The following is a 72,089-nucleotide window of genomic DNA, read 5'->3' as shown; positions in this document are numbered from 1 at the left end:
TATATTCTACCACTAATCCAAGCAGGTAGAGGAGGAGCTATTACAATAAACAACGTACCAAGATTTCTGTTTTATTTTCATTACTTTTCTCCCAACAAGCTTCTTGCTAGCTCTGGACACATCCGTTTTCAGGTTCATTTTGGGACAGAAAGAGAGCAGAATCGTCATCCAAGCTTCTTCAGGAGTGCAAAGAAACCAGTGGATTTTTTCTCCCAAACTTCACCAATTATTATCAGGCAGCCCATGTAAAATACCTAAGAGACAGGCTATCAGATACTTTGTATGGGGTTATAAAAGTATTGCAGTATTGGCTCAGTTTGTCTCCCTTGTGTAGACTGACAGTTGGATCAGAGCAGGTGGCAGAGGCATAATGCTTTTGTGGAACTTTCAAAATCTGTGTGGGGGGAAGTAAAGAGTCATAGGAAGAGAAACAGCAGCTTTATTGTTTTCTAGATTTGTACAAGAACTATATGGAGAAATAAGATTATTTGAAGCTGCGTGCTCTGGTGAAAGGTTCCAGAGTTACCCCCTTAAAAAACTCAACCCTTCTGGAGACTGAGGGAAATGAATGTGCAATGTAGTTCATTGATGGGGGAGATGAGAATATAGACTTAGTTATGGCTTAGGTCTTTTGTATGTAATCAGAAATATGACGGAGATGGGAGAAGGGATGTGAGGACTCTTTAAGAAGCTGGTGCATGGACAAACATTTTATGCAAAATGTATGCAGATTTCTTGAGGTCCTATTCATTTCTATGTAAATGATGACTAAATAGGCTTCTTTATTAATAGTTCCATAAGTTTATGGGAAATCAAGTGAGCATCTGGCAGAGCGAGAGATATGCAGAATATTTGTCTAAGTAGTATGTGGAATAAGGCCCTTCACACAGAGCAATTTTGATGTTAATATTTGTTCTACTTTTATCTAGTTATTTAAGCAAGATGTTTTTCTGCAGCTCCTTACACACCACTGATGTGAAGAGTCTTAAAAAAAAAGCCAAAGCTTTCTAATGAGAAATGAATATCCGTACCTTGGGTTTGTGTCTCCAGTATAATTAATTTGAATTTGTGCCTTTTCACATGCAAATAAAGTTATTGAGAACACTGCCAGCTGTAATCCTTCGACTCTTTGGGGCTTTGCAAGTTTTCAGGCTACATTTTCAGTTGAAGACACTTAAAACTGAACCTTTTCTTGTGGTTTGTGCTGTGTTGGGGTGTCACTCTTGTCACATTATGTTATACGATATACACAGCAGCGTGGTCAATTTAATTTGATGCTAACTAATATGCCTTTTTAAACTGTTCCACGAAGCGCAATTAACAGAAGGACATTTAGAAGAATCATCTGGTTTTAGAATTACTTGCCTGTAAAAGGATTGATTAGCCATAGCTGCCCTGTTTCAGTTGCTATAAATATCTTTTATTTATTTGCTATTGAAAAGTTTCAGCCATATCTGCGAGAGCAGAGAACTGGTAGTTCACAAAATTTAAAGACTCAGTTAAAGACATTGAAACATGGCACCTGTTTAATGCTACGGCAGAACATTCTGCAACATTGTAGTTCAAAATGTTGTGGGCCAGTTTTTCAGCTGTGGCCTCTACACATCTGCATGCAAATTGGTCGAATTAGGTACTCAAGCATAAATGGATTTGTTAGTGTAGATGTTTGGTTTATATTTGCAAACTTGGAAGCTGGGTTGTGGTGAGCTGAAAATTTGTCCTTCCATATGTAACTCCCTGGACAGCATGAGGGAATGATACTCTTTCCATTTATCCCATTAATTGCTGTGTAGATAGGATCCCAGAAGGTCACTAAACTAACAATGAAATCCTGTGGCTAAAAGATGTGGTTGTGAAGTAGAGTCATCCATGTATCTGGCCAGTGTAAAACAGGAGGCTTAGGAAGTGCTACGTGGAGGAATGTTAACATATTGCTTGACACATGTGGTTCTGGATATCACATGTTGCCAGCTGGCCCTATAAATGGACCAACTCATATGCCTGACAGATGTGCCCCGTTTGGACTCTGGTGTGCCAAAACTGTGGCCTGTCTACCTGGAAAAGTTGTACCACTTAGACCAGTGGCTCTCAACCTTTCCAGACTACTGTATCCCTTTCAGGAGTCTGATTTGTCTTTTGTAATCCCAATTCTACCTCGCTTTAAAACTATTTGCTTACAAAATCAGACATAAAAATACAAAACTGTCACAGCCACTGTTACTGAAAAATTGCTTACTTTTGCCTTTTTACCATATAATTCTAAAATAAAACTATTGGAATATAAAAGTTGTGTTTACATTTCAATGTATAGGAGATAGAGCAGTATAAATAAGTCGTATGAAATTTTATTTTGTATTGACTTTGCTAGTGCTTTTTATGTAGCCTGTTGTAAAACTAGGCAAATATCTAGATGAGTTGATGTACCCCTGGAAAGACCTCTGTGTACCACCAGGGGTACATGTACCCTGGTTGAGAATCACTGACTTAGACTATATTGGTATAGTTAAAGCAGTACAACCCTTTTGAGTAGATGCGTTTGTATCCGTTCAAAGATGCTTTATACAAGTATTTCTGTCCCTGGGGGAAGGAGAATAAGCTATAGTGGAAAAGGCACCTATACACCAGGGCCGGCTTTAGGAAGTGTGGGGCCCAATCTGAATAGTTTAGACGGGGTCCCAGCAGAGATGACTCACCCGGCAGCGCTCCGGGTCTTTGGCGGCACTTTGGCGGTGGGTCCTTCACTCGCTCTGGGTCTTCAGCGGCACTGAAGGACCTGCTGCCAAAATGCCACCAAAGACCCTGACGATCAGTGCATGTGTCTGGACCTGGTAACCCTTAGCTCTCAAGGTTTTGGCCAGAGGGACATATTTCTCTACCCTCTACTTCATGGGCATTGTGGAAGGCTGGGGTCCTGTTCTCGAATGGCACTGTGACATCCACCATGATCTTCTTCCAGTCCTTGTTGGTGATGATGATGTCTGATTGCAGTTGGCTGTGGGTTCTGGGGATGGCAGAGTTTATGGCAACCTTCCTCACGGGTGGCAAAATGGCTCAGGCCAGGCGATTTTGGATGGCATTGTGTCACAGTTGCCAAGCTCTCGAATGGGGCTTGCAGCTACACAGGACATAGGGTAGCATCTCATTGGCGTAGCCACACTTCCTGCATCGCTTGTCCCGATTCCTATAGCAGACAGCTCCACTAAGTGGGATGCAGTTGAGCCAGACCCTGTGGATGAACCTCCAGTTGGCCAATTGTGTGAAGCTGCCCCCGGTGAGGAAGTGATTGCTGGCACCCCACTTGCACATCACCTCGAAGGCCTTGCCCTGGTCCAGGTTTCAGGTTTTCCATGTTTTGGCAGCAGATGGCATCCTTCAGGGTCCTCTCCTGCATGGTTCTAGCTTTCGGATTGATGATAGTGTGATCTGTATTCTTCACCTGTGGCACCAGGACTCCCAGCTCCTGGCGTTTCTCGCACCACGTCCAGTGGCAGCCGATACGCTTCTCCAGTCATCGCGTAGCATTGCGGGCACAAGTCCAGAGCTAAACGGTGATGCAGGTAGCAACATCCCTGTCCATCTGCTGGAACTCCCATCTTTAGGGAAATATGAAACAAATGTACCCAGAGAGAACTATGACATGCCTATGTGTGGCACAAAGCCATCTTAGAACTGACAAGGGTTTGGGGTTTGCTACACACTTGCTCCAGGCCTCGGTATGGATTGGATCTGACCCCACAATACTGTGGAGTGCTGTTGCGAGTATTACTAGCCTCCTCACCAGCAGCCAGACACCAGGGTTAGAGGACTGACAGTTTTTTTAAATTGTCTCTAACTGAGATGTTTTAGTCTAAAACCCTAAAGAGTGAAAATTACTTAGTCTTCAGACTTTGCAGGGCCCTCTTAAGATGCACATTTTACTGTAATCATCTGAAGAATGGCACAGTGTATAAGAAAAAAATTGCCAGTTCGATAAACTGAGAATGTGACATTGCTAGCACTATATATATTAAACTGCCGGGGGGATTTTTCTTTAGTTCTGAGAACCCAATAGAAGTATTAAGAACAAGTCAAAAGCTATTTCTTTTTCAGCTTGTCAAATCTGCCAGGTTTAGACACATCCCTTGTTTGCTTTGTGCCTATTTGAAACTACTTTGTTCTACATCTGTACGGTCATCTCCATTAAATTTTAAAGTGAAAGCCTGCTGCACACGGCCTGGTGAACGACATTCAGGGATAAGGTCACCATCTGCTCAGATACTCAAAGCTTTGTGCTGAAAATTGTATTTTGCTTTGACAATGACAGGCCTTGGATGGTTCACATGAAGGGTCAAGTGAAAACAGGAAAGCCAACAGACGGCAACTTTCATTTACTAGAAAACCTATGACACAACTCCTTAGCTTTCAGTTTAGGAAACCCAATTTTCCTTCTAATATATTTGTGTTGCGGCCTTTGCAACCATCTGTACACAATGACTGAGTGCCAAATTCATCCCTGGTGTCACTCCATTAATGTGCAGTGAATGTCACAGGGGTGGATTTGGCATTTCCTTTTCTCAAGTATGCTATCAGCCCACTCACTCACATCTCACTGATCTTCTTTGGTGTTCTTTTCTTCAGCAGTATGCTTTCAGCCAGCACAGAAGAAGATGGCGGGAACTGACTTTTGTGGTACTTGGATATTGCGTGATATGTGATCTGGCCCCGTGCAGTGTTAGAGGTTCTGCATATGAATTTGTTACTTGTTGTCTCTTCAGTGAAACTTAGAACTGGTCCCAGATTTCTCATTTTGGTTTGTTATTGTTTTGTTTCATGAAATAAGAATTATTTAGACTACTAAAATAAGGGCCCAAACCTACAAGAGCTCTATGTGCAGAATACCGACTTTTGGTGTATCAGAAAGTAAAATAATAATATAATTTGGGTCAAATTAAATATTTGGCTTGACCCCCTAAATTAAATTAAAGTTTTCTTTCAGTTTCAAGCATTTTTAATCTTTCACACACATATATATATATATATATTTTGAGGGACACTTTTAAATGAAGTTATTTCAAACTGAAAACTGGAAATATTATGTTTTGAAAACACTGAAACAAAATGTTGAGCCTTTCTTGGATTTTTTTTTTACATAAACAATTTGGCAAAACCAACGTGAATTCATTAAACATTTTGATGGTTCTAAATCGACATCCTCCCTGCCCTCCCCCCCCGAAAAAAGGTTCAGCTGAAAAATGTCATACAGCTCTACTTAGTAGTTTTACACCCGTGTAACTTCAATAATCTATTGAGTTAATTCTGGTTCATATCAGTATAAGTAACAGCAGAATCAGGCCCTGTGTACATATATACACACACTGAAAATCTACTCCTTTGTCTGTTATGAAAAAGACTCTGTGTTGCAAAATTGTCAGTCCAGGACTTGGAGCTTTAAATCTCTTTTCTGTGGATCTCATATTCTCTGTTGCTTTGACAGATGACATAAGTATTGACCTGGAAGCTATTTTTCTAACTGAGGCTTTACATTTCTCATTCTTCAGCATTTCATTTTGGGATCCCTTTTATTTTACAGAGCTCATTGTATAGGAAGCTGCACAGCTGTGCAAATGATTTGAAACCAGCAAAAACATCTGCAGGGAAATGTCACTGACAAGTTTTGCATAGGGTAATCTTAAAAGTATCTACTAGATTCATATGCAGTAGAAAGCAATGGAATGTTAATTAAGAAGCCCTAGCAACCCAGCACATATTGATTAAAATGTAATAGAAACTAAATGGAAAATTTCATGGTTGGCAGCTGTCCAACCTTTTCATTTCTTTTCATTTTCAAAATAAGTCTGGAAATGTGGTGTTCACAATTAGAAAGTAATTTAATTAGTCACCAAAACTTTGATTTGCAAATTAATATTTAAATGTATTCCACCTATTGGCTTCTGGTTTCTTCTCATTCTAATTTTTTCTGAAAGGGTGTCAGTTACAGTCTGATGTAATTACTAGACCAAATATCAGACTTCAAAGGATCAGGGGAGTGACTGCATAACAGGTTTCCTGCAGGATCTAGGAAACAAGAAAAGGAAAAAAATAAATAAATCTCATATCAGAATAAATGTAGGCAGGTCAAGGAAAATAGTGGAGATAATGGCAAAATTCAGGTTCTGCTCGTGCAAATGCCATTGCCGTGAAGGAAGAAACTCACAGGAGGAAACTTAATTACTTTGTGAAACTTGTAATGCCATTTTCTCTCTTCAGGTTGCCATTGCTGTGTACAGCAAATTGTTCCCTTCTTTTTCTGTAATTAGGGGTGATAAAATATATTTTTATGAATAGAATTATTACCAGAAGCACAACCATCCACACACTGTACAAGTTCCCCTTACTGTACACTGAAGACAATTTAGTCCATCATAGCTGTTTTTGAAACATGACTTTTCTAATTGTGTTAACCCCTCTTGAGCTGGATGAGATTAACATTATTGGACAGAGTCTAGCAATTGTTAGGAGTAAAACTAATTGTGGGATTACATGCACATGTATGATCCTGTCTCCATTTGATTGGGTTTGTGGATGCATTTTTCACATGTACTGCAGAGAAAAATCTCTCTTACTGACATCCTGAAAATGGAAGACCAGATTCTGTGCTGGTGTGTATCAGCATAGCTCAGTCAAAGCAAACTGAATTCTGCTGATTTACACCAGCTGATAATATGGCCCTTTAAATGTCCTTGGACTATAGCTCTCCCCATTGAAGTGCTCCTTCACTTAGGAACTTCTGTTTCCTGAGCCTTTCAGTCTTGCTGATGAACTGCATTTGAATGGCCTAATGTATTTGCTTTAGGAAATAATACACAAACACACACTCCTCTTTCCCAGAAGGATGTGTTTGGGGCTTTTTTAAGATGGATTTGTGGCTATTTCAGTCACTAAAGTTGAAGCTGAGCAGATGGATAGTGCTGTAAAGACAAAAACAAAAAAAATCAACTCTGACAAATAAAACCTGCAATAAAGATGCTGAAAAGGAAAGAAAGTTAGAAAGAGCAGTGGAAATGAACAAAAGGTAGAGCACATTCAATGAGCACAGAGCACAGAGCAAAGATGGACTGTGAATCTGCAGGCTCAGTTTTGGGAAGTGCTGAGTACCCTTGATTCCCACAGACCTACAGTACAGACCTACATGACAATGCTCACTGAACGTTAAGGACTCTCAGGACTTCCGGCACCTTGCAGGTTTCTGTTGCATTCCCTCTTTTTCTTTTCCTTCCTAAGAGAAATAGTCCCAATCTTTTAAATTTCACCTCATACATTAATCTCTCCAGGCTTCTAAACCAGGTGGGAAAACTTTTTGGCCTGAGGGTCACATCTGGGTATGCAAATTGTATGGCCGGCCATGAATGCTCACGTAATTGGGGGTTGGAGGGTGGGTGGGCTCCGTCTGGGTGTGCAGGCTCTGGAGTGGGGCTGGGATGAGGGGTTGAGGGTGCTCTGGACTGGGACCAAGGGTTTCGGAGGGTGGGAGGGGGATCAGGGCTGGGGCAGGGGTTGGGGCACAGGAGGAGTTCAGGGAGGCAGGCTTCAGGTGGCGCTTACCTCAAGCAGCTCCCAGAAACAGTGCCATGTCCTCCTTCTGGCTCCTATGCAGAGGTGCAGCCAGGTAGCTATGCGCGCTGCCCTGTCTGCAGGCGCCACCCCTGCAGCTCTCATTGGCTGTAGTTTCTGGCCAATGGGAGCTGCAGGGGCAGCGCTTGGGGCGGGGGCAGTGTGTGGAAGCCTTCTGGCTGCCCTTCCGCATAGCAGTGGGAGCAGGGACATGCCCCTGCTTCCGGGAGCTGTGCAGTGTGGGGCAAGATCCCAATCCTGCTCCCTGTCTGGAGCACCAGAGCGGGGCAAGCCCTGGACCCTGCTTCCCAGTCGGAGCTCAAGGGCTGGATTAAAATGTCTGGAGGGCCAGATGTGGCCCCTGGGCCATAGTTTGCCTACCACTGTTCTAAACACTGTCATTCCCCCATCTCTGAACATTTCTTTTCTCCTGTATCTTTTTTAGAGTGCAACTAGATCTGAACACAGTATTTCAGACGAGAGTTACCTCTAATACAATGGTTTTATAATATTTTCAAGAATATTGTTTAGCCTATTCCTAATGCGAAACGCTCAGAATTTTTGTTTGTTTGTTTTATTTTTACTATGAACGCATGTTGAACAGAAGTTTTCACAGAGCTGTCCACAGTGACACGCAGGTCCTTTTTCCTCAGTGGTTACAGTTAATTTAGTACTCTGCAGAGTGAATGAATGGTTTTTAAATTAAATCACTTGGGTTGGGGGAGGAGGCAAATGGTTTTGAATTGCAGGCTTGTGAATTCTACCTACTTGTGTGAGCCTCCCCTTAAGAAGCCTTTTGAGAGATGAGATTCTATCATTGCTATAGATGACCAACCCATAAATGTACAGGAGACCTTTCCAGTGATTTTGCAAGACAAAAGATCAGCAGTAAAGCCCTCCATAGCCGAGTACCCCAGCCAGTACACCAATTTCAACAAGAACTTTGCAAAGGGAGATTTTATGTTCCATGTTCTTGTGATAGTCTCCTAGGCCTGGAAGGAAAGGGAAATCATGTCTGAGATATGTTTTCTCTGCCTGTAATTTTATGTAAAAGAGGAGACTAAGCTAAAGCAGAAGTCCTAATTACTGCAGCATAGACTTATGTGTGAGAGAGCTGGCCAGCGAGCTCCACAGCAGCAGTCACTCACAGATCTACCAGTGAGAAAATGTCACATCAGATAACATATCGTTAGCAGAGCTATCTACATTACCTCTCTGGCCATCTTCCACTCTCCCTTGCATTGCAATTTTTAAAATACATCCCTTTTTACTCTTGTTTTTCATTGAATATATTTTCTGCCTTTCAGCTTCAGGTCTCGGAGACAAAAATGATGCTTCAATCCTTGCTTCAGTGGCTACCAGGTGTAACTAGTGGCCAAATACTCAAGTGCACTTGTCCCATCACATAGCTTAATTCGCTGTGTGTCTGTGTATGCCCGACGCATTTTTGCAGTTGATATAAACATCAAGGTTCTTGTGGTCCATAGGCACCGATGGTCAAACTCTCTTCTGTTAGATGAGTGAGCTAGAAAACCCTGAGATGCTAGGAGGGTAGCTGAGATTGTCTAGGCTGGGAAGCAGCTCTCTAATGACATTTTTTAATTAATGCAAGGAGTATGTTTGTGTCCCATGGTATCAATCCTAGTTAAAAACTTTCCTGTCAAAATGTATCAGCAGTGACTGACAGGTTGAGATTTCCCCCCTCTGAGAACTGTTAGTGCCATTGCAATAAGACATCTTAGTCTCTGCAGCACTTGTTTCATCTTCTCTCACATTACCTTTTAAATAAATGAGAGCTCAAAAATAATGAGATAGAGTGGAAAAACCAAATTCCTTTTCTTTAATTAAAAACACTTCCAAATGAGAGAAGCTCTCAAATTCCTTCTGGATAATTCAAAGACATATGTACTGCAAGAGAGTGAATACTGCAAAACATTCGACCTCAGTGCAAATAACATCTTTGTTAGTCATACTATCCCACCACAACTCTCCACCTTTACCCAAGGTGAAGATCAATGTGGTTACCTAACAAAGCAAACCAGATCAAAGGCAGCAGTATTTTAAAAAAAGGAAAAAATTCCACCCTCTGCCTACAGACACTGAACCTCTCTGAAAAAGTATCAGCCAAGATAATTACTTATCAGCATATTGTCTCAGGGAGGATGGAACTTCAAATGCCCAGCACAAAAAAATCCCCAGAAGCAATAATAATGCTACTGCTATGGATATTTAGTAGCGCTACCTGTGTACAGGAGCAACAACAGATAAAAAAGGAGATTTAATAAGCACTTGGCAATTACTTAAACACCACGTGGGGTTAGCCCTTAATATTCTGGCATGTTGCAAACTGCTAGCTTTCTGAGGATGTGTATATACTTATATTCGCAGCTTCCAAATAGTTAATGGTTTTCTACAGCTATAAAGACAGACTACACGGTTCAGAAAAATGGACCCCAGGCATAGCATGCATAATGCAGCTTTCATCCTGGAATTTTCATGCTGGAGTTGAGCTGTATTTGTATCTGATTCTCTTACAGATACAGCATGAAACTCAGCTGAGTAGTTGCACATGTGTGCCGAAAGAGCTGTAGGCCTTAGGACACGCTCATTTTACCCAAACACTGTACTAAGTAATCACACAGTGGCCACTAGAATCTCTTCTAATAGCTTAGTGCTCCAGTAAAGTACATTTGGCTGATGATAAAATGGTATAAAGGCAGAATCAGAAGCCGTCTGTGTTCCTTTTACAGCTGATTATATTGACTTTACCTGCATTGGAACTTGGATACTTAGTGGGTACCTATCTCCTTCACAAAGTATCATCCCAAGGTGCCCCAGCATTGGTTCAGTAGGCATTTCACTGTACAGTCCCAAATACTTGAGTAGGCAGGTGCCCAAAGCTTTTCAGAACTGTTTAGACTCTTCTCTGATGGTCCTGTATGCCTTAAGGTGCAGAGTCTTTCATGCTGTTTTCATATGAGAATAGCACTCATATCTGATTGGGACTCAGTTACATAAAGGAAAATGTAGGTTTATTAAGTTACATCTCCTAACTGTGCTCATCTCATCCCTTCCAGATCGAATAAGGGAGAAAAGAAAATGTTTCTGCTTAGCAGAGGAGGTCTGGAACTGAGTGTGTGTGGGGGAGTGGGGGTAAGGATAGAGATAGTTAGTGCAGCTCAGCAGTCAGGTACAATGGCCTCACCTGTCACGTGGGCCAGATTTCAGGCATGGGGTCACTGTGATTTGTGTATAGAATTGTAATTATGTATGCAAATTAGACACATTTGCATGCATGGACCTTATGAAAATTGGTTAACATAGGCCTGGTGCATAGCCTGGCATAGCTAATACCATTAATCCTTCATTTTCCTAATCTTCGAGTTCACCAAATTATATACCAGTGTTATCTGGCCTTGAGTCCTGATTAATTTTGTTTTGGTGATTCTTTAATACAGCATTACAGGAAGACAATAGACAAGGCATTCAACATGAGTTTATGGAAAATAGATCTTGTCAAATTAACACATCTTTTCTTTTATTATTACAAGTTTGATTGATAAGTGTAATATAATGATGTCATACACTTAGACTTCTATAAGGTGGTTTTCACTGTGCACTGCGCAACATTTTGATTAAGAAACTAGAACAACACAAAATCAACATGGCATACATTAAATGGATTAAAACCTGGCTATATGATAGGTCTCAAAATGTAATTGTAAATGGGTATCATAATTGAGCGGGTGTGTCTCTAGTGGAGTTCTACAGGATCTTGTGCGGCCATTTAACATTTTTATCAGTGACCCATAAAAACATTACTGGTAAAATTTGTATGTGACATAAAGATTGGGGATATTGTCAAAATAGCGATAAGTAGAGGTACTGATACAGAACAATCTGAGTCGCCTGGTAACCTGGGCACAAACGAACAATATGCATTTTAATATAGTCAAGTGTATGTTCTTCATGTAAGAACAAAGAATGTAGGTCATACTTACAGGATGAGGGAGTCTATGCTGAGAAGTAGTGACTCTGAAAGGACTTAAGTATCAGAGGGGTAGCCGTGTTAGTCTGGATCTGTAAAAAGCGACAAAGAGCCCTGTGGCACCTTATAGACTAACAGAAGTATTGGGCAATAAGCTTTCGTGCATGCATCTGAGGAAGTGGGTATTCACCCACAAAAGCTTATGCTCCAGTACTTCTGTTAGTCTATAAGGTGCCACAGGACTCTTTGTTGCTTTTGAAAAGGACTTGTGATTCATGGGACAGCTAATGTAATTCTTGTGTGTATAATTAGGGAAGTATCAAGTAGGAGTAGAGAGTTATATTACCTCTGTATTTGGCACCAACGTGACCACTGCTGGACTACTGTGTCCCGTTCTGGGATCCAAAATTTAGAAGGATGTTGATACATTGGAGAGGGTTCAGAGAAGAACCATAAGAATAATTAAAGGATTGGAAAACATGTCTTATATCGAAAGAATCAAGGAGCTCAATCTGTTTAATGTAACAAAGAGAAGATTAAGGGGTGACTTGATTACAGTCTATATGTATCTACTTAGAGAACAAAATTTTGATAATAGAGAGCTAGCTCTTCATCTAGCAAACAAACATCTAACAAGATCCAGTGGCTTGAAGTAGAAGCTAAATAATTTATACAAGAAATAAGGTGGAATTTTTCAACAGTGAAAGTTTTTACCCATTGGAACAACTTATGGTGGATTCCGAATCACTGAAAATTTTAAAATCAAGATAGAATGTTCTTCTAACAGAAAAAGATAAATTAATTCAGGGAAGGCTGTGGCTTGTGTTATACAAACTAGATTATCACAATTGTCCCTTTTGGCTCTATAATTTATGATTCTATGAATCTATTATTTTATTAGAATACATAGGGGTTTTCTTTGGTAAAAATAGTATCTAAATTGTATGTTGTGGAAAACCTTATCCAAGCATTTTTCAGTTAATAGAGATGAAAATGCATCTCCTGGATTTTATACTAGTGACCTAAAGTACATGTAAAATACAGGTTGTGTGGTGGAACAATGTCATTTGTCTTTGACAAACCAAATCATCACTTGGCTCAGCCATGAATAGTGTCCTGGTTCATTTACTATTCTACCTCAAAAAGCTTCCGAGCTACTGCAGTACAACTAAGCTACCCGTATGGCATATCTGAAAGAAATGTAATATGATTTGACAAATCATAACTGTAATGAACTCTCAAGGGCAGCAGATACTTAGATACATTACCTGGCTATCGACACTTAGACTTCCTTGGTTAAGTGGGTAAATGACACTGAAGGGACTATCTGTGAAAGCACCATGAAAGACAGAAACAATTTGCTTTATGTTTAGGGTGTGAAAGCTCTGAATAATTCATATCATATTGAAGTTACTTTGGATCTTTATTTATCAGAATATTTTCACTAGCTCCATTAAGGTGTTTAAATACAATCAATAGAGTATTGCTACAAGCCAAGATTAAAATTGTGCCACTGTGTCTAATTGATGCTAACACGCGTTTTAAAGATCCCTGTTCTAGGAAATGTTTAGCATTACCAGTAAGATTCAGTCCTAGACAGCATTATTGATCTGAATGTCAATCCTTGGATCCTTGAGTTACTACTTTATGCCTGCAAGACACTTCTGTACTTTCAGCCCAAATGAAACAAGTTTCAAGAAGTAGAGTAAAATGTCAAATACTGTACTATATCACATGTGAAATTGCTCGATTCATATGCCTCACAGGGTTGTGTCCTGCAAAATCACATTGCTGAGATTTCTGCACACTTGTTCTCTCACCCCTATGCACACTCCTTAAAAATTTAAGGCTCAGATTTTCATGTGCAATTACTGTAAGTGTGCAAGCAAATCAGATAAGTATATTTCCAAATAGCTAACTAGATGCATTTATTGCTGTGTTTTCTGGGACTACATGTGCAATTGCAGTAACTGAGTACGCAAATTAGACAAACAATATGAGCAAATTTCTGAAAATGTGGGCACAATAGATCAGTTAGACTATTTATGTAAACTATTGTTACAGGGGGAGAAAATAGCTATATTTAGACTGCATAACACTTTGCATTGTAAAGGATTCTTTGAGAAGCTCTATAAATGTCTTTCCTTCTTTGAGGAAATAACTGATATTTTTAACTAAGGAAAGTGTAGTAGATCTAATATCCTTGGACTTCAGTAAAGCATTTGACATGGTACCACATGGGAATTTATTAGTTAAATTAGGGAAGATCAGTACAAAACCAGTGAGGTGGATAAAGAACTGGCTAAAGGGGACAAGGCAACAGGTTGTGCTGAAAGGTAAATTATCAGACAAGAGGGATGTTCCTAGTGGAGTTCCTCAAGGATTGATCCTGGGACCTTGAAGACTGAAGTGATACAGGTGGGATAAAATTAAATAGTAAAGATGCTTAGGGACTTATTGATAAGAATTTCTGCTACAAGCTGGGGGCTCATCAGTTGAAAGTGACAGAGGAGGAAAGGGATCTGGGTGTGGGGGCTGATCACAGGATGACTATGTGCCACCTATATGATGTTGCTATGAAAAAGGCAAATGCAATCCTAGGATGTATCAGGCGAGGCATTTCCAGTACAGATAAAGAAGTATTAATGCCATTGTACAGGCACTGATAAGACTCATTTGGAATACTATGTACAATTCTGGTCACCCATGTTCAAGATAGATGCATTTAAACTGGAACTGGTGCAGAAAAGAGCTACTAGGATGATCGAGGGATGGACGGCCTGTCTTATGAGAGTAGACTGGAAGACTTTGACTTGTTGAGTCTAGCAAAAAGAAGAGTGAGAGGTAATATGGTTGCTCTCTATAAGTACATATGGGGGGAGGGTAAATACCAGCGAGGTGAAGAGGTATTTAAACTAAAGGACAATGTTGACACAAGAACAAATGGATATAAACTGGCCATGAAAAAAATCAGGCTGTGAATTAGAAGAAGGTTTCTCACCATCAGAAGGGTGAGGTTCTGGAACAGCCTCCCAATGAGTTGTGGGGGCAAACAATTAGTTTTAAGAGACAGATGGACAAATTTATGAGTGCTTTTGTATGATGCAGTTGCTTGTGAAGGTAGAGAGCAGGAATCAACACCCTAGGGTTCTTTTATCTCCTTCCTCTAAAGCTTCAGAGATGGCCACAGCTGGAAATGGGGCATTGGACAGGAAGAGTCAGGACTCTGAGATGGTACAGAGCATTCTCTCTCTCAGATGCGTTCTTGCTGACATGCTCAGGGTCTAGTTGATTGCCATATGTGGGATAGGGAAGGAATTTTCCCCCAGGTCAGACTGGCAGTGACATTGGAGGTTTTTCGCATGTTTGTGCAGTACATGAGTGCGGGTCACTTGCCAAGATTATATGGGTATATGTTATCATTTCCCTTCCATTGTGGGGCCTCAGGCAGTGGTGCACATTGTTCCCTCCTATTCTCTTCCTGTGACACATAATAGTCTAGTCTCCTGGGGGTTGTAAAACTTTGGCCTAATTTTGGTTGTTGGGTTTAGTGTGCAGGTGCTGGATAGTGTTGGTAGCCTGTGATATGTGGGAGGTCAGACTGAATGATCTGGTGGTCCTTATTGGCAATAAACTCTATGACTAACCACTCCCTGACCAGTGGCAGGTCACCAGCCACCAATACCCCTTCTGGGGTAACACATAGGACAGGAGCTTCCCCCAACTCGAGGGGAAAAAGAGAAAGAGAGTCAGGCCTCTTTAGCCAACAGACCTAAAAGCTCTCTTTTAGCTAGCTAGCTTTTCCCAGAGTCAAATCCAGGGCCAAATCCAGCATTTTCACCACCCCAGGCGGCAAAAAAAATAAAATAAAATAAAAAAGATACGATCGGTGGCACTTCAGTGGCAGCTCTACCGCGGCCACTTCAATCTTCGGTGGCAATTTGGCAGCAGGTCCTTCCTTCTGAGAGAGATTGAGGGACCCGCTGCCGAACTGCCACCAAAGAGCCGGATGTGCTGCCTCTTTCCATTGGCTGCCCCAAGCACCTGTTTGCTGTGCTGGTGCCTGGACCCGGCCCTGGTCAGATCACACTGTGCTCACAGACTACTGCTTGGCTTTCTTGCTTTTCTCAACTGCCTCTTTCTCTCTCTCTGTTCTCTCACACATATACCTGGTCACAATAGCCAGTGGAACCCCGCACCCGTGTGGTGCTTGTTTCTGAGCAGACTTTATTAGGCCTTGTTTTAGGTGTGGTCCCTTAACTGTCTCTTACGCTATCTTAAATGGAAGGTAGATTCACACAGCAGTTTGAATGAGGTTTTAGTTCAACCTGTAGCCAGGTTTCAGCTCACTCATAGCAAGACACACGTCTGCGCAGTGACATTGGAATAACGTACACTGACTTTTTAGGAATATATGCACGTATTAGGCACACACTTGAAATCACAGGAGCTACTTCCCAGAACCCACACTGCATTATCTGTATTGCTGATGTTAATGGCCACAAGCTAGATACAATGTTGCGTTCTCTTTTACATTGAAGTTCCAAAGACTTCTCTCCAAAACTCTGTATTATCCTGCTGTCCCACCAGGGCTGCTTTCTCTATTATATGGAAATATGGTTTTGTAACAGCATTTGCCTGCATTATTTCTCAAACTTCAACAAACATGTTGGATCTGAACAAGACGCTCACTAGCTGTGACTTTAGGAAGACCTCTGATCTCATTTCCTCAGGTAGATTTCCCTAAAGGTACTTGGTAGCAAATTGCTTGACATATATCAATTGAAAATCTTAAAGAAATCAACATAATAAATATTAACATAATAGCCTGAATCAGTGCTCAAAATTTCTGCCTTTATTTTATTGGAGAATCTATATTTGCCTGTGCCGGTGAACAAAAATGGCTCTCAGCCTACAGCTGCGAAAGGTAATTATTCCTGCCTCAAGCTGAATTAAATACCAGTCTTTATAAAAATAGTAATACATTGACTGCTGGGATCCCTGATTTCTAGAAAGTCTTTCTCACCCCCCCTTCTCCTCCGCAGCTCATTCTGAACATTGAATATGCTTGATTTATATGAAGGTGTTTTCTATGCATGAACTCCATATTATCAGCAGTGATTGACTGAGAGTCGCAGTGACCTGCTGTTTTATAAAACAAAGCATTTTTGAACAATGGGCTGGGCCTAAGAACCTTGGATATATTGGGCTAACTAGTTTAATGGGCTCCAACTCAGTCTCACCTTTTCACAGGTGCACTTTTCTACCTTAATTATGCCTGCAAGTGACAGGCTCTATCAATCCGTCTGACTGCCCCTATAGTCAACAATGTGTAGTATCTAGGCACCATATTGCCAGTACAGTCAAGTATAATTTCCACCTGCGGTTTGTTGCGGTGCCAAGAGGCAGGTGCTATTTTCTGTTGACATAAAATTACACTGATACAGTTAGAGGTGATCTTTGGAAATCAAATCCAAATGCCAAAAAATGTGTTAATGAAACACTGCTGCCATTGTTCAGTTAAAATCCACCAGAAGCTAGAAAATATGAAAGTTAAGGTTAAGACTGAAATGTTAACTCAGCTGTGTTGCACAGCCTTTACATTTTATGGCAGGCAGTTTGGTACTTAATGAGCAATATGGCAAATGGCCCTTGTCTCTGGGGCTTGCGAGGACCTTTCAGGAGGCTTGCCTTTTCCATTTTTGTAATAGATGCTTTTGATTATTTTGATTTTAACTGTGTCCAGCACCTTCAGAGCTCTAACTGAGAGGCACAACTGGAAATACATTAGAAGAAGGAAATTATTATCCCCTCCCTTTCACAAGCTGATAAACTGAAGCTCTGAATGGTGAGGATCAACATTTTCAAAACTGAATAACATTACGGATAGGGCCCTACAAATTCACGGCCATGAAAAATGTATCATAGACCATGAAATCTGGTCTCCTGCTGTGAAATCTGGTCTTTTGTGTGCTTTTACTCTATCCTATCCAGATTTCATGGGGGAGACCAGTGTTCCTCAAATTGGGGGTCCTGACCCAAAATGGAATAGCAGGGGGGTGGCAAGATTATTTTAGGGGGATCACAGTATTTCTGCACTGAGTTGAAAGGTGCTGCTGGAGAGCAGCAGATGTTGACCGGGAACCCAGCTCTGAAGGCAGCGCTCCGCCAGCAGCAGCACAGAAGTAAGGGTGCCAATACCATACCATGCTACCCTTACTTCTGCTCTGCTGCCTTCAGACCTGGGTGGCCGGAGAGTGGTGGCTGCTGACTGAGGGTCCAGCTCTGCAGACAGCAGCGCATAAGTAAGGGTGACAATACCATACCATGCCATCCCTACTTCTACGCTGCTGCTGGTGACGGCTCTGCTGTCAGAGCCGGGCTCTCAACCAGCAGTCGCCACTCTCCAGCTGCCCAGCTCTGACGGTAGCGCCGCCACCAGCAGCAGCAGTGCAGAAGTAAGGGTAGCAATACCGCAATCCCCCTACAGTTGGAGGGATCAGGACCCCTCCAATTACAACACCATGAAATTTCAGATTTAAATAGCTGAAATCATGACATTTGTGATTTTAAGAATCCTATCACCATGAAATTGACTAAAATGGACCGTGAATTTGGTATGGCCCTAATTATGGGCCTATATCCATATTTAGGTGGCTCAATAATTGGACTGGTTTTCAAAAAGGCTGTGCCCCAGCAGCTCTTACTGATTTTTGTGGAACTGTTGGTTGCTTGCCTCATGGAAAATAAGGCCACATGTTTAGGTGCATCACGTTAGGCTCCAATGTTTGACAGTCTTTGCCTTAATGGCTTGCACACAGGGCCGGCTCCAGGCACCAGCTCAGTAAGCAGGTGCTTGGGGCAGCCAATGGAAAGGGGTGGCATGTCCGGGTCTTCGGCAGCAATTCGGTGGTGGGAAGGACCTTCTCGGAGGGAAGGACCAGCTGCCGAATTGCTGCCGAAGAATGAAGCAGTGCGGTAGAGCTGCCGCCGAAGTGCTGCCAATCGCGGCTTTGTCTTTTTTTTTCTTTGCTGCTTGTGGCGGCAAAAAAGCTGGAACTGGACCTGCTTGCACAAGTACTCACAGGTTCAGGAGCAGAGATTGAACTCCATGAATTCTGACTCCCAGACCCATTGTCTAATTATGTGACACAAGGCCTCATTATAGACCTACGCCTAGTACTGTGGACTTATTTGTAAATGTAATTTTAATTTTTTAGAGACAAGTTTCAAAAATGTGCATGCATGAATGTGTATTTGCATGCACGCTTTTGGAAATCTGGCTCATACTCCTTTTGGCTTCTTCTCATCTGGGTTTTTGTTTGTTTCTGCACATTGTATTATCAAAACTCTGCTGAGAGTGAGTCACCATGGAATTAGGATTAATGTCTTGGCAGTGACACATTAGTTACCGAAACACTAACAGGATCATTGTGTTCACTGTACTTTGGTGAGATTTTTATCATCACTAAGAAATATGCACATCACATTGAACTTACAGTGTTTTTCATTTAAGCACCCTTTGAGAGCTCCACATATTCCATTACAGCAGTGTTGAAGCTGGCCCTGAATGTAGAGCCCTTTAATGCAAATAAAATGCAATTGTTGTTTCAAAACCGTTAAAAAAAATATTTAAAATTGTGAAAACGTTTAGTTTAATGGAAATTATACAACCACTAGACACAGTTGCACAGACATATTACAGTATTAATTTCAATTTAGATTAATAATCCTGTCTCTAGTACCCATAAATAAAGTTATAATAAGCTGTTTATTCTGCAACCTTTTTTGCTTTTAGAACCTTTCCCAGCTCTCTCAGCAAAAAATGTTATGATCTATTTCCCCTCTTGGTCAGGATTGCTATTTCCAAGAGCCTCGCATTAAATTCTGATACTTCTCAATCACGTCAGTTTTTTTTTTAATGAGCATGACTTCATCTTTTCATTTACAGGAAATGAGATGAAATTGCCACAGGTAAGCAAGAGTCTCCTTGATCCTGTCATACATCTCTCCTTTCATCATCAATTGAATATCAAAGCAATTTGTTATGCAGAAGTTACGTTTGTGGCAACTTCAGTATAAAGCACTGTTTTGAATTATTTATTGAAAAATTAAATGGCAGCATGCCAGATAGCTAAAGTGAAATTCCTTCTGTTGATAAGTACTTTATTTTTCAAGTTACAGAAACATATAAGCCCTGAATCAGTTTTTCCAGTAACTCTTTCATTCCTGAAGCATTATTTATATGTTCCTTCAGTTCAGGATTAATTTGAAAGAATTGACTTTCTGGTGAGCCTTATCATGCCATTATATTAGGAAGTGTATTGTATAACGGCAACAATAAAATCATAGCAGGCTTGAACTCTTGAGAGGTCTTAATGCTTCACCAGGGTTAGAGGGGAAAGAACAATGCAGACTCTTTCTTCCAAAAGGAAGGAATGTTCATGTTTCCCTGTATCCAGGAAAAAGATAATTTGCCAGATTTTCTCTGCTGCACAATAATTAGAGGCAGCTTTACTTTTCTAGCATAACTTTACTCATGAAATATAGCCCTCTGTGATAAAGGACTGCATGTTAATGAAGCCACTTTAAACATATACACATATTGAAAGTTCATGAATGTGGCCAATTAGTAGCCTAACCACAGAACTAGAACTTCCAATCAAGGTTATAATGTGGAGGATTAAGGGCTAAGGGGTCCTGAACTGAAGTTAAATCCACTACAGATGTATGCATTGCTGATAGAGAGTTAATTGTGTAGCAGGTGAATATAAATGGAGAACAGGGGTGTTTAAGGTGGAATGAGGGAGTTAACAGTGGTAAATGCTGAGAGCTTAGGTGCTAGAACAAAACCAAGTTGAACTTTTCTGGTCTGCATTGCTGTCTTTGTACCTTTCTTTACAAAGGGTGTTAGAAACTTAAACTCATAGGTTAGCTGGTATATTAGTATGTTTTCAATAAGTACATAGAGGTGATATAGAGAATCTATTAAATCCATTTTAGAATAGGCAGTCAAGCATGGGGATTGGTCCTGCTTTGAGCAGGGGGTTGGACTAGATGATCTCCTGAGGTCCCTTCCAACCCTAATATTCTATGATTTTTTCTATATTGGGAAAAGAGATACTGCTGGCTCTTTTCGCTAAACACATTTGCTGCTATGTAGAAACAAAAGTTGTATCAGAGCAAGACCATCCTGAGCTGTATTGGAGGATTGGATAGAGAGAGTTATCAGGGTAATTTCACCTCCCCACCCAATGGTTTTCTGCATCTAAATCTGAGAAACATTTTACTCTAATGCAAATATATTTACAGCATAATGTAAAGCATAGCATAGAAAGGACATCTCCAACTTAACGAGCTGGCAGAAGGCTTCTCATACTCTATTGCAACAGCAATTTGATGTGGGTCGGGGGAAAAAACTTACTGTGGAAACATGTGCCCAGTTCAACTTCCACCAAAGATGCATGCTAATTAGTTGCTCAAACTGATCCCTGACCAGCCCAAATCAGTTCAACAGTTTATTTAAAAAACCTCTGGTTTGTAGTAGTATTTATGTTGATATGAATCTAGTTTGTTTATATATAAATATATAAAGTCTGTGTGTATATAATATCTCTCTGGGTATGTAAATAGTTTATGGAAAATATTTGAGTTTTGGCTACTTCTCCCACTTTTATAATAAATTCATTCAACTCCTCTTTATCTGTTATAAAGAAGCAAAACAGGCTATTCTTCAGCTATCCTTTGTAGGTAAGGTGATCATATAGAAAGTGTGAAAAATCAGGACAGGAGGTGGGGATTAATAGGATCCTATATAAGAAAAAGTCCTGAATATTGGGACTGTCCCTATAAAATCAGGACATCTGGTCACCCTATTTGCAGGTCACATGCAATAGTGATGGGTGGCTGCTATGGCTAAGAGTAAAGAGCTTTTGATTTTCACCTTGGTGGCAAGTTACCACCGAAAATCCCCAGTAGCATGTGCTGATGCAAATTCTAGATTTGGCATATGCTGTTAATGTGGCTGGTTTTCACTTATTTGTGGTTTTGGCAGAAATGCTGTGTTATGCTGGTAAAAATCCCCAACATGTAATATATTCAAAAAATTGCTGGGTTGTGTGTGTTTGTGTTATAATAAAGTTATATTGGTAATAGGTTTATCTAGTGGTAAATTTAGGAGTTGAACTTTGGTCCCTTGCTCCTGGGCCAGCAGGAATTGGGAAAGCTTCAGAGAATAAAACCCTCAATCTCTATGGTGGTGGGCGAGGAGTGAATGAGCAATATCTCAAGCCAGCTTGTGTGTGTTAGTGATGAGCTCTGAATGAACCATTTACATGGCTCCTGATCCAATGGTTTGCTCAGCGCTATGTAGAGGCATGAATACGGAAGGATTGCAAACACGGCTACATCAAAATTCTCTTACATTAATTGAGTCATGCCATCTTTTTACATTGTTTGATGAGATCCAGTGTACACTCCTGATGAGTTTCCCTGAACAGTGTCAGATAACAGGTGCTCCAGTACTGCAGGTGATAAGCACAATGTAAATACCTGATTAGAAAATAAAATAAAGGGATCCATATAAGATCTTACAACACTGCACAGTTGAATCAACAGATTTTCTAGCAATAAAATTTAGGAGGGAAAGCAAAGCTCAAATTTCAGAGGAAAAAACATGAAAGATTAAACCAGTTCTGAGATCAAGATTGCTCCAAAAGCATGATCCAAAATTGGCAAGGTGACAAATTTAGGATGGTTTTAATTCTGTATTTTTCCTTATGGGCCTAATAGCAATGAATTGACTCCTCTGTTTTATTAACATGGTTGTTAGTACTCATGGAAGTCTTTGGCTTGCAAACATTACAAGAAGAAAATCAATATCAGCTGCACATTTTTGAACTTTAGATGAGGATTTGTTGGGAAGTATTTCTGCCTATTACAGGTCCAATTTTTCTTCTCTGCTGTTTAAATTAACAGCTTCCAGTCTATTGTAAATTATTTCTTTTTTGTAAAGTTTTCTTACCAGTGAATAGTTGAGTTGATAAAGCAAGATGTGATCCCTATTTGTATGCTGTTCTGGGATCCCCTGGGATTTCTGTCATGCACCCTTTGTATAGCCTAAAGGCACATGCTCATATCCTTATACTGAAAGATGTTTCTTAATGCATCACGAAAAGAAAGTGCATACACTAAACTCTTCCTGTTAACTCTTTCTGTCCCATGTACCATACATCCCATGCCTCCTCCAATAGGAAAATCCTATATAGAAAAGTAGGCTTCCAGTGTCTGTTTCACCATATTGATTGGAGTTTACTTACATAGAGCAACATTTTCCTCTCAGATCTCTGCATGTGGCTCTTAGCTCTCATATCTGGCCATACTCTGAAATCCTTTACTCATTTATTAGACTGTTTCCTCTATCACTTCCATGACAGTTTGTTCTCCACTGGACTTAAACTATCTGATTTTTAGGCCTCACAAGCCTCAGCTCCTTGTGAGTGGAGTTTTGCACCTGAAATAACATCTACCCCATAGTTTTGCAGGCACAAATGGTAACACTAAGGGTATGTCTACATCTACAATTTTGCAGCGCTGGTTGTTACAGCTGTATTAGTACAGCTGTATAGGGCCAGCGCTGCAGAGTGGCCACACTTACAGCAACCAGCGCTGCAAATGGTGTTAGATGTGGCCACACTGCAGCGCTGTTGGGTGGCTTCAAGGGGGGTTCGGGGAACGCGAGAGCAAACCGGGGAAGGAGACCAGCTTCGCCGCGGTTTGCTCTCGCGTTCCCCGAGCCCCCATGCAAACCGCAGGGAAGGAGACCTGCTTGCTCGGGGATTCGGGGAACGCGAGAGCAAACCGCAGGGAAGGAGACCTGCTTGCTCGGGGATTCGGGGAACGTGAGAGCAAACCGCAGGGAAGGAGACCTGCTTGCACGGGGGTTCGGGGAACGCGAGAGCAAACCGGGGAAGGAGACCAGCTTCGCCGCGGTTTGCTCTCGCATTCCCCGAACCCCCCTGCAAACCGCAGGGAAGGAGACCTGCTTGCACGGGGGTTCGGGGAACGCGAGAGCAAACCGGGGAAGGAGACCAGCTTCGCCGCGGTTTGCTCTCGCGTTCCCCGACCCCCCCTGCAAACCGCAGGGAAGGAGACCTGCTTGCTCGGGGATTCGGGGAACGCGAGAGCAAACCGCAGGGAAGGAGACCTGCTTGCTCGGGGGTTCGGGGAACGCGAGAGCAAACCGGGGAAGGAGACCTGCTTTATTACCAGAGGCTTCCTCAGGTATGCTGGGATACCTGCTTATTCCACGGAGGTCAAGAAAAGCGCTGGTAAGTGTCTACAATTGATTACCAGCGCTGGATCACCAGCGCTGGATTCTCTACACCCGAGACAAAACGGGAGTACAGCCAGCGCTGCAAACAGGGAGTTGCAGCGCTGGTGATGCCCTGCAGATGTGTACACCTCCTAAGTTGCAGCGCTGTAACCCCCTCACCAGCGCTGCAACTTTGTGATGTAGACAAGCCCTTAAGAGCTAACTGTCTGTTTGCTCCTGCATATCAAGTCTCTGAAAGTTTATGTCCATGTGCTACCAACCATGGGAACAAAATTGCCAAGCACCATTCTATGCAAATACAAAAATGCACCTGCATTATTGGAGGCCATAGTTAAAAAATGGATCCAGCATATTTTGTCCTTACACCCAAATGGTTACATCTGATCTGTCATAATTGTTAGGGAAGGAGGGGGTGTACTCAGTGTACTTACAAATATTTTGTTAAAATGTTTTAATGTAGTGTCCCTGAAAATGTGATACTAGATTGCCAAATGACTCCGAAACAAAGACTGTTTTAGGCATATGTCCATATAACTAGAAACTGGAGAGATGGGCAAAAATAGGACGGTGCTATAGGTTTTTTTTTTCATTTTGGTTTGTTTGTTTGCAAATCTTGGTTAATTGTAGTTTTATTTTGCAAACTACAAATAAAAGGTGGCTTAGTCCAGATTCATTTTATTTGTACCACCCAAAGTTGGGAAGTGGAGGAAAAGAGGCTAATCAGATAAACTGCTCTTGTTTTAACATATCGCTAGTTCTATCATATCTATATTAAGTTTTCTTTGAATCATCATGCTCCAGAAACTAAAGGATACTTACTGCTCTGATGAGTCATTTTACATGTCTCTGGTCCTTACTGCTAGCATGACCTTTTTTCTTTCAGTGGCTGATCCTGATTCCATTGAAGTTAATGGCAAATCTCTCACTGAGGGCTTGGCTACAGTCGAAACTTCAAAGCGCTGCCGCAGCAGCGCTTTAAAGTGTGAGTGTGGTTGCAGTGCCTGCGCTGGGAGAGAGCTCTCCGCGCTGCATGTACTCCATCTCCCCATGGGGATTAGCTTGCAGCACTGGGAGCCATGCTCCCAGCGCTGCGGCACTGTTTACGCTAGCACTTTACAGCGCTATATCTTGCAGTGCTCAGGGGGGTGTTTTTTTCACACCCCTGAGTGAGAAAGTTGCAGCGCTGTAAAGCACCAGTGTAGCCAAGGCCTAACTTCACTGGAAGCAGGAGGAGCAGGCTCTTGACTGCACAGCAGGTCTGCCAGTTTCAGCTTTACTCCACCTATTCATGGCACCAGTTGGGGGGGATAATTTATTTCTGTTCTGTTTTCCTTTTTTATTTCTACTCGCTGATTATTGTGATCTTATACTGGCATCCAACATAAAAACACGTAAAATGTTTATTTTGGGCGTCCATTTATTTCATATGCTCCATTACTACTCATGTCATAACCATTTTTTCTTTAAACCAAGCAGAAAGGTCCATTTGTAATAATATGCGTTCATAGCTCTATAATGGAATGTTTTCAAGATGTGATTGCTTCTCTGCATAGCTGTGCATGACTGGCTAGCTCAGTATCAGCATCTGCAGCCATCATGTGGCGTAGTGGAAGATGTGGAGCAGTGGGTCAGATGAAAGCTCCATCCTGTAAAGCTCTAGGTAGCTCCTGTGAAGTGCTGCATGTGCCCAAGTCCCATTTGCATCTACATTTTGCAGGATTAGGCCCTAGGCAAGGAGACAGTTTGCCAGTGTAATCGCTTGAAAACACCATATTATTGTTAATAAAATATGCTTCTTGTCTGTGCTTAAAGTGGTCTGAAAAAAGTATGTATGGGGTTCTATCCTAACTTGGGAGTGGCGGCTTTGGTAAGACAGTGCACCTCTCAGCAACCTGGCTTGAATGGAAATATTTTTGGCCTGATGTGAAAACCCTTGTGACCCTCCACCCCTCACGTTAAGCACTGCTCCTCATGGAGCAATAACATTGATTCAACTTCTTGTGCTTGACTGAATATCCTAAACGATATATATTTTTCCAACCGAGAGGTGTGTGAGAGCAGCACAAGGGAAAAGCGCAGCAACAAGATGCTAAATTGTGTCCCCTTTAAAGTTTCCTGCAGGTGGCTGACAGCATCGTTTACTACAAGAAAAGACCTGCAGTGCAGCTGGCCCTGCTCAGCTGACTCCAGCTGGCAGAGCTGGGGCTGTGGGGCTAAAACTTGCAGTGTGGATGTTCAGGCTCAGGCAGGAGCCTAGGCTCTTGAGACCCCACAAGGGGGAGGTCTCAGAGTCTGGGCTCCAGTCTGAGCCTACATGTATACACTTCTACTTTTAGCCCCACAGCCTGAGCCCTGGGATCCAGAGTCAACTGACCTGGGTTTGGAGACTTGGTGCTATGGATTTTTGATTGCAGTGTGGGCATACACTTGGTGTCAAAACTGAATCGCAGGTGCATGGTATATATCACTTTGCACCAAGCAGCTCCTGCTCACAGTGGGGGACAGAGTTGAAGGTGAAAGAAGGAGTGGAGATAAGTACAAGTGGGAATAAGGCTGGTTCCTAGGTCTCACACATTGGGGAAAAAACATGGCTTTGCTGTGATTTGTTGTAAAGTTCAGTTCCATTACAGACACACTCTGAACTTCCCTGCCCATCAAAGTGGGCATCTTTGAATCCAGGATTTTGGTCTGGTCTCATCTCCAGTAAATATTAAACCTGGAGACTTCCCTCTCTCTTTTCCCCATAGGTATTAAATGGCTTTATTTAAAGACACACTTCAAGCCCTGAACTAGAGCTGGGTGAAATTTTTCAACCAAACCTTTTGTGGTGAGATATACAGATTTGGGACAACTGAAAGATTTTGTAAATTCATGTGGATTTTGGGGGATTGTTTCAGTTGCAAATAATCTAAAGAAATTCCAGAAAAGTCAAAAATATTTCATTTGAACATTTTCTGAACAAAATGTTTTGACTTTTCTATTTGAAACAACTTTTTGTTTAGAAATTACCTTTTATTTAAAAAATTAAAAGGAAAACTCAAAATTAAAAGGAACCATTTCCCCCCACTTTTCAATTAGCTGAAAATGTAAAATAAAAAATCATTTTCAGCTTGACCACTCCCCATTTTTTTAATTGCTAGAGAACTGAAAAATCAATTATCCACACAGCCCTACTCTGAACTGATCCTATAAACTTTGCAAGATCTACTTTTGAATGTTTGTCCCTGCAGTCTAGCACTTTTTATGGCTCTCTCTAATGCAATGTGCCAGGCCTGTCCTTTAGCTTCTAGCACTGCTGAAGCCTGATGCAGCCATCCTTACCAAACGCTGACACACACACTTTCTCTGATTTCCAAGACCATTTATTCTAGTTGAAATGGTGTGAATCCTAAACTAGTTGGATTCTTTAAAACTAATTCAGCAGATAAAACCCTTCTTCTGAAGGATTTCTACTCTATTGGTTTGGTTTAAGATGACTTGCTCATTGTGTAAGGAGATTTACAATGCCTTTCACAAGGGCATAGTAATAATTTAGTCCGATTTTCTTTCATTATTTTAAATGCGTATATTTTCAGGACCTCTGGATTGTTGACCTTTACTGCAGGTGTCTATGGTTCACATGCATACCCTGAAATTTTATTTAGGTTTCCAAAATAGATTTTATTTGTTTATTATTTTGTGGTATTCAGTTTTCCTCCATTTTGTTAGCAATGTTAACTGTTCTTTGGGATCTTCATTCAAGGATCAAAAAGTTATAATTGACTGAATGTGAACAGAAACTGGAGCCATAATGATTTTCATCTTCAAAACACTTTATGAACGTAACCAAACACTTGCAACAACCCTATGAGATCAATAAGTATACATTATTCCCATTTTACAGATGGGGAAATTGAGGCAGGGAAATTAAGTGATCCGTCTAAGATTACAGATGGAGCAATTAACATAGTCAAGATTAGAACTCAGGAGAGCCTAGCTCCCAGTCCTGTGACCAGCCCATAAATCTGCACCTGTCAGTAATTTTGTTATCCATTTTAACTTGAGAAATGGCAACATACAATATTTAATATTCTGGTGTAAATAAAATTAATCTGGAAGTTTTTTGCACAGAGCCTTCCAAAAAGAAAATAATTTATATCAATACGTAGAAGCAAACATATGCTAAATGGCTTTGCAAAGATGCTGTTTAGAATCCCAGCAAAGTTACCACATGTTAATATTTTCAAACTTATATTACAAGTGATCATTTGGGTAAGATGATCCAGTCCATCCCCTGCCATCACAGCAGGACTGAATTCAGTACTCCTTACCTATCGCTAGTAGCCTGCTTCAAGTCATGAATAAACACAAGTGCAACAAGCCAAACTTACCAGTAGGATAAAAATAAAAGAGAACTCAAAACGTGTTTGATTTTCTCATTAAAATTGTAATGCAATTTGACAACTGCTGAACATCTTGTCCTGTTTGAAGATTATGTTTATTTCACATGAAGCCAGCTTGGTCATGTTTCAAAAAATGTTACTATGTAGTAATCACGGTTCTGTTATTTGATGCATAAATTTTATCTGCAGAATCTGTGGATAGAGAAATTGGTTTGATAAAACCATAAAATGCTGGAATCTTAAAACTACTAAAATAGTTTAACTTCATTTTTATTATCTCAAGGGAGACCCATATTGCTTTCTCACCTGGCACAAGATGGATGGACATCTGAATGGCAACTGACTTCCATAACTATCCCATAATGCAGAAGCTTCGGCATATCTCTTGGCAGCCTTGAAGCATACAGACATTTTTTCATCAGTTCATCCAGACTTCAGCAAACCAAACATGAGGAACATACCGAAGTACAGAGTGCATGTATTTTTAAATTATTTAAACATTATTTTAGGTAATAATTTTGAAATACATGACTAGTGGAAAAGCAGTGACATGCCAAACATAGTTATCCAGATACAGACTGACTGTGAATTTGACTGGTTATGACTAAAGACTATAATGAGACACCTTGCTTGTAAAGCACTTTGAGGTCTACTCATGGAAAGCACTATATAAAGAAGTGTAGGTATTATTATCATTGTATTACTTTTTTATAAGATTGCCAGCGGGCAGAGAGGGTGTTAGAGTAGCGAAAATACAAATAAATAAACAAAGCATATTTTATAGGCTTAATTAGACCTTTGAACAATATGGTTTCTAGTGGCAATGTGGACAGCCCTCTATTTTATGGCCATTTGTTACTCCATAAAAGATTTGTGGTTTGTTTTTTTTTAGATTAGGTTTCTAAAATGTGTCAATAATTCATCAGAGGAAACATGTGCATTATTTAATAAAGTGAATGTTATTTGAGGGAGCATGGTCCAGTGACTAGGGCAACGGACTGATGATTCAGGAGATGGACATTTTATTTCCAGCTCTGCCTTTATTTTCCTGTGTGACCTTGGACAAGTGTCTTCATCTCTCAGCCCTTGATTTTGTCATCTGTAAAATGGGGATAATGATACTTACTTTCCTTTATACAGTTGTAACAGGGCAACCTGCTTTAAGGGCCAGAGGCTGGAACCCTGTTCATTAATCAGATCTACTAGAGAAGGAGATAGCTATTCCTTACAAAAGAGCTGCATGAAGCTTTAGGAGAGGGTCAGTCGGTCAATCTTCTGCAGTAGTTCCTGAGGAAGAGAGATGCTATATGGGAATCTCTGGGAATTGTGACTGAATAGAAAGCTGCAGCTGGAAGTTTTGTTTTCCTATTGAGAGTTTGTGGATGCTTTGGATAATAAATGGAACCTAGAGGGAAAGGGTAAAGACTTATTTGGATGTTGCTGATAATTCCCCAGGCTGGTGAGTAAGGTTGCTAGTTTACAAAAGTGTTGTGAGATTCATGGATGAAAAATGCTATATAAGTGCCAGGTATTACATTGTTGTCATCGTCATTATCATCATCATCTCATCATCGTCATTGAGTGCAAATGAAAAAAGATATTTGCCTAACGAAGCAGGCATCATACTGCTTAAACTTCCTAAACCCTATGGGAAATAGGCTGATTCTTGCACCATTCCCTCTAGATTAGCACACTTTTGTCACACCAGTAGGAGAAGTGAGAGAAGTGAGGGCTCTCCACTGAGTATATGCTGCCAGCTGCACCAACATGTGCTGGAGCATCCTGCTAACCTTGCTTGCCATGGGGGCCCAAAGGGAGAGGGGTGCTTAAGCTCATTGAGTCAGGATATGGGTGATATCCTGCACCACTGAAGACAAGGAGAGTTTTATATCAGAGGGGTAGCCGTGTTAGTCTGGATCTGTAAAAGCAGCAAAGAATCCTGTGGCACCTTATAGACTAACAGACGTTTTGGAGTATGAGCTTTTATGGGTGAATACATGCATCCGACGAAGCGGGTATTCACCCACGAAAGCTCATGCTCTAATACATCTGTTAGTCTATAAAGTGCCACAGGACTCTTTGCTGCTTTTAAGGAGAGTTTTGCCACTGATTTCAATGGGGTCAGTTCATTTAGTATTTCATCCTGCTCTTTGTTTTGTACAAATTAAATGTCAATAATCAGACTGAGTAATGATGGCCAGTAACTTTATATAGCCCAGGGGTTAAAACAATATTTCTCAATAGCAGAATAATAATAATAAAAAAGCAGTTCTTGAGTACCATAAACCTTGCCATTCTTTGGAAACCCATAGGCAGTTGAGCACTTTTCAGAGAGCTTTTATGTGCTACTTCCATGTCAGAGGCATGCCAAAGTTGCATGCATAGTCACCACAACTGCATGCATGAGGCAGAGTGAACAATGTGATTGTAGCAGCTGTCATGCTAGTTCCATGATTTCTGGTGGGGTTGGGTTTACTTTGGAGAGGAGATAAGCTAAATGGAAAGCAAAGGGAGGTGAGGTGGACGTGGCAGGGCAGAAAGGGTAAGATTGGCAGCTGTGAAGAAGAGTGCCCTGATTTAGGGTGTAGCACCGTCAGACCCCGGTAGGCAGGATCAAACCTGGGACCTCTGGAGCTAAATGCATGAATGCCACATGGTTCTTAGCTAAGGCTGTAGCAGACTCATTAATCTCTAAATGGTCTCTGTGCCACTAGAGGGGAAAAACACCACACCCAGGAGGTATATGGGATACAAGGGAATCTGTATAATTTATGAATTTTGGTTCCCAGCCAATGGGAGCTGCGGAGCTGGTGCTCTGGGCAGGGCGGGGGCAGCACGTGGAGCGGGCCACTTCCAGGAGCCATGTGGAGCCAGGGAAGACAGGGAGCCTCCCTTAGCCCCGCTGCACCACTGACCGGATTTTTAATGGCCGGAGCCGCCAGGGTCCCTTTTCGACTGAATGTTACAGTAAAAAACCAGCCACCTGGCAACCTATCAGGAGATCACCTGACAGAGGGGCTGGAAGATGATAGAAGACCAGGAGCAAATCTATTCAGGGTCTTCAGCAATTGTCACCACATCAAGCAGAGGGAAGTTGTGTTAGGAGCCTGATGAGGCAGGGGCAATCCTGCATTCCTGAACACAGACAAAGGTTGAGCTAGAGTGAGGGGCATTGAATTCAGGGTGTTTGTTGTTTTGTATATGAGCTGTACTCTCTTGTGCTCTAGTTCATCTGTAAGGCGAAATATAGTGTTGGAATTCTGTGCAAAGTCTCTGTGTGTGTCATGCTGCACCTGTTGTGGGGCTTTGAAGATTTACCTGTGGGCCTAGAACACCCAGACAGCTGGAGTTCTGGAAAAGGGTGTGTTTAAGCTATGGAGGAGACTGGGGTTGTCAGTACTAGTGCCAAGGGCTAGGCAGTTGGACTGAGGAGGTCTCAGCTCTCAAGAGGAGGGCCTAGACCAGGGGTCGGCAAACTTTGGCACACGGCTTGCCAGGGTAAGCACCCTGGCAGGCCAGGCCAGTTTGTTTACCTGCCACGTCCTCAGGTTCGGCTGATCGTGGCTCCCACTGGCTGCGGTTCGCTGCTCTGGACCAATGGGGGCTGCAGGAAGTGGCACGGGCCGAGGGATGTGCTGGCTGCGGCTTCTCGCCACCCCCATTGGCCTGGAGCGGCGAACCGTGGCCAGTGGGAGCCACGATCGGCTGAACCTGTGGACGCAGCAGGTAAACAAACTGGCCCGGCCCACCAGGGTGCTTACTCTGGCGAGCTGTGTGCCAGAGGTTGCTGACCCCTGGCCTAGACAGAGGATGTGCACCCCAAAGGTGGGCCTACACACTCTAAACTATGGGTAGTATATGGACTCTGAACAGACTCCAGAAGCTTAAAGCCCACAGGGACTCAATGTTTGAATCTCATAACAGTCTATGAGCATCCAGGAAAGGGAGCTTGACCAGATCTGTAACAGTGACTGTGAGGGAAGCAGAGGGGGTGCAAACAGGACAGAAAATCCAGTCAAAACAGTAGAAAGTTCTTTGAATGTCCAAAGGGTCCTGTTCTGGCTGCTTCTGGTCCTATTAGCTGGAGTCGCTGGCTGGCTCCTCTCATACATTATTATGCTGTTTATAATATTTGTATAATCTGACTGACATTGATTTAAGTATGCAGAGTTGTTTCCCAGACTTGAAGAAGAGCTCTGTGTAGCTCCAAAACTTCTCTCTCCCACAACAGAAGTTGGTCCAATAAAAGGTATTACCCCACCCTTGTTGATTTCAGTGGCTGTTTAGACATGCAATTAGGTCATTTTACACCAGGGCTGAATTTGACCCTAAAAGTCACATTTGGACCTGACAAATGAGATAAAGTGACAAATCATCAGCAGCTATGGGGGGCTAGATATTTAAGTTCAAGGGTAGAATGGTTTAACTGGAGAAGTTACATCTACTGGCCAGAGTCAAATCTCAAGGCTTGAAGGGTTCTGCTGTTAGGAAAGGAGTCTGTGCCCTGGATGCCAGGGCTTAGGCTGTGTAATGCTATCCTCTTTGTTAACCCCAAGGATACGTATGCATGTCTGTTGCCTGAGTAGTGGTACCTCCTTATCTTCTACATCTGAGTGGAGAAGGAAATTGCAATGTTCAAAAGCTATTCTGATCAAATTGTCCTTTGCAGGTAGAACAGAATTCAATGTGCTCAGTAACACTGATATTATTAGTTTAATGTTGTTTTAATCTTTTATTCAGGGCGTGTTTAGGTTCCCTGGGGCTGGAAAACAGTTCCATAAGCATCAAAGATTAAAAGTACATTAAAACCCCTAACACCACTGCTGCCAGGCAGCACATTAATTCCTGCTTTGCCTGCACATCACAGTTAGATTACTTCTGGGCACCAGCATACTCTCTGTGGTCTGGTGTGCAGTATTCTGGTTTTGCTCCAGAATTCTTCCCATACAGCCAAATTCTCTTACACAAAGTAAATTGGCTTTGAGCAGAAGATCTGTTATGGGATTACAGAGGCATAAGGCAAATAGAAAGGGGAAGAGGAGCTGCAAAACAGTGCTGGGGTGCATTGGCAGAGCTATGCGAAGAAGCTTGGTCGCTGCCTGCCGGGGTATGCTCTTTGCTAGACTCAAATCTCACTTTCTAGTACAATAACTTCAATCACCAGTTGTTTAAAAATATATAGCAAAACCTTCATGTTTATGAATTTTAATATGTTAAGAAAATAACATTGGATTCAAGATTTTAGAACCGGGCATACACAAAGGCATGCAATAATGCACGTTTGTGTGTAATTTGTACATGCCGTTTCCATTATTATTCGTGCAACTGAATATGTGACTGCAAATGTAACTAATTAGCTGACTGCATGTGAATTTACCAGGTTGAAATGCACAACTTCAGTAAGTGCCCAAAATGAGAATGTAATACGAGTGAAATAGTAACACCAAAGATTTTATCAGCAAAAATATCCTCCCTTCCCTCCCCTCTGCCCCTGGCCCCATCAGCTAGCAATACATGCAGGTTAGAAATAAAAGGGAAAATGCTTAAAACTGTTGCCATCTAGATTCTAAACTGCCCTTCTTAAATGTGTAATAATTTATCAGCTAGAAGGATCTTCAGAAAAAGGTTGTTTTGGCTGCAGAAGTAATGGTCTTGTGTATTCAGAAAGGATACAAATAAATTCTTTGGCAGTTGTTGTGGAAATAGCTCCATAGTTAGCTGACAGGAGGGACAGTGCAGACTGGAATGGTGTAAAGTTGTAATAGATTCTTTCTAGTAGCCATCTATCTTCATGACAACAAATGCAAACTTTGCAATACCTCAGCTGGCAGATAATGAATAGGATATAGTGCTACACTAACAAACTTCCTCTATGATTTCAGCATATTCCAAAACACTATTCAAAGCATGACAGCTGGTTTGTCCCCTTTGGTTATCAATCTGGGGACCACTAAAGATTTGGAAAACAGTAAGATCCCATCCGATAATATATGACATTTATTCAGCATTGACTTGCACAAAGACAGATTGCTTTTATGAAAGCTTCTTTCCACTTATAAATAAGCTACAATTAATTGTGCAGAGGTGACTGAAATTGTTACCTAATTAGGATGTTATTTTTACATGCATGGCACAATATTACATTTCAAAACTAAAAAGGTAAATTTATTATGTAGCACCAACTTCCCTTCACTGAATCATTACAAGGCTTCCAAGAATATCTTTTTTTGTTGTTGTTGTTGTTTTCTTTTTTAATGTACTGGGGCCTGTAACTCCAGTGAAGTTTCAGGAATAAATTGGACTTAGCTGCTTTCTTTTTTTAAGTCTCATCTTGCACTCCCCCTTCCAGAGACGGCTATGAGGCTTTGGAGTGTTACAAGGCTTCCCCACACCCTAGTACTGCCAATGTCAGATCCCATTCCAGAGGTTTATGACTGCCATCTCAATTAAGTATATGGTCCATTTTCAAAATCCCTCTGGATTTCCCCAAGGTGAATGAAGAAAGGAGTTACCTCATTGCCTGGCATCCTAAGAGTTCATAAACCCACAGCTACCCTACAGTCTCAGTGTTCAAACTGAGTGGGAGAGCAAGTAATGAAAGTTCAGTCTCCAGAGTGCTGTATAGGCTGTATATGTCAAGTTTTAAAAAAATATTCTAACACTCAATTGAGTCTAATAAATTAGTTTTATTATGGTACAAAGAAAAACATAGGCAAAAGGAGACTTTTTCATTACACTCCATTGATTTATTACAGGCTTTTCCTGGACCCTAATCTCCGGGTTTAAAATACTGCATCCCAAGGAAAATCCGTATATGATACCTTTAGTATATGCTGTATATCGATATATAAATGGAGCCATTTGTAAATATATAGCTCTACAGTGTATTCATTATCTAACACTAGACTCAGATGCTTAAGACAAGATTTAAAAGCTATAAAAAGAACTAAAACCAAATTAGGCTTCAATGAAATGTATGGCTTCTTTTTTTTAGCTTTAGGCAAGAGCCAACATCACTGATTTTATGCACCCATTACATTTGTTTTCCATGGAATTTACCTTCCAGAAGTGCAGACGTCATCAAGGGCAATGAAATTCCCTGGCCTTGATACTTTAATAAATCAGGGAATGTGGCTTGATATATATACATGTGAGTATTGTGCACTGTGGGTGCAACTACAATACAAATAAACAATAATTATATATCTCTCCATAACAAGTTCAAGTGACGCCTGTGGCCTGCCCTCATCATATGGAGAACCCAAAGAAAGGAGAGAGACTGTAGGGGGAAAAGCAACCCTGGGTGGTACTTAAGGAAAAACCTTCAAATCCCCATTGGAGCTGGAGCAGTTATTTCCTCTCATGGTTCTAGGAGGGGCTCTGGTAGAGGTGGGCAAACTATGGCCCATGGGACCCTCCTGCCCGGCCCCAGAGCTCCTCCCCTGGGAGGCTAACTCCCGCCCCATAGCCTGAGTGTGCTGTGACACCGGTGCAATGCTCTGGGCGGCCTGACCTGGTGCTCTGTGCTGTGCGGTGGCGTGGCTGGCTCAGGGAACTCAGGACTGCGACGGGGAAAGATACCTCTCCCCCAGCATGGAACTGCCACAGTGGGGCAAGGTGCCCCTCCCTGCCAGCCCCAGCATGGACCTGCCCCGGACTTGCTGCAGCCAGCCGAGAGGAGCCCCTCCCTCCTCTGCCCAGCCAAGCTCAGGCCTGCTGGAGCTGCCGGGGTGAAAGCCCCTCCCCAGGCCTACTGGAGCTGCTGGGGAGAGGAACCCCTCTCTCGGCCTGCCCCAGCCCAGCCATGCCAGAGCAGCCATGGCCTGGCCCTGAGCTGCTGCGGCAAGAGAGGGCTGGTGGGAGCCTTCTCTCCCCACTGCAGCCCCGGGCTGGTCTGGGCAGCCTGCACCCCAAACCCCTCATCTGTGGCCCCACCCCAGAGCCCCTGCACCTCAACCCTCTGCCCCAACCCTGAACCCCCTCCTGTACCCCAAACCCCTCATCCTGGTCCCACCCTAGAGCCCGCACCCCCTCCCCGACCCCAACCCTCTGCCGCAGTTTTGAGCCCTCGGCCCCACATTGATTTTGTTATGTGCACCAATATGATGGTGATGTGTCACCTCCATATTGGTGCACATAACAAAATTCATTCTGCACATGGTCATAAAAAATTAGAGGGAACATTGAATGCCAGTGACAGAGGTAAAGCTAGAACTTAGGAATACTGACTCCAGCCTCTTACTCATTATATGCCTTGTGAACGAGTTTGTTGGGGACAGTCACAGGAGAAAGTCTTTGTAGTCCAGTACCTCTAAACGTGCTTCAAACTACAAAGGAAAAGACTGTGTGAGAATGAATCTCAGTGACCATGCTCCTGTTGATTATGAGTTCTGAAAAAGTCTTGCTGGTGGTGCTGCTGCTCCTGCCTTCCCCCCAAAGTTCTAGGAGACGGGTAACTCCCTGACAGTGATGGCTGAGTTTTATGGTCTGCACTTTCTCTCTGGCATGGAAAAACTACTATGAAGAAAACCTTAGGGCCCCAAAAGCTGGCAGATCCTGCCCCAAGGAATGGAAATAAAAGTGAGAAATGACTTTGACCAAGTTGTTAGTTTTCCTTTTTTTTCCGCGATGACAGAGTCCCATTTGAGCTGTTAAAAATGGCATTTCTGACATCAAAATACACATGTGATTATTGGAATTTGAGAAACAAGAATAATAAACAACATATTTGACATAAACACGGGGGAAATTTCTTACTGCCAGAAATGATGCTTTATGAGCTGCAGAGGCCTAGAAGCCTTGACCTGGTGGAGGGTCTCCTGGCTTGACTCAAGGCTCCAAAGATCAGTTTCACAACTGACATAACTTGATCAGACCAGTGGAGATATTTAAAACAAGGACAGGCATTCCTACTTCTCTCTTGTGTATAAGTGGCTGCAATGGGAGGTAATACTTTACTTGAGAAGAAGGCTCTTAGGCCCAGATTTTTAAATGTAATTAAGTGTTGCTGCATGAGGTGTTGCAAACTTTACCTAATTTAGAAGCCTAAAACTCGTTTTCAAATGTGATTGAAACACATTGACTGTTGATGGGATTTAGGCTCCTATACTAAAATTAGATTTAGGCTCCTAAATCAGTAAGGTGTTGCAATGTTGATGCAGCAATGCCTAAATACTTTTTAAAATCTGGGCCTTAATCTGTTTAAGAAATAATACTCCAGATCCCCAGCCTCTGTATATTGGTATAACCCTATTTAAATCAATGGAGCTATTCAATGTATGCCAATTAAAGATCTGACCCAATAGTAATAAAGCTTACAAGGTGGCAAAGAAATATAGGAGCAATAGCACGTTAAATATAACTAACTGTGTGTCTGTTAATGAGAGACATGGCAGGAATGAATGCACATCCATTTGCTCTGCACTCTGTCAAATATTTTGGACTGTTTTGTCATTGCATATTATTTCTTTCCCTAATTTTTCAGTATGGGCCTGATTTAGAGTTGCCAACTTTGGTTGGAGGAATTCCTGGAGATTTCATCATGGCATGAAGACTAATCTTTAATTCTTGGAGACTACAGGGCAATCCTGGAGGGTTGGCAACCCTGTCCAAAGCCCATTGAAGTCAATGGAAGTCTTTCTACTGACTTCATTAGGCTTTGGATTAGGTCCTATTTCTCATGCTGCTGTGAAATTGACTTAAATTGCCTAACACCCAAATGCCATCTGAAGAAGCAGCAGCCTCAGGCAGAAATAAAGCGGCAATGTGCATCATAAGCTTCTGTGTGGGAAAGACTCCAATAGGAAGGCAGGCTTAGACCTGCTTCAGAAATGCAGGATTTCTACCAAGACCAGTCCCAAATTCCCCTAGAATTTGAGGGTATCAGACAGAATGTTATTTACCTGAGGTCTTGATGAAAAGTCATAATAAAGAACAATAACCTTTTGTGACCCGCAGGCAAGGACTCAAAAAGTAAGTGTAAAATTAGAAGTCTGACTTTTCCCTGACCAGTCTACCATAGGAGCCTCTTCTATAGCTGAATATTAGCTCCTCATGAAGACAGCACTCTAATTTCAGCCTGGTGAATGGGGAAGTCTATTGCTGTGTTGTTATGTGGGGAAATCCTAGTGCAAAAGGCACAAGAACTGTGGAGAAGCTGGGATTTTTCTGTTCTATGGGCAGGGCTCAAACAAGCACAGGAAGATAGTGGAAGCACTGTGGCCAGTTTCTTTTACTCAAGAGAACTCTGAATACATCTGTAGGGGTGTCCTTTTTAGAAACTGCAGCCCCAAAGCATTCTTTGAGCTGTACAGCAGAAGTTGTGTTTTATGTTTCAAATGAAGACTCTTTTCATTTGCAGGGTCCAATCCTGAAGTTCTTACTCAAGAAAAGTCCCATTGAAAGTACTGCTAAATCAGATTTTGGGATATGCACATACATCAGTGAGTTTTCCGTTGCCTGAGGAACTGTGGATTACAGGGTAAAGCTGTGCAACCAAATGTCTGCCTGCCTGGGATTGCAAACAAAAATTAAGCATGAGAAATGCTATTTTAAATTCACAAGGAGAGTGTTGTCGTATTAAAATAAAGCCTCTCAGACTTAAAAATTCTTAGAACTTCAGCATGCCACATGATGACCAGACTCCTGAGTGGCCTTTAACCTATTACAGAGTCTCATTGCCAGGCTTTGAGGCCTGATTTTCCATTCTGCTATTCAGTGTAAATCAGGAGTTATTCCACTGAAGGGAGTTGATTTATGATGGTCCTGGCATATAAATAGTGTGGGAAGAGTATCTGGTCCACTTTGTTTGTCCTACACTTTGCCACAACTGAGATTGAAAGTGGGACTCCTGAGATCTGTAGGTAGCCAGCCCTGCCTGGAGAACCAAAAAGGAACATCCTGTGGTTGAGGGGAGCAGGAACTTTGCTAAACTTGTCTTGGGTGCAAATTTCCCTTTGGACAACCTCCTGTTAAATCTATAATGCAAATGAGAGATTATGGACCATATTTGAAACCTCACTGGGACAAGTGTGACCACTGAACTGTTTGATAATCCATCTCCTGCCAAAGCTGCCATGTATCATCTACATTTATACCCAGAGCATTGCAGTGAGCACTAAATAATTGACACTGCTCTACTCTTTTCAATTTTTCCTCATAACCTGAGACCATGTCAGATCTACAGACTGCCTCAGGTCTTCATTTCTGTATGGTGTGAAGACATACTGCACCCTGCCTAGCCTGAAACTATTATCACAGATCTTCCCAGCCTTACAGCTTGGGAGTCACTCAATAGAAAAGGAGGAGATCAATATACCAGAATGGATGCACTTATTATGTTTTTATGGGTGAGATATTTATGCTAGTTAAATGGACAGAAATGTAAATCAGGTGCAGAAACTATACCTGAATTGTTCAATTATCTTTCCCTACTGCATAGCCCTGACAGCTTTCTTACATGTACACTCTAAGCTATTAACGTAGGAAAAACTAGAGATCTAACATCACTTACATTTTTAAAAAAGTGTACTTCCCTGTATGGTGGCTCTGTTGTTTCATAAACCTAGGTACTGCAATACTAACAATAATTAGTACTCATACTCGATAGTACTTTAGTTCTTCAAAGTGCCTTAGAAACATTAATTGATCCTCTAAACCAGTGGTGGACAACCTGAGGCCCGCAGGATGCACGTAGCCCATCAGGGTAATCTGCTGGCAGGCCGCGAGACAGTTCGTTTACATTCAAAGGTGAAAGTAAGTCGATCTGGTCTGACATACCAGCAAAAGCCAATACACCAGACCGGATTGGCTTCCCCAGGTCGGTGGTTTAAATTGACACCTGAACCTTGCTGCCAGAGCCCTGGGGTAGCAGCGGCAGGGCTCTGGTGGTGATTTAAAGGGCCGGGGCTCCAGGCACCGCTACCACAGCAGAGTCCTGGGCCCTTTAAATCTCTGCCAGAGCCCCAAGGTCTGGGGTAATGGCGGCAGCCAAGAACCCCCGGGGCTCCATTGGCGATTTAAAGGGCTCGGGGCTCTGCTGCTGTAGCAATGGACAGAGCCCTAGCCCTTTAAATTGCCTCTGAGCCCCAGGACTTCTGTCTGCCTCTGCTACCCCAGACCTTGGGGCTCTGGCAGAGATTTAAAGGGCCTGTGGCTCCCAACCGCAGCTGGAGCCCTGGGCCCTTTAAATGTTGATTTAAAGGGCCTGGGTATTTAAAGGTCCTGCCTATTCCAGTTCAGACCACGCCCCTCCCGGTTGAGGGCACGCCCCCAACTCAGGACTCTGGCATACTGATAAGTCTTTTAAGTTACTTTCACCCCTGTTTACATTGACCATCCGCAGTCATGGCTGCCCACAGCTCCCAGTGGCCAGAGTTCGCCCTTCCTGGCCAATGGGAGCTGCGGGAAGCGGCATGGTCTGCAGGTTGCCCACCACTGCTCTAAACACCCTGGGAGGTAGGTAAGTACTATTATGTGTAGGGCTAGGTAAAGTCCCTAGGGCACAGGAGGAAATAAAAATGTCACTGGGCATTAAAAACCTGCATACTCTATTTTGCAATTACCAAAGCCCCAAATTCTGTTGTTTCTCTCCTGTATGCGCAGGGCACTAGTGTGTTCATCTGTCTGGACTCCCAGCTCAGTAGGAAGATACATTAATACAAAGACAACCTGTGCAATTTCTCACTTTAATTGTGATAGCTTCAAACAATCACCACCCTCTGTCCCTGGTACACCAATAAGATAAGCACTGGATGGATGAGGGAGAAAGTTGCTTCTTTATTGCTGTGCTGCATTTGAGAGACTTTTCTTGCCAAAGGGGATGTTTTTCCCCTTATTCCTTTCAATACACGTCTTCACTGCTGGATTATTCACCCTCCTCTTGTGCAGTTATCTAACAAGTCAGAGATGTGCCCCACTTTCCAGGCATCATATGTAGATTTTTTGGTGGGGGGAAGAAGGAAGCTTTAAAAATCAGCAGTCAACAGTGGGGTAGAAAGCAGAGGAAATGGGGGGGCTTATTAGCATCCTGAAAAATAATGAAGAGAGCAAGTCCTTAAGCCACTGTGACTGTCACAGTAACAGTGATCTGTTTTGTACCCTAAGAACTCAAAGTGGCAGAGACTGTTTCTCACGGGGTGGGGGGGACGGACCCTCAGCTAAATATAAAAGCCTGTCATTCTGATTCATGATAGAATGCTTTACCTGCGCCATCTTCAAATATTATAAAAATATACATCCAATTTCTCTTTGAAATACCTATAGTGGTATAATTTTACTTGTTTCTTCTTCTTTTGTAATTTTTATCTTATTTTGAATGATTAATACATTTTATTATTAATATAAACATCTGAATATAATCATTTAATTTAAATGCCTAGTTTTAAATGTTATTTGCTTCATTTGTGAAAACATTTTGAATCTCCTGCCTCCTTTCCCAATCCCCGTCCCACCTTCTTTTGGCATAATACTTTTGGAGTTCTTAGGAGCCGAAGGCCCCATTGCAGCAGTCCATCCCTATTCAGCAAAGCACTTAAGCTAGTGGTGGGCAACCTGCAGCGTTTAGGCTGCATGCGGCCTGTCAGGGTATTCCGCTGGCGGTCCAAGAGACAGTTTGTTTACTTTGACTGTCCACAGGCATGGCTGCTTGCAGCTCCCAGTGGCCACGGTTCACTGTTCCTGGCCAATGGGAGCTGCAGGAAGCGACGCGGGCCACAGGGACGTGCTGACCGCCACTTTCCACAGTTCCCCTTAGGGTGACCAGACAGCAAGTGTGAAAAATCAGGACGGGAGGCGGGGGATGGGGGTAATAGGAGCCTATATTAAAAAAAAGACCCCAAAACTGGGACTGTGCCTATAAAATCAGGACATCTGGTCACCCTAGCTCCCCTTGGCTGGGAATGATGAACTGTGGCCATTGGGAGCTGCGGGCAGACGTGCCTGCGGATGGGCAATGTAAACAAACTGTCTCATGGCCCGCCATCAGATTACCCTGGTGAGCCGCATGTGGGCCACATGTTGCCTACCATTGCCGTAGAGGGAATGAAAATTACACACAATTCTGTCAAATAAGAATGCAATAAAAACAATCTGTTTGTGGACATTCTGTGATCATAATTTGATAAATTATTTTTTGCAAATTATTTACTTATGTCTGTAACTTATACACTCACAACGAAATAACATGTTATTTTGTAGTGAAGAAGTGTTTACTCCATTGATAACATTGGAAATTCATGTTATCACAGTTCAGTCTCCTTCCAGATGTGTATGACATTAAGACGTTAACACCAGAGCTACACTCAGACTTCACCACGCTATTTGGTATTTTTTCTGATCCTAAGGAGGAATAGCATGTAGATTCTTAAAGGTTCTTGTTGCTTTTTGGTGACTTCCTCTAGACTTCTATCTTGAACATGGAATTTTGTCTCTTAATGGGCCAGGTTTTGGGATTCAATGAGGCTGCATTGCACTGCTTCAGCTGGCCTAAGTGTCTGGCTAGGTGGGGATTCCCCTGGCATAAGGGAATCCTGGATGAGGTGAAAATGGTATATCTGACTCTCTACCACTCCGTCCTGTTCTTAATGGAATAGGAGGTGGGACGGGATGTGCACTCTGATACCTGGTTCTCTCAATGTCCCCTTGAGATCTGCTGCAGTCTGCCTTAAGTTACAGCAGCCCTGAGATAGCTCTAATTTACACTGGAGGCCAAATCAGCTCCCAGCAGCCGGGGACTTTGGAGGAGGGCAAACATGGTTATAGCTACCTTTGCCCCCTGCATAAGATCCTGTGCTGTCTGCAGTGTAGCCAGAGCTGAAGACTGAGGCCCATATGTTTTGGTTTTACAGATGACCTCCTTCAGAGTTTTGTTTTATTCCCATGGGTGATATGTCTGTCTGATAATTCTCCACACATCCTCCTTTGTGAACATGAAGCCAAATAATTAAGTAATTATATTTGAACAGTATTATCTTGTGCTGTTGATAAATTACACTAGATGTCTCAAGGGTTTTATTCCACTTTTCACTATCTCATTCTTCATGTGCTTGACAAATGTCCTGCTATTTATCTTAAATGCATGTGCAATCTTCCTTTCTTTGTCCACCTTAGCCTTTCTTAGCATATTTATACTCTGGGTTCCATTCTGTCACCTCTCCAGTTCTTGCTGACTTATGTTTTATACCTCCCTAAAGTCTTTTTCATAATCTTGATTACTCTTTGTACATTGTTGTTCATAAATATTGGTTGTGGGATACATAAGGCTGGGACAGTCCTTAATTTATCTTCACACACTTTCTTTTCACTTCTACTGCTTTGTTCATTTCATTCCACCATTTCCCACATCTTACCAAAATTTGCTCTTTGGAAAAAATTTGCTTTTTGGGATTTGTGTTGGTTTCTCTCTCTAGGTCTAATTTCTACCCAGCTGATTCTTTAGCTGCTCAGTCAGATTCTCTTATATTCAAAATGAACTTTTAAACTCCTGTATTTGGGTACATCCTAAGTAATGAATCTATGGTACAGCCACATACTTATTTTGCAGCATGAGGTTCTTACCACTTAATGGACATGTTTTTCAGTTACACTAAGTCCCCTTTATAATTTTCTGGCAGTGTACAGAAGCCTTATATTTCCAATCACTTTGTAGTCCCTTTGTACTAATGCTGCCACATTCTCTACACTGCAGTTCAGACATGCACTAGCTGTGCTCAAGCTAGTGTGCTAAAAATAGCTGTGCAGTGTGAGTAGCACAGGCAGCAGCTCAGGCTAACCACCCGAGTATGTACCCAGGGTCCAGGTGGGTTTGTAGCCGAGCTTCCGCCTGTGCTACTCCTACTACACTGCTGTTTTCAACGTGCTAACTCGAGCAAAGCTAATGTGAGTCTGCCTACCCAAGCTAAGATGCACATTCCTAGCTGCAATGTAAACGTATCCATAGATGAGAATCTGGCCCAGTCAATCTCAGGTTGTATCTAGCTAGCTGAAATCTTCCTATTTGCACTGATACGTTTTTAAACCTTTTGAAATTCAGTTTACCATCTCAGTGTTAAAATCCTTCTGCTCAGATGGTATGTATGAAATTCTGCTGTCTATTTACTCTTGTCATATCCCTGTAGGTTTGAGCTATAATTATATTTATTGCTTAGGTCTCCAGGATCTCTAATCTCAGCTATTTCTGATTTTATTTTAATTTTTACTTTTTTGCTAGTTGTTCATTAATTAGGTCCTCCCTGTCTAGCCATTTCTTCTTGTTCTGTATGTTTCTTCCTGGATTTTTTTCTGGTTTCTTTACAGTCTCCTTAACTGCTGCCCCATTTCTACTAGTTTAACTGGTGTAACTGAGAGAAAGGATGGCCTTATGGTTTGAGACCGGGGTGGGCTTTAGGAGATCTGAGTTCTCTCCTTGGCTTTGCCTTAGGCTTCTTGGGTGACCTTTGCAATCACTGAAATTCTCATTCCCCTATCTGTAAAACAGGGATAATGGTACTTCCCACAAGAGGTTAAATTCATTAATGTTTGGGAGGTGCTCAGATCCTACTGTTATGGGGACCATTTACTGTAAGTATCTAGATACTAATTAGAATCAGTATAAATGAATACATATATTTTTAGTCATGATCCAGAAGAAGGCCCATTATGATAGTCATAATGTCACTAGCCAATGAAAACTCAGAACCTCATTTCTATTCTTCGAGCATTACTATATCTTTCTTTATCTTCTTTCCTCTGTCAGTTGTAGCTTAGTTTCCAGGTTCCAAGTCATACACTCTAGACCCTCCTGCTCTTAGTAATACAATCACTTCTCTAAATGTATGAGCTCCGAAACTTCAGTTGACCTGGATGTTAAGTGCTTTAGGCATTTGAATCTTTCATACTGCTAAAGAAGCTGAGACTTCATATGTAGGCACCCTTTCTGATGCAACTTCGTAAGAACCATCCTGTCTGACAAATCAGTGTCCTCATCTAATGTATATACTCAGCCTGTCCAAAGACAATGACTTCATCACACCTGACACACATACATGTGTATTGTGCTCATGAAACCAACATCAGTTATAGTCCAGTTGAACTCTAGTCCCAATTTAGGTGCTACCATGAAAGCAGATTTCTCTTGACTCTCCAAACCCTTGTGTATCTTAAATGCCTGAGTTTGCTCTAGTAAAGGCAATGGCCAAACTCCCACTGACTTTAGTATTAGCAGGTTCAAGCCTCAAATATTCTACACTAGTAGCAGAAAATGGCAAAATTAGCATCAGACAGAGCTCAGTTGTTCACAGAAAAATGCATCCTCATGATTTACCAAAATACACGTTATCCATTTGCTTTAAAATTGTCAAAATTTAAGGGCACAGAATTTCAGTCAGCTTCCAAAATTGTGCTTTGAGTGTTAAGTTCACAAGTAGTTGTGCATACAAAGACTGCATTTGTGCATTCATCTCAGTTGTGTTAGCTGGCTAAATACTTAGGGTGAGATTCTCTAAGAGGTGAAGCACAGAATGAGCAGTCCAGGTGGAGAGGAGGAGGCTAAGGTGGCTTTAAGCCATCTTTGCCCCTTTATGATTCTGTACTGCTTTGTGGCCCCTACTGTAATTTAGACTGCCATGGGTGGAATATGGCTGTGATAATTACAGCAGCCTGTACTTGGTTGCCTATGGACTGCACCAGTGCCTGGAATCTCTTGAGTGCTATGCACTGTGGATCTGCTTCCAATACTCCCCACCTGCTTCATATGCCAGGGCTTATGAGGGACAGGGGTGGCTCCAGGCACCAGCGCAGCAAGCGCGTGCTTAGGGTGGCAAACCACGGGTGGTGGCCTGCTGGTTGCTGTGAGGGCGACAGGCAGGCAGCTTTCGGGGGCGCGCCTGCGGGAGGTCCGCTGGTTCCTCGGCTTCGGTGGCGGGGATGTTGATGGCTCAGCACTGGTGGACCTCCTGCAGGCATGCCCCCGAATCCGTGTGACCAGTGGACCTCCCACAGGCACACCGCCAAAAGCTGCCTGCCTGCCATGCTTGGGGCGGCAAAAACCATAGAGGATCTCCTGATGAGGGGATCCTCAAAAGACAGCCTTTTGGCTCTCTTCCTCAGTTCTTGCACTGTAGAAATCCTTCTCCAGCTGGATCCAGAGATTTTAGATCCTGTGTTTACCGCTGGGTCCTTTTCACCTAGCATAAAGAGAGGGGAGTAAGGATCTCATCCAGAACTGAAATAACATTAATAAAACATGCATTCATAAAACATGTGGGTGCCATTTTTGAAGTTGACTTTGGAAATATGGCCTTGTCAATCTTTTGTATGTGTTTGAAACTCTGCTTTTAAATGTCCTTGGTGTTCTCCCTTTTATTTGGTGCTGACTCATTTTATTAAAACTGCGCTAGTAGTTTGGGCTCTGTCTGTGGACACTCTTCCTGTGTCTGTGGTGCCTGGGTATCTAGCTTATAGCTTATTCATGCTGGCAATATCTTTTAGAAAAACAATGACAGTGTCACTCACAAAAATGGTGGACTTGTTAGAACGCATAAGATTTTACTCCACAGCATGCCCGCCACCCCCCGCATCTCCGCAATGAGCAGCCTGCTCCTTTGACTCTGTATTTGTACTAGCATAAATGTGCCCCACATTTAAGTGACCTGAAATCAAGCTGAAACTTTTCCTTTAAATACTGCTCATGTTTTTTCGTTCTTGTGTGCATCTTAATGACCACTACATTAAAAAAATTAGGAGTAGTACTAACAATAAAGGGGCATTTTTCTTTTATGTATATATTTTAAAAGTTGTAAGCCTGTTATCCTGAATTTTTCCCTAGTAATTTTTAAATGAAAAAAAATCTCCTTTGCATCTAGAATGCATGCAGAAAACCAGTCAATAAAACTAACGGTCCAACTGTGCAGTAACCTCAATTATTTCCTCAGTGGAACTAGTGCTTTATGGCGTAAGTGACATGCAACTATATTTTCTGGTGCTCCGAGATTTTGGTTTGTACTTTTTTTCCTCAGGCCACAATGAAAATCCTGAGTTTGCCCTGAAAAGCTCTACTCAAACTCAGAAGATTGTCTGCATCATTAGTATGCCTGCTACTGTGCAGGATCCAACAACTCCAATCCAAGCTATGTCACATAGCATTGCACTTAAAAGCAATAATTTACTAACCTGCTGTGCTTTAGGATGGAGCTGTGGAAAAGTCTCTCTCCTCAGTTTTATTGGGAATCCATCAGGGTATGAAGAATAGGCACCTGTCTAGAGTGACAGGAATTAATAATGCAATTTCTATGATGCCCATGAGTTACTGGTTTTTAGGGGAAGTTATTAATGCATTTTTATTCTCTGCTAGAACCACGTAAGTTAGAAAACCAGTTCCAGGATGCACAGTAGATACCATATTTATCTATTCAGTTTAAAAGAAAATTTGTGATTGTATATTGGTAGATGCTCCACTGTATCATAATCTTATCTTCTCAGCAATTCCAAGAAACTTAGCTTGTCCTAAGGTTCCTTACATTTGTCTGATAAAATATTCTGAGACTAGTCTTTCTACTGAGGTGTGAAGATCTGCAAAATTGATCCTGAATTCATGAGTAGTGCTGCATGTTGCAAGGTATGTGTGATCTGTAAGTCCCATTGATTTGTTGGGTAAGAGTTCAACAGTTAATTGCATGGTACATAATGAAGGGCAAAACTCAGAAGGTGTGGGTCAGGTTATTTTATATACTAAAGTCCTCTCACCAAATTGCAAGCCCCCAAACTTGGCTTGTAGATGCGTGGTGGTTCTTTTCTTTTCTTTTCTTTTTTCCCCACCTTATTTTTTGATATATTTTTTTAAAGAGCAAAAATCTTATTGAACTGAATTCAGACCTGGTTGTAAGTGGGTGAAATTCCACTGACATCAGAGAGCCATATCCCTTTACCCCAGGTTGAAATTTGGCCCTGTATTTTAAACTGAAATGATTTCTATAACTCTTCTGCATAGTTTTGTAACTCACTGCTTGGTAGAAAGAAGTAATAAAATTGGAGTACTATCTCATTTGCAAATCAAGTGCTAAAATCACTCAGTTTCTCTTTTCAGTGACACTCTTATCTGAAAGCCACAAACATTCCTTTCCATCAGGTTAGCAAGCTAGTTAATTATATTACTCTTGACCGTGGTAGAAGTGTTACTGATGCAGCCATACATAATGCATGTCTGCTTACAAAGATGTTTATCATCTTGTCCATGTACAAAGGTGGCATTTGAAGGACCACAAAACAGGAGAGAAATTTCAAAAAGTTGGTTTCTTTTGTGATTTTTCATACCAGGAAGTCTAGGTGGCTTTGACATTTATGAAGTTTGTCCCTCCCATTCCTTTCAAATTTCAGCATATTCTATTTGCAGCAAGACAAATTACCGATTTGGTATTTCCCGATACAACCACCCAACACTGAGTTAATTGTAGCCTGCAGTACTAGTATTGTCCCAGATTCAGAAAAGCACTTAAAGTTACTTGCTTTTCAGAAGCACTCAGCACTGACCTAACTCTCATCCATGGAAGTCGATGGGAGTTTTACCATTGATTTTGATGGAAGCAGTTAAGCTAGTGCTGAATATTATTGAATATCTCACCCTGGTGGCTTTCCTTAATAGGCAGGGATTTAAGCACATGCATAAATGCTTTGCTGAACTGGGCCTATTTATTATTGTTGTTTATTTTTATTTGATTAGTGCCAAGAGGGCCTAGCTGAGATCAGGGCCCCACTGCAAATTGTTCACCCTGCTCAACTAGTTACTAACAAGTGTGTTGGAATGCTATGAAGCCTTTACTCTTTCAGGGGCATTTTACTAAAACTTCAGAAATGTAAGTGACAGCCATAAAGGAAATCAGCCCAGATTTGGTGCCAATAGCAATAAACGCCAAAGTGTTTGGAAGGTTGAAGGAAAAAATTGCTAATGCTATTTTTAACCATGCATGTTACAACATCTCCTAAAGAAAAATAAACTCTCTTCTTACTGGCTCTAGCAGCCTATTTAAAATCGCTTTTCTTCGTAAAGTGTTTGGTGTCAAAATTAGTGTAATACTGGAGAACACAACTCTGAATTTATTCCATTTCTTTATCTGCATATTAAGTATAACATGGTAAATAAGCTGATATAGCCAATGGCGTGAGAAATAATGGGCTTGAGATGCACCAGGGATAAATTAAGTTTGAACAGTATGGAAAATGTTATAACTAAATTGTGGCAATGGAATAAGATGGAAGGGACAGTTGTGACACCACCATCACTGGGGATATTTTTAAAGAGTAGATCTGGAAAGGGATAACAAAATGAATCCTGCCATCACATAAGGTAGAATGGATTACTATTGCCTTCCTGGCTACTACAGAGTTTCCCTCACCCTGGGTCGCTTCGATCTGCTTCCCCTGTCTGAGAGAGATTTGGCTTACTGTAGGTCACATGCGTGCTCATAGTCACGTGCCCTGTGACTAAAGCTCTCTGTTTTAAGGGTACACTGTGATGCATACATGCATATGCCCCTAAGGCACAAGGCCTTGTTAGTACACCATAAGTGTGTGTGCATTTTTACAGATTATAGGGTGACCAGACAGCAAGTGTGAAAAATGGGGATGGGGCTAGGGGGTAATAGGAGCATATATAAGAAAAAGACCCAAAAATCAGGACTGTCCCTATAAAATCGGGATATCTGGTCACCCTAACAGATTATGAGTTTAGACATGCAAATTGGACTACTGTGCACATGCAAATTGGGCTTGTACCATGGCATGCAGTGCAAGTACTTGTGTATGCAGCCCTGGGTTTACACATGTGTATCAGGGATATCATGCTCTAAAGTACTGTGCACTCAGGTGCACACATATGAAAAATCTGTGCCTAAATGTTTTGCTATCATTCATGTTTCTCAAGTAACCTATATCTCTCAGTTGTCCCTCACATTAAGACAGTGCTCGTTTTAGTGCCAAAGATATTTACCTTCCACACAAACTTGATGTTCCCTCACTTTACTTCTACAATTATTTAGTTTAGAAATTAGAGCTGTGTGTTCCCTTTAACTGGAAATTCCATTATTTCAGAATGTGTTTTGTCCCAAAACAGAAGGAAAATGAAGAATTTCAAAATTTCCTATCAAATATCTAGGAAAAAAAAACCATGTTTTGAGTCAATTGAAATGTGTTGTTTCAATAACGCTGAAATAGCATGTTTCAGTTTTGGTATTTTAAATCTTTGTAATAATATAAAAAGAAAATTCTAAGCAATAAGTTATTTAAAAAAAATCAAAATATTCCATTCCAAAAGTATAAAAACAGAACATTTCAACATTAGTGAAATATTTTTATCAATTTTAGTTTTAAAAAAAAATTTTTTTGCACAAAATCAACACTTCCCACATGAAATTTTAATAAATCAGAGAATCATAGGGCTGAAAAGAACCTTGAGAGGTCATCTAGTCCAGTCCCCTGCACTCATGTGTTGCCCAGAACTGGACACAATACTCCAGTTCAGGCCTCATCAGCATGGCATAAAATGGAAGTATTACTTCTCGTGTCCTGCTTACAGCACTCCTGCTAATACATCCCAGAATGATGTTTGTTTTTTTTTGCAATAGTGTTACACTGTTGACTCATATTGAGCTTGTGATCCACTATGACCCCCAGACCTCTTTCCGCAGTTCTCCTTCCTAGGCAGACATTTCCAAATTTGTATGTGTGCAACTGATTGGTCCTTCCTAAGTGGAATACTTTGCACTTGTCATTATTGAATTTCATCCTATTTACTTCAGGCCATTTCTTCAGTTTGTCCAGATCATTTTGAATTTTAATCCTATCCTCCAAAGCACTTGCAACCCCACCCTGAAATAAAAACTTTCAGTTGGAAAATTTTTCAACCAGCTGTATAATGATGCTAACCTCCTTAGTAAAGTGCTATCAAAGAGCAAAGGTTGTATTAATAATGAAGAAGCATAAGACTGAGATTATAGAAAGCGTTTATTTACAAGAAAGGGAATATTCCCACAGCATTTTAGGTTTTCTGCTTAATTATTTTGTGTCCCTCATTTTGAATATTATCATACATCCTATGTTTTGATCTTGGCTGATTGAGAAGTGGGAAGCAGTAACAAATTGATGGCTAATAGATAGTAGACAACCTTGGAGAAAAATACCTCACCGAGTTTTTAGAACTGGAACATGGACTGTATGCATGGTGCTATGTCTGGACTAGCCTGACAAGCCTAGAGACTAACGTCTTCTATATATCTACTCAGTAATACAGTGCTGGCAACCGTAATGTAAGTGCCCCATGCATTACCTGCATATCTGCTTCATATCCTCACACGGATGCAATGCTTCTAGGGATATTAGAGACAAAAATACTAGGACTTTACTATCACCCACTAGTTTGTATCCATCTGTTGCCTCTTGTCTTATATTTAGAGTATGAACACTTTGGGGCAGGGACTGTCTCTTTGCCCTGGCCCTTGCTTGCGGTTTCTAGATGTTACTGCAATACAAATAAATAATAATAATAGTTTGTAGTGGGTTTTAATTTTTACAGGTAAGGAGTCAGGGCCAGATCATCAGCTGGTATAAATCAGCTTAGCTCCATTGACTTCAGCATTTTCCAGCTGATGATTCTGATTCCGTACCAGTTTTATTGCAGCATAAGTCCACTGACTTCATTGGGGTTGCTCCTGATCCACACCTGCGTAAAGGAGCATAGAATCAGAGCCCGGCTCACTGGGAGCTGGACTGAGTCTCACCAATTTCATTTCACAGAGGTCCTCAAGCAAGTATCGCAAGGAAATAATGTTCCGTCACTGCTATCTCAGTCTGGGTTCAACCAGCCAGCTAGCACTGAATGAGTTTGCTGTCCCTTAACCGTTCAGCAGAGCCACTCACTCAGTTTTCATCCTGCCCATTCTTAATTCCAAGTGACAGCACTTAGGGGACCTGCACATTTTTTATATTATTTTCTGGGCTAAAAAAATATTGCAGGTTTCTTCAAATCAATTTATATTCATTGTTTTGGGCAATTACAATGATAGAAAATCATGCTTTCCTTTCTAAACATAATCACCTTTTTATCCCAGCAGTGGGAATACGGTTGGTATGAATAAATTCTATCTGCCATATATCGACTCTCAAAATGATCAGTTCCAATCTTACAGCTGGATCTGCTAGGGAAATGCCTGTTTGTTATATATATCAGTGCACTCTCTGAGCCAAATTATTGCTGGATTTGCATGAGTGTCCTAGAATGGGGAGAGTACAAGGCACCCTTCCTCCCAATACACCTGTGGAGGGGGCAGGGGAAAGCAGCAGTAATACTTTCGCTGGCTGCACTGAGGGTCTATAAGGCAGGCTAACATAGCTGGCAGGATTAGAAAGAGGGTGTATCTGCAATGCGTTTGGCCATGGCCATGCTTCCCTACCCACCAACACACTGCCATGCACCAGGGGTGAGGACAGTCTATACTTCTCAAACATTTCAGTTCAACGCCACCACACTCCTGATCTGCAGGAGCCCCACCTCTTCCAGGGCGGCAATCCTGTGTAGCTCCATCATTGCATTCAAACCCAAGCTAGAGCACACAATGCTGTTCCACTCTTGGGGGTTGAACCCTGCACCAATGTTAATGTACCTCACACTTAGCCAGCAGCATCTCCTGATAATCCAGTCCTGAGTGCCCTCACAATGTAAGTCTAGTGGAATTTGAGCTGGTGATGAATACAAGCTGTCTTCACACTCACTCTGGTTTTGCACCAGTGCAACTCCATTGACTGTGGTGGAGTTACTCCTGATTTGCACTGATGTAAGTGAAAGGAGACTGAGTCCCGAGAGAAATAGAATGTGCCACTGAACACTGTGCTCCCCCTGGAATCCTTAGAGGCATTTCCCATTCAAAGTATGACCTCCATAGTCACAGTGCCACTCGCCATGCATGATTCAGTGCACAAAAGCAAAATTCAGGCCTATAACATTTTTGTGTTTCATGCAAATACTTCCAAGAGCAAAGAACTACTTAAAATGTATGCTACTGATATAATATTGGTTCTAGTCTAGCTTTACCGAACTATATGTCACTGTTCATGGCAACTGCACTTGTATTCCCCTTTTGTGGGCGCTTCTCTGTAATTATTCTACACTACTTGACAGTCCAATCTGGGCTCGAATGATACTGTAATTCATCAGCGCTGGGGACACTTGAAGCTCTTGAAGAGTCGCTGGGAATTTGTATGATTTCATGGCATATAGCATGGGAGACCTCCACCATTTTCCTGTTGAATAGGAAAACTCATGGTAAGCAGAGCAACCTGACATAGGAAATAACTTGTGTGCTGGCTTACTTGCTACATGCCATGCATTGAATTAGAAATCTTCTTAAAGAAATAGAAAAGTTATCTTACCCAGTTGGTTCACCCATGCCTAAACTTACAATAGCCCGCATGAGAGGAAATGAAAGCCCAAGCAAACATTTCAGAAGGAAGTTGACTGAGATGGATGATGGTCATGAGGTGATAGTAGGTAGATTTATAGTGATAGATTTATGTGATATTGGAGGTCAAAGAAGGTTGGAGCTGGATCTTCCAATTCCTGACAGAGGAATTGAATGTGGAGGAGATTTGGATTGAGGAGCAGCTGTATTGGGGTGACTACGTAGCTAAAGTTCAACAGAATTAGAAGTTCAGAAGAAGACAAAACTAGAGAGTCCTCCTGTTGTTGCAAGGGAAGGAGACCCAGAGGATCAAATGGTTGGCCTGACTCATTAATGGCGGGAGGACTAAGCAAGCAGTGAATGTGTACACTGCTACATACATTTATATACTTAATTTATTTCAGGTATTTGCTTTTCATTAAGGGTTTTTTTAACTTTGCCTTTTTATATGATGTACAGTCTTTGTGTCAAGCTCATCCCTGGTGTTATTCTGCTGGTGTGTTGTTTTTTGCGTCCGTAAAGATGTTGGGAACGTGAGTAAAAAGACGACAAAATTATTGGAAACACTGCTATCCTCTGGGAACTGGGCTGAGACCACCATCTCATTTCAAATACGTCTTCAAAGAACCATCAGATGATTCTGACTTTTGGTCACTATTAACCTGAGGCTGAGTTTGATCAGTGGTCTACAGTGGAAGTAAAAGGCTCTGTGTCCCATTCTCAACTCCAGAGGCATCCATTCCCATATAAATTCTTGTGGAGTTACAAAAAGCTGAAAAACAACAGCAGTCATATTTTTGTATATGGTGACAAAAATTCTGTAGCTTATTTTTCTTTTTTTTAAAAGTCCAATGCCCCTAAAGTAATCAGATGAATGAGAGTCTTTAATGGCTGATGATTGGAGGAAAGCTTCACTGATTAAAGACCAAACCTGACAGAGTATCAATCACTGCTCTTTTTGATTAAGTACTAGACTAATCTCTGTCACTGTATAATGACTACCCTGGCAAACAGTCTGATTGCTGCAGGTAAATCATTTACATTAATCAAAGTAAGACAGATAGTGATGAACTTCACTGTACAAGACAAGACATCTCATTGCTAAAGAAGCAGGCTGGACAAGCATGCCCTTTATGCATTGTAGACCTCTTCAGATGGACGAAAACCTCCATCTGGAATATATTGTAATGCTCCTTTGTTCCAAAAGCAGAATATAGGAGCGCCGACTCTTCCTTTCACTGACCCAGAGTGATTCTATAAACAATTTATCAGCAAAGCAAAGTTTAATAGGGAAGGAATTCCAAATATAAATAGCAATTAGCGGACAAATACTATTTTTTTTCACAGTGCTAGATTTAATATAAGGACAACCCATTAGATGACCAGTCCCAAGGAACAGCACTGACCAATAGATTTCGGTGCTCTGTAGTGATTTTGGGGTTCTCTTACTTAATAGATTGTAATTGTAGTAGTGGAGTATAATGGGAAATTAATAGCTTTTGTAATTGGTTAAATACCAAAATAAAACTATAGCTCCACTCCACAAATATTATTCCTGTCATACTGTGCTATTATCCCCATTTTAAAGATGGGATGAGGCACAGTGAGACTAATGGTACATCTATACCACAAATTAAGGTGTAATTGTAGTGCAAGTAGGCATATCCAAGCTAACTTTAATCTAGCTACAGGGGTAACAATAGTAGTGAAGGCTGGGAGACACAGGCTTCAGTGCAGGGTCACTGTCCCAGTACAAGATCACTGGGGACCATGAATACGAACTTGCGTTGCTAGCCTGCAACAGAGTCTGTGCAGTAGAGACATATCCTAAGTGACTTGCCTAAACTCACGTAGGAAGTCTGTGCCAGATCATAGAATTGAACCAGTGTCTTCCAATTACCAGGCTAGCATTTAGGCTTGAAATTAGATGAAGGTTTCTAACCATCAGAGGAGAAAAATTCTGGAACAGCTTCCAAGGGACGCAGTGGGGGCTAAAACCTAACTGGCTTCAAGACTGACCTTAATAAATTTATGTAGAGGTTGGTATGACGAGACTGCCTACAATGGCATGTAGCCGATCTGCGACTGCTAGTAGCAAATATCCCCAGTGATTGGGCACTAGATGGAGGGGAGGGAGGCTCTGAGTTACTAGTGAGAATTCTTTCCCAGTGTCTGGTTGTTAGGTCTTGCCGAAATGCTCAGGGTCCAACTGACTGCCATGTTTTGGGTTGAGAAGGAATTTTCCCCTGGGTTAGATTGGCAGAGAGCCTGGGTTTTGGGGTTTTTTCACTTTCCTCTGCAGCCTGGGGCATGGGTCACTTGCAGGTTTAAACTAATCTAAATGGTGGATTCTAGGGAACTTGAAGTCTTTAAATCATGATTTGAGGATTTCGGTAACTCAGCCAGAGGTCAGGGGTCTATTACAAGAGGGGATGGTGAAGTTCTGTGGCCTGCAATGTGCAGGAGTTCAGACTAGCAGATGATCATGATGATTCCTTCTGGCCTTGAAGTCTCTGAGTCTATCCTAAATTCTGTACCATCCTTTGTCTCATGGCATTGGCCATGAAGTTTTGATGGCTAATTGTGAAAGGGCAGAAATAAACAGTGAATAATTCTTTGAGAAAGTGGTCTGTGTGAAAAGGGAATGGTGGTATTTGGGCACATAATTCGTCTCTGTTGCAAAGCCATTGAAATCAATGTAGTTGTGATGCTGGTAGACCAGGTGCCAGCCCACACCAAGGCTGCAGGCCTTATTGAACACCTACAAATGTATAGCTGGAAATTAGTCTTGCTTGCCTGTGTGTTAAAATCCAATATCTATTTTGATAATGCTAAGTTAATAAGAATGTGTTCAGTGTTTAGACTGGACAAAATGCTTGTAGGATGCTATAGGTATTGATCTCACTTATAATCTCTATAGCCCAAGATACAAAGTTATATTGAATGTTTGCATTGTAAACCTCTGTAATTGTGCAACTCACCAAATAGAAAAAGAAGCATTAGTTAAGGTAAAGAGCTCAAGCTGGCCCACTGAAAGCAAAAGAGGTATTGTGTAGTAGCATCAAAGGAGAGAGGCCCTGTTGACTGCATTCCTAACTCTCTAGAAGAAGGAGAGATCTGTGGATGAACTCATCCGATCAATTTGGAATCTGGAGTGGAGGGGATAGAAATCCCCGTTTGGACTCTTTGGAGCTAAGAAACAAAAAGTAGAGATTCCCCAGGGTCAACCCAGGTTAGCCCTAAAAATATATTCAGTGCTGACAGATTATTACAGCTCTGTCACCTTTTGGAACCATGGACTGAGCTCATTTTTGTATATATGTTGCCTGCTTTAACCTGTAAATACCTCTTTCATTTATATTACCTAGTTATTAAATTCTTAATTAGTTGACTGTAGGATTGGCTACCAGTGTTGTGTTTGGTGCAAGATCTAAGGTACAGCTTAATTTGGGATAAGCAACTAGTCTCTTGGGACTGGGAGCAATCTCAATATTATGTGATATTTGGTGTAAATGACCATTTATGATAAGTCCAGCTTGCCTGGGTAGCAAGATAGACTGGAACGTCCAAGAGGACTGTTTGTGACGCCATTATAAGACTATTGTAGTACTTTGTTACTGGGTTGATGAAATCTAATGATAGAACAGACGACCAGTTTGGTGTGTCTGCCCTGCTTTTTGACAGTCTGTCCTGAGGTTGGCACTCACGGTCATGAATCACTCCAGATAATGTGACAGTAGATATGCCAGGAACTAATTCAGCCCAGTGCTAATAAATATATCCACTTTTGTTGGAGCAATGGCATTTTTGTTCTGGGCTGTGATTGACTGAAATCTTTCTTCTGTCATATAATTGGTGATTGTAAGTTGCTATGTACATTGTTGGCTCTATAGAAATAATAAATTACTGCTGAACAAATGATATATGGGTACAGACTATGAGAAACCACTGGCTTATTTGAAAGAGCAATGACTTACTCGTTTTTAAATTAAAAACACAAGAAAATGGGTTCCATGTATTATGTGACAGACCTACTACAAATATAATACATAAAATGCTTTTCTGGCCAAAGATACTTTGTTAGAGGGAATAAACCACAGCAAAGAGCTCAGATAGAAACTTGAATTTAAAATCAAAGGCCTTGATTTTCATCACATCACATGCCAATGGCTGCATGCAGTTGTGTGCTTAATTTACAAACACAGTCATTGCACCTGTATGAGCAAACTAGGCAGTTACATATGCAACTGGACATTCAATTGGCCACTTAGTGTGCACAAATCAACACCCAATTGGGGTATGCCATTGCCGTAATTGTGTGCAGCCCTGTGTTTGTAACATTTTCAAAATCAGATCCCTGTAACTGGAGTGGGGAATTGAAAGAATGAGAAGTGCAGAAAAGAAGAGGTCCAATAAACATCCTCATTTTTAAGAGGCATAGACAAACATTTGAGGTTTGCCCACTAGTGGCTTTTATGGATTTTGCCCAGGGCTTCCAGGCAAATGTAAGGAAGCCAAGCAAGCCACTAAAACAAAATACAAAATGTATTGTGAGATAAACATTGATAGGGGTAACAAAATTATAACTCTAAAGCATGTATACCCTGGGCCAATTACGAGATGTCATTGTTTATATATGTGCTGCATGTACATGTGAGAGACCGACTGAGCCTTGTTAGCCTTCTTTCAGATGACGACATTTTAACGATGCGGGAAATTATGTCAGCTATAAATAACTTTGAATGAGGTGCTGAACTACAGGTAACGAAAATAGTTTGGACTGGAGCAATACAAGCCTGCTGCTTAAAAAATAGAACAGTGTAGTTAAGGTCCAAAAACCTAGTAACTTCTTAACCACTGAATTTCAGAAGATATTGTTAAATTTCAAGTGTGGAATTAAGATGAATATGTAGGAGACCTAAGTCATAATCAAATAATAAAATCATAATTTGAAGGAGTCTGGGTGGGATTTTCAATGCACCTACGTGATTTAGGAGCATTTTCGATATTCCATCCTGTATCAACTTGGCCCAGTTGATACACATTACACCCCACCATGAAAAAGAAATGAAAGAAAGAGCAGGAGGTGATAAATGGAGAGCCTCTGAAAGACTGAACAGCACCACCAAGAGCAAATTTATTTTCCACCTTTAGAAAAGTGTTTGTCCAACCAGCTGTGCAAGTTGGAACTTATGGCAAAGGATAAAAGGCTATGCCATTTCTGGAGGGTTGTGACAGCCAACTTTAAAACAGTCTGTGTTCAGTTTGTTCCATTTTCTGTTCCCGTATAGTTTTCAGTATTCCAGTGAAATAGATTGTTATTACTGCTGTTGTCATAATAATATACTTTGGGAACAAGACGATACCTGTGATTACGCACTCATGAAATAATCAGTGTTATAAAAATGCGTTATAACAAGAACAAAAAACACTGCAGAGAAATCCATTGTTTTGACAGTTTCTCCATTTTGATGGCAAACATTTAACAATAGGAAAGAGTATAAAAAGAATATTGATGTTGTGAGAGTCAAGATCATAATGTCATTGCTCTCAGTAGAGGCTGCAGAAAGGATCGGGGGAAAGCAATTGAACATACACTACAAAGAAAACCATAGAGACAACAGCACAGTTCTTCAAAGCTAAATTGGGTCAGTATACATCATCTTAAACTGTACCCTCCTTGTATTTATGCAATGAAAACAGGAGGTGATTTTTGACTAACGAGTAACATGGAGTTAAAATAATGGAACAAACAAAAGTCACAACCCAATCTCCAAAAAATACCTGTTTCTTTAATATCATCTGAATCCCAGTTTTCCTTTTTTTGATGTTCTATGTTAGTATGTCTTGCAGTTAACGTTTCAAGTACTCATTACCATCTTATTACAATCTCAAACATAGGAACATGAAAACATAGCAATTATCAGACTGGATCAGACTCATAGTCCATTTAGTCCAGTATCCTGTCTCCAACAGTTGCCAGCTACAGGGGACAGTGCAAGAAATTGTGAAACAGTCAGATGTGGGATAATCTACCCCCAAAGGTCATTTGGATCCCTAATAATTAGAGATTAGCATAAACTTGGAAGCATGAGGTTTTATATCCCTTCTAAAAATTTTAGCATGAACTATTTCTAATGCTGCATATTCTAGTTTTCCATATGTATATGGAATCCTGAATCTTGCTAAGATCTTAGCCTAGGCAATGACCTGTGACAATGAGTTCCACTGTCTAATTACACATTGTAAAGGTGCCCAGCCGGGGCTCGACCCTCCCTGAGGAGGAGGGGAGCCACACCGGCCTCGCTACACGCTGTCCGAGTCTGCCCTTCTTGTCAGGGCTAAGCGACGCTGCACAGTCGCTGGGGACTCCAGCCTTTTGCTGCAGGGCAGAGTAAACAGAAAGTCAGCTCGGGGTCTCAGGCCCTCAGTCCCAGGGTCGGGCGGGGCACCAAACACACAGTTATAAAGGCTCAGGCCCTCTTGGCTCAGGGCTGAGCACACAACAGTTAGGCTGCTCAGGTCCTTTGAGGCAGGGCCGAGCAGTGGTACAGTTTAAGGGGGCCCAGCCCTTGGGTCGGGCAGGGCACCAAACCCACAGTTTTAGAGGCTCAGGCCCTCTTGGCGCAGGGCTGCACAATAATACAAGTCAGTTGGGAGCTCAGGCCCTTTGTCTCAGGGCTGAGCACACACAAAGTTCAGGGGAGCTCAGGCCCTCTGATGCAGGGCTGAGCAGCGGTACAGTTTAAAGGGGCCCAGCCCTCGGTTCAGGCGGGGCACCAAACACAGAGTTACAGGGCTCAGACCCTCCTGGTTCAGGGCCGAGCAAACACAGGGTTCAGGGAGCTCAGGCCCTCTGATGCAGGGCTGACCAGCGGTACAGTTTAAAGGGGCCCAGCCCTTGGTTCGGGCAGGGCACCAAACACAGAGTTACAGGGCTCAGACCCTCCTGGTTCAGGGCCGAGCAAACACAGGGTTCAGGGAGCTCAGGCCCTCTGATGCAGGGCTGACCAGCGGTACAGTTTAAAGGGGCCCAGCCCTTGGTTCGGGCAGGGCACCAAACACACCGTTCTGAGTGGCCTCCTCAGGCCAGGGGGAGGGGGAGTCTGCCACCCTTGAGAGGGTGGCAGGGGGAACGCAGGCCCTCCCACTCCACTGCATCCCAGCCCGGGGCCCTAGCGGTGGCCAAGACTCACTGCTGTCAGTGGGGATTCTGGCCGCAACACACTGACATGGGTTCCAGTACACTTGCAGCCTGACTGGAGTCGGCTGCCCCCGGGCCACTTCCAATCTCCCCCTCTGGGCCTACCTGATCGGTGGCGTCAGCCCCTGGGAAGTCCAGTAGCATGAGCCCCTCCTGGCTGGGGCTGGGTGGTAGATCCGGCAGTACCTCTGGGAAGTCCGGCCAGGCCTGCTCCGGGGGTTCCTCGGGGTAACAGCAGGGATGGGGTGGCTCAGGCAGTCCCTCCTCATCGTGGGTGCAGGGAAGCTTCGGCCAGTCCGGGCAACTACCCTGGGCCTCAGCAGCCTCCCAGTCACGAGCACCCTCTGGCAGGTCTGCTCCCGACGGCGGCTGAGCCTCAACTGAGCGCTGCCGATCGGCTTTTATACTTCTGGGTCACCTCCTGACCCTCTGAGGGGTGGATCTAGTGCCCTGTGGCCCCGCCCCTTCCGGCATCTGACGGGGCTCGACCCTCCCTGAGGAGGAGGGGAGCCACACCACCTCGTTACACACATAATGTAAAAAGATAGTTGCTCTCATCAGTTTTGAATTTGTCACCTCTCATTTTCTTTGAATGACCCCTTTTTCTGTCCATCGAAGTGCCAGATTAATTTCTTCCACCTTGCCTAAAATAAATAAACATTACAAAAATTCTCACATAATTTTCCCTCTAGAGAAAAGAAGGTAGAAAGAAAGAACCAGATGTGAGAGATGCTAGTCACATTGCTTAATGCATTTTTGGAAAGTGCTTAGATACCATGGAGATAGGCATGGTATAAGAAGGAGAACAGAACAGAGTTATATTCATTTGTTCTATTTTTATAGTGAATTCTATATTTCTGGGTTATATTTGTTGTTTGTCTTCTCAACAAATATCTGGGCAAGATGGCCTTCTTACTATAAAGGAATATATTTCCAAAGGGTCTCCAAAGAGGCACCTGGGTCATTTTCAAGAATTCCTGTCAGCATACATGATATCACACATTTGAGTATTTGTATAGATAAATGTCACCTTTTCAAAATTACAAACTCTGCATCTTATAAAACTAATTTGTCATAAGGGGACCAAATCTATTTACAAACGTCACACTGAAGAAGTTCATTCAGTTTTGAAAGATTCTACACATTTGAGTGACATGTCCTATACTTAACACAGGGAATGTTGTTGAAACCAGAAATATCTCTAAAGACAGAACCAGCTTTTTAAGTGTTACCCAGATGAGCACCTGAGGATTGCTGAGCCAAACTCACAGTAAGAAATAAATTTGATGTGCAGGTCTGGCCCATTCATTCCACACTGATTAACTATGATCCCAGCTGTAAGATTTATACTCTGATATAGGTTGCCCCATTAGATAAATGGGTGTATTTAGACTATGAAGATTGTTGTGTCATTGAGCTGAGAAGCTGAAGCTGAGACTGTATGGCAAATCTTAAGGAAATCACCTTTTTCGCATATATCCCCCTCAGCTTCTAATTGTTTGGGAACATTGCAGGATGACCTTCAGAATGGTCAATTGATTATGACACTGGGTTCATATATGCAGAATCTGCAACGCTGTTGCAATTAAGGGGGAGATACTCATTTAATGCCATATAACACAGCTTTCGAAACCCAGTAATCTAGGAAGAGTTTTAGCTTGAGTATGGTGCACACATTCCAAATCCTCCGAATTATATTTTAAGAAGCTTCTATAAGCTGATATGACTATAGCAGACCCTGCAGGGTGTTGCTAGTGCTTCATAGTTGTTTATGTGGCTAGTGCAGCTTTTTTTGATGCTCCAGTGTTAGCTGAACCAGCGGAGAGTGCAGCATGTGATTCAGCAGACCTCAATGTTAATCATAAAGAAAGTGCCCAGGCTCGATTCAGTGGCGAAGGCGCTCGGCCAGGTTTATTGTTGACATAGCACTGTAGTAGTGCCCCATAGGAGCTGCAGGTACGCTAACACATGTATGCCCACAACAAGGTACCAGTTAGTTCAGCACACTAGGATGCTGTCCCCAGACCAGTAAAAAGGTGCCCCACCTACGATTTCTCCTTTTATATATTGATACAAACAAGTTATGTATTACACTCCAGATGTTGTTAGTTACCACCCTTATCCTTGTGCCTGGTAGTTTGAACCAAACATCCTCATCCATTATCTTGTCATTCCTTTCTTTATCATTAGGAGGGGTCAGTGTGTTCTTGTATTATCTCTTGAGAATGTGCTTATGTAGTTGTTTGAGAACTCTGTGTGTCTCTGCACCATCCTCTCAGGTCAGAAATGTACTTACTTGGTTAGCTGACATCCAGCATTGCTATTCTAACAAGGCCTAACCTAATACACAGCCTTGGGTTCATACTCTTTAGCCATACCTAGAGCTCCAGCAAAGCCTACAGACCCTATTATGTCCACCCTGTACATTCTCAATACTGCAATAGTTTTTCTTTCTTTCATGTCACGCCTGACTTTGTGGCAGTCTCCAACTAGTTTGAAGATAAGGTGCCAGAACAAAAGTCTAAAACTCCTAATTCTGAAGATAATGCATTTTCCCTCATCAATGGTGTGACATCCTGCTCAGACACTCAGAACTGGGAACCACTGTGTTACCCTTCTGCCTTAACAAGAGTGAGAGCATTACTGCTCTGAATGTTCTCTGACACACCATCCTGTCTGCCTTGCTAAGACTCTGCCAGTCTAAACTTTGCCTTGCAGATAATAACCAGTAAACCTCAGTTCCTGAGTTCCCCAGAGACATCTCCTTGCAGTGTCCAGTTTCTCTTACTGAACACACAGAGAAATTATGAGGTTTGCTGCCTCCAAACTCACAAAGGGCACACCAGCCTGTTAGGTTAGCTGAAAACTCACACTTTAATACACAGCACTGAGATGGTTTTGTAATGGATGAATAAGTTTATTAACAAAGAACAGAGAGTTAAGTGATACTAAGCAAGAGAAAAAGAGAGCATTATGGTTACAACAAAATAAAACATGCTTTCTAAAACTTAATCTTAGCAAGTTACAGTCTTTGCCCAAGCAGTTTTTGTACATCGTTACCAGCATCTCCAATCCAGGAGACCCAATGTTTACGGAATCAAAAGGTGCTGGTCTCTTTGTTTGCTAAGTGATGGATAAAAATAATGTCTCTCTGCTCCCCTTATATTACTCAAAGTCCATTGTGTCTGCCTCAAGACCCTGGAAGGATTCCTGGCTTCCAGACTCTGACCCCCAGTGTGCTCGCTAAACTGCTGCAGCTTAACTTGATAGCTTTATTTGCCATATGTGTAAATGTACTTTCCTTGTCTTCCGCCAATAATCAAGCTGGTCAGATAGGTAGATACATATTCCTTTGCCTAGGGCAGGCTGGGTTTATGCACGGCCTTGCAAGCACATTTAACATATTTCCAGCTCACATATATAACTTCTTGTACTCAACCTATACATACAGCAATGATTTTTTGGGACCAGTGTATTGCCAGTTGACATATGATACCTTACAGGACACCTAGATACGTTTTATGACAACAGTGTGTTGAAGTGAATGAGTGTGTCAAGCCTAATATGAGTTACAATATGTTGGGCCCTCTGTCAGGTGGCACTGCGTGGCTCTTAAAGACACAGCTATGTCCCCCAGGTTCATTATCCCCAAGTTCACCTTGAAATGACCCTGCACCATTTGCTCCAGCATATTGGCCACATTTTCCCTCATCTCTGGCACATGTATGTCACACAGCATTTATGAAAAGCAATCTAGTCATGAGGTTTCAGGTTGTCTTAATTATGTGCAATGTAATAACCCCAATGTGTGATTCAAGCCAGGAATAGCCTTCATCTGCTTTCAGAGTAAAGCATAGGCAGGCTGTGGCTTGAGACCAACAACTGTTGGTGCCAATGTTATACTTCATTGTAGGCCAACTGTTTCAGGCACCTAATGGGTCTGCACACACTGCAGTTTAGAAGTATAATCAAGTTATTTATTAAGCTAAACAAGTCAAAATTAGGCTCCAATGATTGCATGTATGGGGTCTCCTTGTCTTGAATCGTTTTGCATGCTGGGATGGCTGTGGTGTGTTATGCTTTTCATCAGTTATGGGCTCTGTTGTTGCTTTCAGTCTCTGAGAGTATTTTACAAAAAATGTCTATTGGCAGCAGATAGTATTATATGATCATCTGTGTTTTCCTCTTTGGTATTGGTATATGTTTTCCATAGGTTTCTAACAATCAGGCAAAGGCTCTGATTTATTAGATAGCTTATTAATAATAAGAAGGCCCCGAAGCACATGAAAAAGAGCCCTTTCCTGCTCTTCAATTTGTGTGATGTGTTTACAATATCAGTTTTTTTGCAGGGGAAACCGCAGTCCCTTAACTCAGTTCTCTAACTGTAACAGCTAACTGTAGGAGGAAATGGTTTTCAAATGTCCTGTTCAGAAAAGGCAGGGGGTCTAACTCAAAACTGTGGATCCAGACATCCATGGACTTTGAGAAAATTTCTTTATTAAACTTTGGAAGATCTCTATCTCCAAACTAGGTCAAACCAGAATCTCAGATCCAAATGCCCCCAAACTACAGAAAAGTTCAGAACTTGTTGGGACCCACCTCTAATGTTGTGCAATTCATTAAATGTGTGTGTCTAATGAAAATACAATCATTACTATTTTAATTCTAAACCAGGGGTAGGCAACCTATGGCACAGGTGCCGAAGGCGGCACTCACATTGCCTGGGTCCTGGCCACCCATCCAGGGGGCTCTGAATTTTAATTTAATTTTAAATGAAGCTTCTTAATCATTTTAAAAACCTTATTTACTTTACATACAACAATAGTTCAGTTCTATATTATAGATTTATGGAAAGAGACCTTCTAAAAACGTTATCGTTTATTACTGGCATGCAAAACCTAAAGTTAGAGAGACTAAATGAAGACTTGGCATACCACTTCTGAAAGGTTGCTGACCCCTGTTCTAAACCATGATTTTAAGGAATTCAGGCACAAAACTCCATGCATTTTCATATATAATTTGTATATGCAATAATCATAATTGTGTTTGCAAAGTAAAAATCTAGGCCTTACTGTCAAGACATCGCCTGACTCTCCTCCCCAAAATACCAGCTTTACTCTACTGCAATTTCATTGATTTTAGTACATCGAATTCTAATTTACTCTGATGTAAAATCAGGTCCATATTCTGTTCAGGCTCAAATGTGCCTTGAAGCACAACTGTGAGCAAGAAGTGGTGGCTGAGCTGCTGGGGAAACTGAGTCACAGTTCCCTCCCTGTTTCCCTTTTGCTCTGGTGGCCGTAAGTTGTAGCTGGCCTATATCATATGTGACATCACCCATACTGACTCAGCTGTGCTGGCTTGCAAGTTGCAGAAGAAAAAGCTCTGCCTGCTCCCGGCTTCTGCCTGACCACTCCCACCTGTCCCGAGCAAGGCGCAGACTAGTGGGCCTGGATTGCTGATTTACTACCAAACGCCTGGACTCATGGTCAGAGTAGCTCACACAAAGGTGTAAGGGTGTTCTAAGTCAGATTCTAGCCCTTATATTATGCTAAATTAAATTTATTTTATTAGAAAACTTTTTTAAATTAATGCTTTTCCAGTCATGTTTAACATGCCTGGGTTTACAGACTGAACATAGCAGTGGCATTATGTTAATGTTTGACTCTGCCAAACAAAATCTGGAAGAAAATACCACTCAGGGTCTGAACAGGAGCAGTAGGATGGTTATAGGGACTTTCCAGTTCTTTGTGCAATCAAGATCTATTCCAGCTTTCTGCTTTTATGCAAGGATCAAAGGTTGCACAGCAGAGTGTCTCACACGCATGTCCCTTTTCGTGCTTTCTCCCTAGAAATGCTTCTCACTAGAGACACAATGATCAGATAATCAAAAACAAACTCCAAACCCAGTGAAGAAACCTGTTATTGTTAATGTCTGTTCCTAGCCATACCTGTACATGGCTTGATTAATTAAAAACAGTTTGCAAGAGGTGCACAGTGCTACCAATGAATATTCACACAAGCATAGAATTTCTATTGTACATTACTGAATTATAAAAGGAAAGGACATATGTGGACATCTTCTGAACTCTCCAGGCATGAACTAGTTTTCAGGAATCTGCACTGATGAGAGAAATTCCAGTGAGAGACAGGGAAATAAATTATTTCTGGACATCGTAAATAATTGGCCATTTCTTGCTAACATCAAACAATTCCCAAAGCAATACTCTGCAGAGGAGCTGACATGCAGGATACTGCAGTTGTGTATGTGCTTGGAGTAGAAGAACATAATAGGTATGTTCTTCCTCCTAATGAGTGACATGCCTGCTGAAACCAAAAAGGTACTGCCTGTCAATCTCTCCTTCCCAGGATGGTTTAGGATCTCCCAGCGGTCTCTACAATAGCACAGATGTGACTGCTGCATTTCAAAGAGAAAACAGACAGATTGTTGCATATGTACATGAACTGTAAAGGGAAGCAGCAGACTGAAATTAGTAGAAGGGGGAGAGCAGGGGAGCAAAAAACCATTTGACAAACGAAGTAGTAATAGAAAGCACTTTAATCCAGTAACGATTTCGCAATGGTATGGGCCGCTGCACCTGGTTACCCTGAAGAAAAAGAGTCTTAGAAACAAAGAATATTAGGATGGACATAACAGCGATCCATAATGTGTATCTTCCTACTTTGCCCAGATTACAGGATGCTAGACACACTTTACTTTGAACACATTTATTCTGTTTTCACTTCTTCCAAAGTCCAAGGATTCTTCCAGAGAGGAACATCCTTCCTAATTTCTATAGCCTTTCCTTATTATCTACGTAGGAAGAGAATGGGGGGAAATCTTACAAACAGCTAGGAGTTGATAGAAGGATATAATTTTCAAATACCATTTTCCCCTGAGAGAAAAAACACAATCCACTCTAAAGTTAAGAGATCCCAGTTCTCCTAAGTAACTTAATTCTTTTATGGGTCTGGCTTGTCATTGAGGTCCATCAAGACTATAGCTCTCATCATGCAATTTGACCTGGCTACTAGAACAAGATGGAGAATTGCATGCTGGTCACTGAAGTCTTCAGGGGACACAAATTGATTATAAGGATGAAAGTAGCTGCAGGCTGCACTGTATAGCTCCCTGAGAAAAATAGTTTCTGGGCCAAACTGTGATCATCCCTGAAATAAAATCCCATCTGATTTTTGCACACAGGTGAATGCTCATACCAGGAACAGCTGCAAATGATTTCTCTCCTCTCAGCTAAGGTTTCTTGCCCCTTCTAATAAACGTAAGTACTTACTGGAAGTCATGCTATGACTCTGTCTGACACACTTCCTAGTTTCATACTGAACACCTGTCTGACGTGGAACAGATAAGTAGTTATGGGAACAATAACAATTAAGGCAAGGACCTTCCTTGCGGATTAATGATCAGCTGGGAGAGTCTTTAAATACTGCCATTCCCAGCAGAAATATATGGTGCCTTTTTTTTTCATAAAGGAAAAAATTCAAAGTCTTTTACCTTTTTATGAAAAGTGCTGCAAGGGGACAGAGTTTGAAAGACACTAACTAAGATGGAAAAAATGTGGATCTGGATTTAAAATCTCCATAGTTCACAGATGGTTAGCTTGAAAAACTAGAGTGGCAAGGTGTGGTTGTAAATTTCAGATGTTGCATTCACATTGGGGTAGATCAGATCTGAGGTTCTAGCTTGGGTCCATTTCTCCTTCCTAGGCCTGGCTTCATAAAGTCAGTGCAATGTCTGTACATTTCTATGCTAAGTCTCTTGAGGATTGCTCTTGAATCTGGTTCAGCAATACAGCTCATTTATTTGCATGGGAAAAGCTACGGTGCACTTTAAGTGCCTGCAGAGATCGTCTGACTTTTGATATTTTTGTAAATTTCAAAAACATAAACTTCAGTGACTCATTTAAATCTCCACTAATTAACTGAAGTTCAGTTAACGTATGTATTCCTCTAGCAATTAACAGATGTACATCAGTGCCAGTGTCAAAAACTGGAAAGGAGCCAGTCTGGGGCTCATTATCCCACCAGAAATCCTTGGTCGCTAATCAGTACTTGATAAAGATTAGACAGTTCCCCGCTGATGCTTGGCTATTAAATTCCATTTATACTGTTGCCCCATAAATACTATAAATTCTCTTTCATTAGTGCACTGCTTACAAAACCCTTTGAAAATGGAAGTTTCGTTTGAGGATGACTGAACAAAATGGAATTTAATTAGGCCAGAAGACCTCCAAACCACCATAGCTTCTTAGTGTATATTAATTCCACAGTAATTCTTTTGAAGCTGTTCTGCTACAGTATTTCAAAATAAATGTGTGGCATTAAATCAGTAAGGCTTAGCAAGCTGGGACACACAAAGGTTTTGGTCTAAAGGACATGGATTTGCAGATACCCATGAAGAGAGCTGGGATTTTTTAAGTTGAATTGTACCCATTCCATGATGCTACTGTGGGAAACAACCGGTTTTGGTTTATAAAATGCTCCGATGAAAATCAATTTTCCAGCTGTAGAAACTATGTTTGTGTTTTCGCACACAAATAACTTGAGGGGCATTAGAAAGTTAGAACTGAAGGACACAGTGCATTGATCCAGAATCTGAAGGGTTGTGTTGTTCTGAGTGCATTGTAGATGGGTTCATTAGATGCTCCTCCTTTCCTATTAGGTAGATGGACTCCTATTGGGAGCAGTATCTTGTATGTTATGTTATTTTATAATTTGGTTGGACAATAAGCTTGCAAAGACCAACCTGAAAGCCACTAAAAATAATGTTCTTGCTCCTAACCTTGTCAGTCAGCTGTATTAAAGTCCAAACTTGGTGCCACCAAGCCAGACTGTCCTTTGTGAGCCATTTATACATCAACAGTGGAAACCTGCATGGTTGGTGGGAAATAGTATTTGAGGATCTTGCATTCCAAGACAGATTGACTCTCCTTAGGGTTACTCGAGAGCTGATGTTATGAATGATCATCGTGGTCAGGATACGCACTACTGATGCCCTAAGGTATTTTTTATTCCTCTGCACCAAGAGCATAAGCCCTATCAGTTGAACTAGAGGAGAACCTCTGTTAGCCCTTCATCTGGTCCTGATTTGATTTCGAATTAAGTCAATAGGAGTTTTGACAGCAAACAGACTCAGGCCCTCTATTGTTATTATCTATCTATGAGTACAGTATGTTATAATACATAATGTACATAGAAAAACTTATTTTTATATGATGGGAATTGGTCATTTTAACTGTCATTGATTTCAGATTCTTAAATGATGTTTTATTTTGTTGCCTTGCTCCCACCTGGGGCTGGTATTTTTATACCAAAACACCATTTGCCTTTATTTTAGCAGCCTGTAGACTATCACAAAAGTAATAAATCATTCTGTTTTATTAAAAAAACCTGTATTTCTTACTGATAGTGTCAGGAATAAGAGCGCTGTTTGAGAATGATAGAATACACTAACAGGATCTCAATATCCACTGCACTTGCAGTGAAATCTATGGCCAGGCGTGGCTTCAGGCACCAGCAAGCCAAGCCTGTGCCTGGGGCGGCAAGCCACAAGGGTGCTCTGCCGATCGCCGCGAGGGTGGCAAGCAGGCTGCCTTCGGCGGCATGCCTGCAGAGGGTCCGCTGCCCCCGCGTCTTTGGCGGACCTCCCGCAGGCGTGCTGCCAAATCCGTGGGACCGGGGACCTCCCGCAGGCAAGCCACAGAAGGCAGCCTGCCTGCCGTGCTTGGGGCAGCAAAATACCTAGAGCCTTGTCTATGGCAGATAGTGACAATGGAACATCATGTACCAGTGCCTCATAATGATAATTGTGCACGTTGGCAATCCCAGAAGGGCCTGGAAGTAAGCTGGTATCTTTCACAGAAGCAAACTAAGCCTGTGAAATTGTACTTTTCAGATCTGTTTTTTCCCCTTTTCTTGTTCTGTAGCCGAAGAGGGAAAAAAGTCATGGAAAGTTGTGTCCTCCCTTCTCCATGCAGCTCTTTAAAATCCGAGAGGGCTTGTGTTGTTAGAAATGCCAGAAAATTGTTGAATAATAGATCACCTTTCCAAGCCACTCAGAGATATTGTGAGTTGTGTCTGTCCAGAGTAATGATCTCCTGATTCATGTGTCTGCTACGTATGTGTCCAACTGAGCAGGAGAGGGGATTCTGACTTTCCTGGCCTGTTTTATATGGATCATCTGTCGAGCTGCCCCAATATTTGGGGTGTTTTTTGTGATTTTTTTTTTAAAACCAAACAGTTTTTGTTTAGCTCAAAATGTTTCACTTTTAATTCATCTTTCAACAACAAAAAATCAAAATGAACATTTTCAAAATGTAACTTTTTTTTATTTTTTAGAAAAATTTCATTTAATTTATAAATATTTCTTTTTAAAATGTCAGGGATTTTTCTCCTTTCTCTCACTTCTTATTTTTTTGCTGGAAAAGTGTGAATAAATTTGAAAAAAGGGAGGAAAAGAGTTACTTTCTCTTCTTATTACAAAAAAACGCTTTCACATTTTTCCAGTAGAAAAAAGGGGACAAGAGTAAAATAAAAGTGAGAGAAAATGGTTTTTTTCCAATTCATTTCCAATGTTTACTTTTTCCATCATTCCTACTGAGAAAAATTCAACAAGGAAAAGAAAAAGTAGCTTTTTTCCTTCACTTTCTCTAACATTTTTACCTCCCATCCCCAGTGGGAAAAAAAGGTGTGTGTTTGAAATGGAAAATTCAGAAAAATTCAAAACCATTTTGAAATTTGTCACTGTGAAATTTTTTGAAAGCCAAACTGTCATAACATTTTTTATATTTTTGTGAAAAAAATTATTTTCAGTGAAACTCCATTTTTTGTCAAAAACACTTTTCATCAGAATAATTTTGACCTGCCCTAATCTTACCATTAGCCAGCAAAGACTCATCTTTATTTGAGGTTTTTTTAAAAAAACATACGTTTACTGATTTCACAATCTGATTTGAAGAAACTACGTTCACTTGCATGATACTAAGTATCAGGGGGTAGCCGTGTTAGTCTGGATCTGTAAAAAGTGACAAAGAGTCATGTGGCACCTTATGGATTAACAGATGTATTGGAATAAGCTTTCGTGAGTGAATACTCACTTCGTCAGATATACAGGCAAGAATCAGTCTAGAGATAATGAGGTTAGTTCAATCAG

This window comes from Gopherus evgoodei, chromosome 14 (genome assembly GCF_007399415.2).
Source record: "Gopherus evgoodei ecotype Sinaloan lineage chromosome 14, rGopEvg1_v1.p, whole genome shotgun sequence".
NCBI classification, from domain to species: domain Eukaryota; kingdom Metazoa; phylum Chordata; order Testudines; family Testudinidae; genus Gopherus; species Gopherus evgoodei.
The sequence above is the reverse complement of the archived record's forward strand: the minus strand, read 5'-3'. Positions refer to the sequence as shown.